This window comes from Hevea brasiliensis, chromosome 18 (genome assembly GCF_030052815.1).
Source record: "Hevea brasiliensis isolate MT/VB/25A 57/8 chromosome 18, ASM3005281v1, whole genome shotgun sequence".
Lineage (NCBI taxonomy): Eukaryota > Viridiplantae > Streptophyta > Magnoliopsida > Malpighiales > Euphorbiaceae > Hevea > Hevea brasiliensis.
The window spans coordinates 44,027,661-44,099,749 of NC_079510.1; the positions used below are offsets into that span (position 1 = coordinate 44,027,661).

General features: G+C 32.9%; 4 protein-coding genes across 5 annotated transcripts; 2 read left to right on the forward strand and 2 right to left on the reverse strand.

The window, feature by feature from the left end:
• Nucleotides 1–18,629: 18,629 nt before the first annotated feature.
• On the reverse strand, nt 18,630–33,275 carry LOC110670761 (protein ESMERALDA 1). The gene is made up of 11 exons (XM_058140359.1): nt 32,338–33,275; nt 31,439–31,508; nt 30,160–30,227; nt 29,944–30,032; nt 23,564–23,761; nt 21,915–22,119; nt 21,648–21,815; nt 20,224–20,391; nt 19,951–20,141; nt 19,359–19,506; nt 18,630–18,771 (listed from the first exon to the last, which is right to left on the reverse strand). The coding sequence occupies exons 1-11, from the start codon at nt 32,710–32,712 to the stop codon at nt 18,691–18,693; spliced, it is 1,761 nt and encodes a 586-aa protein (XP_057996342.1). The 5' UTR covers nt 32,713–33,275; the 3' UTR covers nt 18,630–18,690.
• A 2,873-nt stretch (nt 33,276–36,148) lies between these two features.
• On the reverse strand, nt 36,149–37,157 carry LOC110670757 (10 kDa chaperonin, mitochondrial). The gene is made up of 3 exons (XM_021832920.2): nt 36,880–37,157; nt 36,621–36,760; nt 36,149–36,322 (listed from the first exon to the last, which is right to left on the reverse strand). Exons 1-3 carry the CDS (start codon nt 36,982–36,984, stop codon nt 36,271–36,273), a joined length of 297 nt encoding a protein of 98 aa, XP_021688612.2. The 5' UTR covers nt 36,985–37,157; the 3' UTR covers nt 36,149–36,270.
• A 20,415-nt stretch (nt 37,158–57,572) lies between these two features.
• LOC110656694 (probable sulfate transporter 3.3) lies at nt 57,573–62,198 on the forward strand. The gene is made up of 13 exons (XM_058140343.1): nt 57,573–58,052; nt 58,191–58,239; nt 58,344–58,551; nt 58,656–58,827; nt 59,088–59,153; nt 59,909–60,022; nt 60,192–60,308; nt 60,423–60,549; nt 60,681–60,967; nt 61,199–61,389; nt 61,492–61,577; nt 61,698–61,774; nt 61,852–62,198. The coding sequence occupies exons 1-13, from the start codon at nt 57,750–57,752 to the stop codon at nt 62,008–62,010; spliced, it is 1,956 nt and encodes a 651-aa protein (XP_057996326.1). The 5' UTR covers nt 57,573–57,749; the 3' UTR covers nt 62,011–62,198.
• Nucleotides 62,199–62,380: 182 nt separating this feature from the next.
• Nucleotides 62,381–69,004, forward strand: LOC110656695 (SEC12-like protein 2). Of its 2 annotated transcripts, none has more exons than XM_021813600.2 (10): nt 62,381–62,815; nt 63,663–63,757; nt 64,148–64,298; nt 66,510–66,601; nt 66,705–66,804; nt 67,118–67,193; nt 67,578–67,698; nt 67,821–67,937; nt 68,048–68,112; nt 68,622–69,004. In XM_021813600.2, exons 1-10 carry the CDS (start codon nt 62,525–62,527, stop codon nt 68,714–68,716), a joined length of 1,203 nt encoding a protein of 400 aa, XP_021669292.2. In that variant the 5' UTR covers nt 62,381–62,524; the 3' UTR covers nt 68,717–69,004. The 2 variants fall into 2 exon arrangements, with proteins under 2 accessions (XP_021669292.2, XP_021669291.2); XM_021813599.2 differs by having other exon boundaries at nt 62,383–62,815; nt 67,575–67,698.
• The last annotated feature ends 3,085 nt before the right edge of the window (nt 69,005–72,089 follow it).

Below are 72,089 nucleotides of genomic sequence, written 5' to 3' on the forward strand. Positions count from 1 at the left end.
AAAACTATCCAAACTAACTTTAAAAATTCTATAAACTTGCCCCGCGGTCCTTAACAATATTATAAGGCTATTGTAATAGGAATCGTAATTTTCTTATCATCCACAAATATTTTATAAATTTTATTCTAACCCAGTATAAGGCAAAAATTGAGTAATGTAGAGTTCGAATTTACCAATGTCAAATCTGACAACTAGAACGCGTCCAGAACGTCTGAAAACGGTGGGGTAGCCTATAATCTTGATCCGGTTATGAAATGGTTCAAACAGTTTATCTGCTCGACCCGAAATTGCAGATCCGGGGCGACGATCGAATTCCCACGAAATGAAAGTACATACGCGAAGTCCACAATACCAGGGTTAGATATATATATATATATATATATATATATATATATATATATATATATTATTTGAAAATTAGAGATGTTACATTCTTCCCTCCTTATAGAAAATTCGTCCTCGAATTTTATACAAGGCAGAACAATGATACATAGTTGCATATCAAACTTATGAGTACTTGCTGCGTATATCCTGCTCTAGCTTCCAAGTGCATTCCTCCATAGATTAACTCCTCTACAGGACTAACCATAGGGATTTGCCTTGACCAAAGTTGTCTCATCTGATAGTCTACTATGGCTACTAGTTGCTCTTCAAAGATTAAATTCTCATTTAACTCCACTGTGTCTAGTTGCAGCACATGAGAAGGATCGGGAACATACTTTCTAAGCATGAAAATGTGGAATACTAGGTGGACATGAGAAAGGTTTGGTGGCAACTCTAACTGATAGGCAACTACTCCCACTCTGTCCATGATCTTAAAAGGTCCTATATAACGGAGTGCCAATTTGCCTTTTCTTTCCAATTCTCATAACCCTTTTCATAGGAGAAACCTTCAAGAACACGGTCACCCATTGCAAATTTTTCATCTTTCCTCCTTGGATCTGCATGGATGGTTAAAAATTTTTATGTCTATCTGCTCCTGTCGTAGTATGCCAGCTACCATCCTCCTTCTGAGTCTAAACCATCACATTTGACTACTCGTTTACCCTTCTTTTTTTTTTGTCATCTCTAGTACTCATTATAACTCCACTACTCTAGACTTGATATCTAATAACTTTAATCAACTTTGGCGCTTACCTCACTTTTATTATGCCCTAACGTGTCTCTTGGTGACTTCAGTCCTCATTCCTTTGTTTTAATAATCTCTGTTTCTCAAAAACATGACTTATGTTCCTTACCCTATAGTATCCTATGAAATGCTTTCCTGTAGCACCTATCATATACATCTCGTTCGAAACCTTTACTTGTCCTATGACCTCAATGGTCAATACCTATAAATCTTCTCACTCCCATGATACTTCAAATTTTCAATCTCTTTTGTGTCATTACTAAAGTCCTTAGACCAGCTCTTGTCCATCTTATGTAACTAATTATGTAGAGCTCCATCCAAGTGTCAAGCGTACCCTACGCCACTTATCAATATTGGAAAGTGAAATGGGTCTCTTCTCTTATAGGACAAATGTATTTGTATTCCCTGACAACCCAGTTAATGCAACTTTATCCTTTCCCACTCCTTCTCTGGAATGGAAATATCTAGACTTCTTCCTAAAACTTCTTAGTATGTGGCCTACTTCTGACACATTGGCACTCAGATCGAGGCTCTACTACTCCTTTAATCTATCATCTCATAATAACTTGTTTCAAACATCTCTTAGTGTGTTCCTAGCATACCTATTCCTTCTTATCCTCATCATTATAACTAGCTCTACCGAGCTTTCTTCTTGTCCTTTGGATCTTATCCACTTTCTTTTCCTATTTCTGCTATCGTTGATATCTTTTCAACATGCTATACTTATTCCTTAATCTTAATCCTATCTCACCCTTACACCTTTTCCTTCAAGGATGTCCATCCCATCATCAACTTTAACTTTCTTTTTTTTTTTTTTTTATTTCTTAATCTTATCTTGATTACTAGTTTCATTACTTCGAGAATTCTAACTTTACGATTGACTCCTACCAGCACATTCTTCACATTACGTAACACTTGTAATTAACCATAGAAAATTCTTTTTATATCCCCTTTCCCAACTTACCTATCAGAACATTATCATTCTCTACCAGCCTTAGAAGGAAATTGCTCATCCTGGATGGATAGGAGCCCTAGAAATTATAAGTTCCATCTGAACTAACACGGCTGTGGGAAATATGTGCCATGCCTTAATTCTGAACAAGATACTTCATGTGTTCATTCTCCTTAATATAATCACATATACTGTCCATAGCTTTCCAAGCTTCAGCCTCAACTTTTCCCATCAGCAACAATTTCATTCGCTGTAACTCATTAGCAAATAGCACTTCCTCTAACTTATAGTTCAAAAGGGTTGTAAGCCCTAGTAACTAGCTTGATTTAACTCCTGTCACCTCTCTGATCATTCTTCCTTACTCAACATTAGGTACACCATTATCGTCATTTTCGCCTCAAAAGATTAGATATGTACTAACGCCCATCAAATTTTCAATTAATTGGGTTACTTTGACACGACCTCTCTTCTTAACATAATCTCCTAAAATCGAAACACGAGCCAATTTAAAAAAAAAAGGAGAAATGTTCTCCCACCATTTATGGTATACCATTATTTGATAAACAAGATTTAGCTCATACCCCCTTAGTCTCCCTTTTTAGTTTCATTATTTCTTTGTAATTATTATGTGTTATTACAAGATATCAGTTGTATCTACCATTTGTTATACTGTTGACCTGCCTGACATATCATCTTAGAATTTACTATTTCCTTTTTACTCTCCATTTATCTTCCATACTTATAATTATTTGTCCAATGCTCCTTATACTTAGATATATTCTAGAAGATAAAAGCACTCACAGATTCTTTCAGATCTACTACAATCTTACCAACAATCACTCCTCTAATTCATGTACTTCTCAATATCTTATAATTACACCTATACCTATCTTGTCCTATTCTGACCATTATTAGCGTTCTGCTACATATTATCATACTATTATTTATTTATTTATTTATTTATTTATTATTACTCTTTTTTTTTACATAATTATTCTATCGATCACACTGAAAATATATGTCTAACTCTAATTTTTAAATTTAGGTCTCACCACTCTAAATTTTAATATCAAGCCTCTGTGACATTACCCTTTATCTTGCATATTTATATCCCTTATGTTGACTTTTATCCAACTTACTCCTACTGATCTTGCTTCTTTATCTGACAATACAATTCAAGTTACCACAAAGACGCTCAATGATTACTACCTACTTTGGTCGCACACCTCACCTAATTTCCATTATACTGTCAACAACCAAAAGGGTTCTTATGTCATTGCCCCATTATCCTACCTTGGGGGTAGAAAACAGATAAGGTCTAATCCACTGTAACTCTAAGCTCTAGGCTCAGGCTCCTAACACTACATCAATTATGACCAGCTCTAAGTCCTGTACTTCTGGGTTCCATAACTTAACAATGTTTTTCCTAATGCCATCCTTTTCTACGCTCTCTATCCTTTTTTTTTTTTTTTGTTTATCTCGTTTACCCTTCCTAGAACCACATTCACCTCCTCAGTATTTTGGCTCTATTCTTCCTAATCTTATCTTAATCTGTTTTTTCAGTTTATTCTTTAGCCAACTCTTTTTATCTTATCCAAATCTGAACTTTCACTCTTCCATCCTTTAGCTCTATTTTCTTTTTGAACCTCATTGTCATATGAGAAACTTATACCTTTCCACTATCCCTACCATGTCATATATACCTCAAAGTTACTCAAAATTGATCCTCTAACTACCCTAGCTAGACTTCTACTGGCATTCAAGTTGTCTCTCCTACTGCATTTGAACCGCACTCCATATATATATATATATATACATATTCTATGATTTATCAATGCCAACTTTTGTCCTTTTTCTTTTACTTTATTTGGAGTATACTTTAGTCTTAAGCATTAAGAAGCTAAGGATAAACTTAGGGAATAGCAATCATACTTCTCCTGCGTGATCTCTATTCTTACCCTTTTGGACTACATACTACCCCCTACTACCTTAGGGAGGGGATCTGTAGCAACTCTAATTTTTCATATCCATTTAATTAGCAGAAACTTAAAATACTATGTATCCAAACCCGTTATTCAATTTAAATGCTTACATACATCTTGATCTTACATCTTATAATTCCTACATGGAACTTGTACCCTCTCCAGAACACCTGAGCTAACAGCTCTCTATTTCACGCTACAATTCCATCTAGGACACTACTCCATAAGTCATTATTATCAGTAATAACCTTCGATCCCTTCTAAAAAGATGGGACTATACCCTAAATTATTGTAACAAAGGTACTACATTTACCACCTTGCCAAAACCATGTCAAATTAATGACTCTCTTATCATATCATAGCTTTGTAAATCATCAATTCATAGTTTTGACCTTCCTTAGGTAGTAGGGTTGTACTTTACACCTCGCTGATACACACAAGATATACTATTCTCACTAAGCTCTAAGCAAAACATCTATTGTACTGCAAAAACTATCCAAAATTCCATACCGAAGACGAGATGGTCTCACTCTATAGATGTCACCTTTACTTTGCAACTAATCCGCAACCTCTGGTCTAGTGGCAACTTTTGATGTAACACGAGCTCATGCTAGGGTAACCAAGTTACTGACTCTAGTTACCACCCAACTATGACCTTTCAATATTCTAGCTCTAGATCCCTAACCAGGAGTTCCCAAATCCTCTGTAGATATAGAACTCTGTTCTTGCATAATTTTACTAAAACAGAGGCCATCCACAAACACCTTCATTATGGAGCACCACGGGGATGCACGCAGCTTTACACAATAATCTCATGTCGGTACTATAATCTGCATCTTACAGAACAGACATCGAGAATATTGTATAGTTACTACGATACGTCCTAACAGACTAAGTCTCCTAATCTCTTATCTCTCTTGAATCTACTATTATCATAAATTTACTTTGATTGGGTCATCCACTGACGACTGCCGGTAGTGGTATCCTCACCCTTATCTAGTGCAATTATACTATCAAAACTCACCTTTATGTACTCGTACCTAGCACTAGATAGGCACAACACTTAGACCCATACTGATAGAAATATAGTGTTTCTTGGAGAATGTATTTCCATGGCAGACCTCAACATGTCTGCTAACTCTATTTCACACTTCTATGTACTTCACAAAACTGAGGTGCTAAACTAAAACACTCTTATATTAACCGAAGAATGATGCAGAATCTAAAAATGAAGAATTACAGAAAAAAGACGAAACAGAATCCTATACTCCGCATGTGACAACTCTAGGTGCACACTCTCCCATGAATCTAAAGCCTAAGCTCTGATACCACTTTTGTCATGACCCAACCTATGGGCCAGACTGTTCCTCAACCCAACTCTAAGGCCCATTTGGGCCCAATTTCAAGAATTCAACTGGATAGATTCCGACCATAAAATGGACCATTCAACGAAGAGTTTTTGACTCGCTCGACCTGTAAACACAATATATAATAAATTGGGGAGCTCAGCTCACTCTCCACATAATCAAAATGTCATAACTCAAAAAGGAGCTCAACTTCCTCATCCAATCCCATTATGCATACAGTTAATAATTTTACAGGTCCAACATAACTTTTATAATACAGGTCCAAAATAAAAATAAGTGCTTCTAACACATGCGAAGTCTAAAATTTAATTAAATTGTACAAAATATATTAAATACTATTAATGGATCTGCGAAGAAGAAGAGCAGGTTAGCCACAACAAATAATCCTCCTGTAGCCTGGAATAATAGATGAACAGGAGTGAGCATTCAACTCAGAGAGTAAAATATTAATTTTAATCATAATCTCTATAAATATCTAAAGCTAATGTACCCTGTGGAGTAAAATGCAATATCGTCATAATTTTCATATCATAACAGCAAAAAGGCAATTTGGAGCACTCACACACTCAACACTGTCAAGCAATACATATATGGGAGCTGATCCCCTATCCAACCCTCTTAATCCAACCTTTGCCAGCGAGTGTCTCTCAAGCCAGACTTTTGCTTAATAAACCAAATGCGGGGTCCCAGCGAGTGTCTCTCAAGCTATGTCTACCCCAAAGGACTGGGTCCCAACGAGTGTCTCTCAAGCCTTGTCTACTCGTCCGGTCCCTATCCAATACCATACCACACGCACGCCACGCACAAACACTGCTCTAAATTACCACAAAACAACATCCATGGCACTTCAACAATTATGAATGCAATATAAAATGTGCCTAGTGTTTAACTACATAGATACATATTTATAAGTGATGCATGGGCATGCTTGAACATATAATAATATTGAAATTATAATTAAAATTAATATTTTACTCACAAACTTGAACCGAGGTCACTGTGGCGGCTGGGCGGAGGAGGAAGGCTGTCCCGGCTCACCTGACAATTTCATTGCAATTATTTAATATATTTGACTCAATACAAGTTTAGAAAAGACCAAAGACACCCAAAGTTGTGCTGAAAATCAGGCAGAGTCTTCCCTATACCTATGACCTACCCAACCTGCAAAATGGTTCAAATAATACTTCTAAACTCAACCCATGTCTCATCATCATTATATGACCCCTCCTGGACCCTCCAAACCATACAATAATCACAAGATCAGACAACTCAATTATAAGACTTAAAAATTAATATTTTTCAAAAACTATCCAAACTAACTTTAAAAATTCTATAAACCTACCCCGCAGTCCTTAACAATATTATAAGGCTATTGCAATAGAAATCTTAATTTTCTTATCATCCACGAATATTTTATAAATTTTATTCTAACCCAGTACAAGGCAAAAATTGAGTAATGTAGAGTTCGAGTTTACCTATGCCAAATCTGACAACTGGAACGCGTCTAGAATGTCTGAAAACGGTGGGGTAGCCTATAATGTTGACCCGGTTCTGAAATGGTTCCAGCAGTTTATCTGCTCGGCCCGAAATTGCAGATCCGGTGACGATCGAATTTCCACGAAATGAAAGTACATATGCGAAGTCTACAAAAGTACATATGCGAAGTCCACAATACTGGGGTTAGAATAATATATATATATATATATATATATATATATATATATATATATATATATATATATATAATTATTTGAAAATTAGGGATGTTACAATAAATATATTTTATTTACGTGACATTTTTTTAATATTAAAGTATTATACTATATTAAATTATTAAATTTATTTTAACATAATTTAAAAATATGAATAATTCACTTAATTTTTTTAAAAAAATTGTTTTACTTTTTTTTTTTTGAATGGAAGAAACTTCATTACGAAATATCAGAAATCACAGCATCACAAATGAACAAAGGAGGGACAGCACCCCACTCCTTCAGATTCGAACACGAACTAGCTAATGTTGCTAATAAGTGAGCAACTGAGTTCCCTGATCTACAAATAAAAACAAGTGAACTACCATAAGTTCATTCAACAAAGAAATACAATCAGCCACAAGGGGCCCAAAATAAGAAGCATAAACCAAACAACATTAAATAGCTTTAACCAATTGCAACAAGTCCAGCTCAAAAATCACATTATACAGCTTACTTGTTTTCACCCAACTCAATGCCTCTCTAAGTGACAAAGCCTCAGCAATAGCCGGGTCATTGGGGTCGCACAAACAAATCTAACAAGCATTTACCAGCTGGCCCTTCTCATCCCGAATCACCCAACTAGCTCCAATACGATCACAATGTTGAAAGATAGCTGCATCACAATTACACTTAAAAAAACCAGCAGGTGGCTTGGACCATACCGAATACCATCAATACTATCAATGTGCAGGGTTGTAAATGACCCACTGGAGCTATGCTCTTGAGCCTTTCACCAATTAAGGAGAAAATCCGAAGCATAATGGACCAAATTCCCCACAGGAAGCCAAACTCCTTTCCACACGACATCATTCCTATGCCTCTAAATTATCCATAATATCATACAAATCATAAATTTCTCGTCAACTAAAATCGAATGGAACAATTGACCAATCCACCCAGAAAAGCGACAAACAGAGGACTCACCCTGCAACAAAATACCACAAGCTTTGGGCAAAACGACAAGCCAAAAATCAACAGCCACCGGACATAAGATGAACAAATGATCTACTGATTCAATACCCATTCCACACAACAAGCAGTACTCATCAACATCAATTTGGCAGCATAATAAAGATTCCGTTGTTAGAACACATCCCATACAAAGATGCCACACCAAATTTTTGACCTTAGGAGGGATACTTAATGTCCACAATTGATTCCAAAAAGCAGGGCCTAGCATAGAATGTTCTATAACTGGATCATGGCACAACATGCATAAGCCCTTTTAACTATGTAAGAGCCCTTCCTATCTAAAACCCATTGCTAGCAATCTTCAAGATAGACTTGAGATAATGGAATCTGATAGATAAGACCTCGATCCCTCTCATTAAAAACAACCTCAATCTAAACACTATCCCAAGCTCTAATGGAAGGGATTATAAAGGAATTGACCTTGAGATTAGCAATACCCAAAACCATAGGCGTCGTTACTTTCGGCTATTCAAGGTCTGGGAGCCATGGATCTGCCCATACTGAAATTGAAGTTCCTGAACCCACACGTCTATGTGCACCTACCATAATTAATGGTGTCGCTGCTAAAATGCTTCACCACATAAAGCTGGGATTATTCCCCAATTTTGCTTCCAACAACTCAACAGAGGGATAATAGCAAGCTTTATAAAACCTTGCAACCAAGGATGATGGATCTGTCAATAATCTCCTAACCTGCTGATGCATGCATTTTATATCATCATTTATGTATAATTTTTACACATAATTTATCCTTATTTATAGCTATTACTATAGATATTAGCATACATTTAGTCAATTTTTCCTTTTTACACTTCTTAGTTTAATTTTTAGAATTTATTTGTTTTGTAGGTTAAATTTAGAGAATTTTGGTATATTTTGATTAGACCAATCATTTGAAAGAAATTAGAGTTGAATTACAAATTTTGAAGCTGAGTTAAAGAAATAGAAAGTTGCACAACCCATGACACAGCTTGTGTCACAGGTTGTGTCGTTGTCAGATATAAAGTTTTTATCGAGCAGAAAATTACATAACTTGCGATACAAGGCGCAACACAACCAATTCAGCTTGTGTCATTTTAATGAAAATGGCTGATGTGACACTTTTGTCCCTCTGATTTAATACATCACTTTCTCCAAAATCTTATGCCTTTTTACCCATTCTAGGACAGACCTCTGAACCATATAAAAACTTCTTTTTCTCTTTCTTTCAAGAAGGAGAAAAAGAAGGAGATTTTTGCAAGAGAGAGAGAGAGAGGAGGAGGAGCACGTAAGATCGTTTTGCAGCAGCAGCAGAAGACGTTTTCTGCAACACTCCAGCAGCAGATTCTTCATCATTTTACTGGGTTTTTCTTTTCCTTAGCTTAGATTTTCATTATTTCTTCATTTTCATACTTGGGTTTGTCTTAAAACCATAATTTGTGAGTAGATCTTTGAAATTCTAGAGATGAGTTTGTAAATATTGCTTTGTATTGTGATTTTTGAACTGATTTAGTCATTTAAATGAGATTTTCTGCATTTTGATTTATTACTTGTGAGCTTGTTACCTTATTTGATGAATCGGTCCTCATTAAGTTAAGTTTTAATCCTTGACAGATAGACTAAAAAGTGAATATTTGGGATAGATAATCTTGCAATAAACTTAGTTTTCTTAGTGTTAGAGATAAGCTAAGGGGATTAAGGGGACTTTTAAAATCAATTAGAGCTTTAATTGGGTTTTTGTCAGGTTTGAAATACTGTGAAAACAAGGTTTGATTTGATGAATACCAACTTGGAAATGCTTGAAAAATGTTTCAAAGAACTAAGAATTGATTTCCCTCAAAACTGCAATTCTTATGTGTTTGGCCAAATTGGGGATAAACCACATGCAAACAATATTGAAAACTCTATCTCTAGAATCACTTTAATTTTTATTGAATTTAGATTTAATTCCTCCCAATTTCATAATTAGCAATTTCAATTTAAATTTTGGTAATCTAGTTTAATTAATTTAATTAATTGTTTGATTTAGCTTAAATTCCTCAAATACCAATTTTAATTTTAAATTCCATTACCAATATCTTTAAATTTCAGCATTCTAATTAGTTTATCCTTTTATTTCCAATTTAAGCAAAATTCCCTGTGGGAATGATATTATTTTTAAAACTATACTACTGTGACCCGTGCACTTGCGGAAGCTATTTCACAGCTAACATCACCTGCTTGCCTAACATCACCACATTAAACTCATGTAAGCGCTTAAAATTTAAACCCCCATACTACTTTCGCCTACACAATACCTCCCACCTCCACCAACGAATGCCCCTATTCAAGCCGCTACCTGAACCCCATCAAAACCCATTCATCAACTTCTCTAGCTTATCACAAAGCTCCAGGGGCAACAAAAAGACTCCCATTGCATAAGTCGGAATAGCTTGCACAACTGATTTTAATAGAACCTCTTTTCCAGCTCACGATAACATATGCCTCTTCTAGTTTTACATTTGATTCCATACTTTGTCCTTAATGAGCCGCAACACCTCCCTTTTATTTTTTCCAACCTTAAAAGGCAGCCCAAGATAGTAACCCAAATCTGTAGTCTCACTAACTTGTAACATTTGAGCAACCATATGTTTATCCTCTGCCCAAGTATTTATACTAAAAGCAATGGAGGACTTCTGAAAATTCACCATCTGCCTAGATGCTTGCTCATATAGGGCCAAACATTGCTTTACCTGCTAACATTCGCCCAACACAGCCTTGAAAAAAAGGAAGCTATCATCCGCAAAAAACAAGTGAGAGACTGAAGGAGCACCCCTTGCCACTTTACATCCATGAATCAGCCTTTTCAACTCTCTGTCCCTGAGTAAAGTAGACAACCTTTGTGCCTAGATAATAAAGAGATAAAGGGACAATGGATCCCCCTGGTGCAGGCCTCGTTGGGGAATAATAGGACCAAATTCTCTTTATCCCTAGACAATCTTAAATTGCACAAACGTCACACACATCATAATTTTTGAAATCCAGGACGCAGGAAACCCCATATATCTCATAACTTGTCTTAAGTATTCCCACACAATGCAATCATACGCCTTACTCATGTCCATCTTCAAAGCTACCTACCCTTCCTTACCTTGTCTCTTTCTTTTTAGATAATGAATCACCTCATAAGAGACTAAAATATTATCCATGATAAGCCTACCGGGAATAAAAGAGCTTTGTGAGGCTGAGATAATGTTAAGCAAGAAAAACTTCAGTTGGTTAGCTAACATTTTAAAAACCACCTTATAACACATTACACAAAGAAATTGGTCTAAGATCCGACATCAACTTTGGGTCATTCTTCTTAGGGATAAGCACTAATGAAGTAGCATTCAAATCAGTAGGTAGAGCTTCTTCATGTAAGAATGATAAACAAGAATCAATCACATCCTTGCCAATAATTGCCCAAAATTTCTGGTAGAATGACGAATTCATCCCATATGGGCCCGAAGCTTTGTCTGGGTGCACAGAAAAAACTGCTGCATGCACCTCTTCAAGCGTGAACTCTGTTGTTAAAATGTTGTTCTGTTCATTTGAATACTACATGGAACACAATCCAAAATGACTTGCCATCACAACTAGTAGACGAAAAGAGATTGTTGAAATAAGAAACCATTAATTCCTCCAACCCAAAGCCCCACCGCTTCCATATACCCGAATCATCTTACAATTGGATAATATTATTTTTCTTCTTCCTAGTAGAAGCATAAGTATGGAAGAATTTAGAGTTACTATCCCCTTCCCTTAACCAAAATTTTTTTGCCCTTTGCTACCAATACACTTTATAGTCAGCTAATGCATGTTCATATTCCAAACGAGCTCGATCATAACTTAACACCGACTGACTATCAAACTTACCCCGATAGAGTTCCATGGTTTTTTTGCTGATAATAACCCGATGCTGACATTGCTTAAGAAACCCACTACCCCACAATTGTAAGTCCCAAGCACAGTTAACCATTTTATCTTGAAGAGATCTAGATGGACATAAACTCCAAGTACATAATACCACATCCCTACATGAAGGCTCCCTCAACCAAACATTCTCAAACCTGAAACACCGATTGCGAACAACCATAGGAATTTTAGCCAGCTGGAGTAATAATGGAGAGTGATCTAAAGTCAGCCCTAAATGAGCGGAAGCATAAAAATTATTAGATTAGAACATTGAATTTAAAAAATTTTCTTCTAGGGTCTCATGTATCATGCAAGATTCATTATTTACCTATTGATTTCAATATTCAATAGCATATTAAAACACTTTTAATATGTATTTGGATCTACATTTGCCATTTGAGATTTTAGAATTAACATATTAATTCATTAGAACCCTAGATTAATTCAAAAATATGTGCACTAACCTTTTGATGCACTGTAGATGTATTTGGTACCTTTGTGAAGCACCTAGGACCCCAGATGTTGTCCCTCTAGCTTGTCCACACCAAGGTCATCAATGGTAACCCCTTGAACAAGTTCTAAAGCCTTGCCAACCAATTAGAAAATAGAGATTTGCCTTTAGAGAGGTTATAGATGTATACAGGATACTAGAAACGATTTCTAGCAATTTTAATTCAAGAGCATATGGGCAATTCTCTTTGAATTGATGAAAGAAGAAGAAGAGGAGAAAGGAGAGCCTCTTTGGGTGGCGACACCTTGAGAGAATAATCAGATTGTTGTATTATTCTTTCATAACCTTCCATTATATAATTAGGTCATCACTTAAAACCCTTGCCAAATGTCATCTTCTTATTACCTCTTAGTTCAATTGACCCAATCACATTGTGCCAAGTGTCAAACCTTGATTTAATCTTGACTTTGATCATCTTACATGATTAAAAGACAAATGACAAGTTTATATGGTGTCATGTGTCACCATCTCATTGTGCCACGTGTCACCCTGTGAAATGACAAAATTACCTTTGTGTTGTAATTTTGAGTTCTCAACCCAAAATAATTATTTCTCCTCTTCTAATCAATTTATATCAAATATAAATTAATTAATTAATTTCTATTAATTAATTTCTCATAATTAAATCCATATTTAAACACTTTAAATGTAAATTTAACTTTACTATACATCCAATAACCTAGATTTGGTTTCAAGCCATGCTAGGGACTTTACAATCTAATTACAAACCAAACCTATTTAATTAATTAATTAAACTCTTTAGCTAATTAATTAAATTACATTTAACTTGGTGATTACTTGTGTATGTGTGTGACTCACTAGGCTCATCACTAATTGGCAATGAGATATGATATCAACTCTTAATATCATCAGAAACTTTTTTTATCATAAATGATTTCTCTAAATCATTTTAGGCACCTCATAGACCATGGTTAACACCTAGCATAGCATGCCATGGCCACCCAATCAGTAATAAGTAATACCTTAAATGAACCTTTAATCATATATTACCATGCACTTGAATCTCTCTGTTACAAAATCCCACTTCGAGCTGGAATCATGGTTTATGTCAAACCCCATTTGCTATAATATTATGTTCTCTTTTAATTCTAATTCTTGATTAAAAAGATTTTCTCATCAGAAATTATTTTCTTATTAAACCTGTCTGTCCTGGCTAGGAACTTGAAACATCAAGAACAATTAAATGAACATAGGATTTTATCTCTATTTACTTAGAGTAACAGATTACATCTTGATCAACACCTACCTCCATATATAACTAGTAGGAGCCAACACATGTCCATATACCCATACACAGTACACGTATAAAAGCAGTATCAAACTCAAACCACCTATATACAAGATAACTGTGTTATCTCAGGTCTAAAGATTATATGCACTGATATGATTTATGACAATGCATTGACAAGAGTAAACTCCACGTGCATGTCATAAGTGTCACTGGTTCGGCCTACTTATCATGTATAAGTGCCTATCATGTTTGTTATGTGGTATGAGACTCATCATTTTATCTTATTTATGTCTCATATAAATACCTTGGGAATAAACATAAATACAATCTTTCTAGATAAGTCATGTCCTATGTGAAGTTCCTCGATTGTGAACCGATTTACGATACTTTGTACTAGAAATACTGTCACTCATATTCTTAACAATTTAAGAATAGAATTTCTAACAAAATATTAATGAACATTTTCTATTACATATAAATATAAACGGAAAAGTGATATGTTATAGGGCATACTACTAACAAGCCCACCATCTAAATTCTAAACTACCGCATCAGGAAACAAGTTTAACCGAGTCGAAGAAACTAGCACCCTGTCCAAACGCTCAGCAACCCACATATCTGACCCTCGGCCTCTCTCCCAAGTATATGGGCGCCCTGACATCCCTATATCAAGTAGATTACTATCCTCTACAGCACTTCTAAAACCTTCAATAAGCCACTGTGGATGTGCAGTCCTCCCAAACTTTTCATTACAACTCAAGAAGTCATTGAAATCTCCCATGCACCGCAATGGAAATGAAGACTGTCTACTTAAGCTTCTAAGAAGGTTCCAAGATTGCCACCTATTACTCCTCTCTGATTGACCATAGAAGCAAGTCAATCTCCAATCCAACGAGCCAGCAATAGTAACCTGAATATCAATATGTGACTGTGAGAAACTAAGTAACTTAGCAGATTGAGAAACCTTCCTAAGCAATGCCAAACCTCCACTTCTACCCCTACTATCAACAACAAAACCGCCCTCAAACCCAATACTACGTTTAACTGAATTAACACAACTTCTAGTAACCATTTTTTCAATTAACAAAACAAAAAAGGACTTATGTACATAGATAAGATCCTGAAGGACTTGAACTGTCCATGGATTGCCCAGACCATGACAGTTCCATACTAGGCAATTCATGGCGATCAGCGGGTCTGCTCCACAGGCTCCGCCGCTGGCACCGAATTATCATTCATAAGTTGATCACTATCCAAGTCCATTCCATTGTTTTGTTTTGTAAAAGCATCTAACTCCTATCGACGTCGTTTTGGGTCAATGCTTACAATACCCTCATACAACACATCACTTTGATGTGCATTTAAAACCACCTTGTCCCTCCTTAAATCCTGGCATAAGTTGCATGGCTGACGTGGGCAAATAGGTAACTTCCCATTATGTGCTCCAACCAACTCCCTTCCTCCCACATTCTCCATAGCGGTTACCAGAGATTGCCCAAACCCATCAGTAATGCCTTCGATTGCTTGACCCCTCAGCTGATCATCGCCGTCGGGTGTTGGAAGCGTGTCTCGCAACCATCTATCACCAGGGCAATATTGCAGGCGTCACCCCATAGCTCGCAGATCAGGACCATAAGCTCTCTCTAGCGTAAGACCATTTGCCTGGATCAAACACTCACATAACTTCTCTATGTGTCCAATAATACCACAGATAAAACAAAAGTTTGGCAATCTTTCATACTTAAACATTACCCAAAGCCAGTCCCCTCCATTCTTCTTAATCCTCATTCAACACTTCAAAAGGTTTCTAACATCTAAGTTAACACGGATACGCATATAACCCCTCCAAAAGCCAGAATAATTCATCTCATCGGATGAAACAAATTGGCCAACATAATCACCAATCTGCTTTGCTAACCGTCAGACATGAAACCCATAGGCAAGTCATGCACTTGTACCCAAATGAGATTATGAAACAGTGCCACCTGCTGTGGTTGCTCGTGCTTCTCTAGCGGACGAAATAAAAGCAAATGCCTATCAAACATCCATGCGCTTCTCTCAACAACCCTCTGATAATCAACTACATGAACAAACTGAAAAAGATACACATTTGGTGCTGCTTCTTTAAATGAAAACCCCTTACACATTTGGCGCTGCTTCTTTAAATGGAACCCCCTTACACGCCAAAGTCTGTTTCATCGCTATAAAATTAATAGATCTTTCTGCAAGGAACCGACCAACCAGACAGAGCGAATCACCTACCCCATAATGCTCTTCCTCGTCCCCATGCACTACTAGCCCTCCTGCCTCCTCTTCCAAAGATACTTGCTGCAAAACCTTTGCAAGGTGACTCGTAGATGACGCGCTTGCATCCATGGAAACCATGGAAACCCAAACTCTAGAACGACCCAGGTCGAGACTTGTTAACACATAAGGCAAGAGAAACTTGTTAGGGAACAAGACATAAAAAAAAAATTGTTTTACTTAAAAAATAATTTTTGAATGATACAATGGGTTTCACTTAAAATAAAATTAAAAAGTAAAAAATAAATTTACATGAAAAATAATTAAAAAAAATCTCAAGAATTTTCTTCTTTCTTCTTTGAACCATAACCCTAACTTCTCTCTCTCTCTCTCTCTCTCTCGTACAATCATGGCTACCACTGCAGAACAGTGTTTCCCTTGCAACATTGATTGGGTTGGAATTTCCCTGGAGGTGGTTATCAAAAAGGAATCTGAAACCATAGGTTTATTGTGAATGAATCTAGAAATCAGCGACTAAGGCCAAATACAACCATCTCAAAAAAGAAGCCAATTTGATAAATACAGGAACAACAATTAACATGTTCAATAATTCAAAGAATGAACTCCTTATTTGGAAATGGAAGTTGCGTCTTCAATAGATCTTTTGTATAACCTGTCACCGTCATCATCTGAAGGGGTGGAAACTCCTGCCCCTTCTTCGCTTGCCAGCAATGCTATTGGTGAATGGTGATTCTTCATTAAAGCCCCAGTCAGAGCCTTTAGTATCGTGATGATGAAGAGTGAAAAAAAGAGGGGAAAGCGGTGACTTTATTTTAGAATCTTTTATATAATATGTATAAATAAGTTTAAATAGTTTAAGGCAAAATGCTAATATATAAATAACTAAATAAAGCATGAAAATTTGGAAAGATTCTAAAATAAACTTAGGAGCATTTTTATGAAATTCTCAGCAAAATTATTGTTTGGGCAATTTACCAAAGGTGGCAACTGGAAAAAAAATTTATCAAAAGGGCGATTTCAAAATTATTTATTAAAAGGGGTATTTTAGTTGATGTGAAGGAAAGAGAACTGATCACTCGTATAAGTAGAGATCAATAAATAAAAAATTTAAAAAAAGTACAATAACTGAAAAAGTAATTAGACGCTGCTCTAAGAAGCGTCTAACCTCTTTTTTATTTTTAAAAATATATATTAATTATTTTAAGGTCTTTAAAAAAATTTTTTAATTACAAAATCATTCATATATTTTATAAAATAATCCTAAATATTATAACTATTTATAAATAAGTCCTTAAATTTTTATAATTAATAAACATATAAAGATTAATTTGTAAAATTAAAAAATTATTATTTATTGTATATAAAAAATTTGAAAATTGTACATAAAATTAATAACTACATAATGTAAAAAAATTAAAAATATTAATATTATTTATATGTAAAGAAGCATTAATATTTATTTAGCAAATTAATAAAATTTATATAGTGAATAAATTATATTAAATATTTTATAAATATTTAAAAATTGGTATTATTTAGTATTTATTAATTTAACAAAATATTAAATTATGATAAATATTATTAATGTGAATTAATAAAAAATATGAATAAATAATTGTCGAAATAAATTATTTAAAAATAAATAAAATAATTTATAAATATTAAATTAATATTTGTGAAATATGAAATTAAAAAAATCAAAATAATAAAATAATGTATACATATTTTAAATATAGTTTCAATATTTAATAACATAAAATTTTGATAATTAGTATATAATAAGTAGCTTTTAATAATTATTAATCAATGAATTATATGGAAAGAAAAAATTGATAATTAGACAATCGAGTTATGAAACTTGATTATATTTTTTAATTTATTTTGTTTATTTTATCCTTTATATTCTTACTAATTAAATAGATTTCACTAAAATATTTATATATTATTTATATTTTTTTTTCTAAGTTGCCATCTTTTAAAGTGAATCCCGGAGATTTATAAAAATCTACATGAAACTCAACCAAGAATCTTCTATATTTTTTTTTTCCTTTAAATCAAATTTCATCAAACCTATATATATTAAAATTTATAAGATAATTCAATTTTTTATGATCGTGAGACTTTATTGAACTCCCTCTCTTCCACGTCAGCTTTCAGCTTAAAAACCCCCCTTTACCACACACTCCCCACACCCCCTCCCCCCCTTTCCCAGTCTCCATCCTTTGGTAAATTGCCCTTACTATTTCATAATCGGATCCACGATTTTGATCTTAACAGTAAGGATTGAAAATTCAAGACTGAATGAATACTTTTTCTTTTAATTTAAATTATCATGACTGGGTTAAAAAGTTTCTTTCAATTTTAATTCAATCTAATTTGATTCATATTCAACGTTGAGTTAGTTCTATTTAATTTGATTAAATTTATCAATTAACTTTTTTTAAAAAAAAATGAAAATCTAATTTTATCTGAAATTGGATCAAAAGGACCAAAATTGATCCAATTCGATTTCAATCTGATTAAAAAAGGATTTTAGTCAAGTTTTGAACATGTATGGATTGATACACGGCTTTGCAAATCCAATTTCACATCTAAAACAAGCGAACAGAGAGGTAGCTCTTGAATCTTGATGAAGTGACGGTAAGGCAGGCAGAAGCAAGATAGCATTTGAGCTGAAACAAAACAATACGTAAGCTGCATAATAATTAATTGCAGACAAGAATGAAATATGAAGACAATACGTAGACATGATAAGGCAAGCAACAAAATATGACAGATTAAAGAATCAAGACCCTGATTTGTGATGAAATGTACACAAATTTCCTGTTCCTAAGGTCCTAAAAAATGGATCAAACACCAATTAATTTACAAGTACGATCAAACCAGGGTAGGAAAGAATCAAATGTATAATTTTACAGCTTGTTAGATACAGCAGCGGCAGCAGCATGTATGAAAACAATGCTAAGTTAATACCCTGGCAATTCCTGCAGTCAAAGAATGTTGTTTGTATATTCTCCAACATCATGTACAAAAACATGCAACTCCCCCTATACCCAATCCCAGGAAATAATCAGATAACTGCAATATCCATAAATCTTTGAAGCTCCCAAAACTGAAGTGTATGCCCTCTCACCGAAGGGAGAGGGGGTAAAAATGAAAGAATAGCAACATGCAAAATGGGGGTCAGCGGTGATATCTGCTCATCAAATTTTGTGTAAAAGAATCAACCATCAAAATCTCTCCAGGCAGATCACTTAACTAATGACCTAGAATCTGTCTTGTTCAAACGGCACATGCAATCTGGGCATGGAAAGGAATATATGGAATCATTTGGCCTTTTGAGTTCAAATCCTTTGGAATCACTGTGAGACCGCATATTCAGCATATGTCGCTTGAAACTCTTCCATCTGGCAAGGAGGAAAGGATGAATACATGTAAGCCCAATATTTCAAGCAATTTGAAATAGCATATTTGTCCACTCCCTCCAATCTTCCTATAAGACACTTTAGATTTTAAATGACCTGGCATGATTTTGGCAGCCAATTAAAATATGAAACACAGAAGCCCCGCTGTCATGTGTACTTGATTAACAGAATACAGTCATAATCAGCAACAGTCCAGCAATTTAGAGTCATTAGATGTCTGACCAGTACGCAAAAATTAAGAATCTTATCCAAGTTCCCAAAATACCTCGAGTTCAATAGATGTAACGTCACTTATAACAGAGATCAAGAGACCTTCCTTAACAAGGAGCTTAAATTTTTATTAATTTTGCCTTTCTGCCAATTTCAAACTTACGAATCGATTTATCAGTTGGGAGGAAAATATAAAGCAATGAAATTAATGAATACCCAATATTTGGATTATCAAAGAGCAAAGCCAACTTTCGCTTGTCTGGCCGGATTGTCTTGGAATGCCCACCATACAAAACTCTCCTATGGCCCATCAGAAAATGAGGGAAGTTACCCCCTTGAGTTGTCACAAATACCTCACTGTGAAGACAAACAGTGTAGTCTATTGCAGCCATCCTGGAAGAATAGTTCTGAAAGCAGTAACTCAAGTCAAATCAATGGGAAATGAATCACACCCAAAGATGGAAGAAGCAAACCACAAACCATTCACACCTTAAATGGAGCAAGCTCATCCTCAGATGCCAGCATTTCTTTAGTTAGCAAATTTGGAAACATTTCCATGAGTGGGGCCATATATTTTTCGGCATTGTATATCTTTCCGGATGCTAAATATATATGTGTGTTTTTATCAAAACCCATTCCCCTGAGCATCAGGCCTACCTGATAAGGGAAAAGAAATACAAAAATAAAATACAAAACCTCTTCATAAGAATAATAGCAGTACAATCCATATACATACAGGAGCAAAGGTATTATAACGACAGCAAAAGCATTCATTGTCCACAAAGTGATTGATCAATTTTAACAGCTATTATAACAACAGCAATTCATTTAATGGTTGAGATGTATAAAGATCTCTCCAACAAACAAGATACCCCAGCTTAAATAAGCCACATGTTCTCAGGTAAAACAGTAGTCCCCACCTTAGTTTATCGAGTATGACTAAAATTTACAAATAGAAACATTCCAATGATGATGATGACGATAATTCCAATGTAACAATTAGATGGACACATATTGCATGTGCTTGCCTATCTGTAGCATGAGGTGGAACTCTCTGAGATAGGGCTATGTACACATGAATATCACAGCCCAATTGCAGAAACATACATGCAAGTCTCTCCATGATTAGAAACAATGACCACAATGCATATTACAGATGAGCACGTGTTTTGCTCCTTAAATTGGTAGAATAACAGTAAATGAAAATTTTAGGGCTCTTTGAGTGAATTATTATGCCTCAAAACACAGTACATACAGCGTGTGAGAGCAATTTAGTCACAGCCATACATCTGAAAATGAAAATACTAAAGCCTATCTCACTAGAGATCCTGCCTGTACTCTCAGCCCCTCCACACATCAGAGGGAAGGAGGAACCATGTTACAATGATGAAACTTTTCCCATTTCAGATAAACAATTTATTCATATGCACCTAATCATTCTACATCACCAAGTTATAGAATATAGAGGCAGTAACAAGCCACAAATTTCAGGTTATACATTCTTCTGAGAACATCAGCCATACCAATGCTTGAAGGTGCTCAACTACTAAACAGAAACAATTAGCTAGTATATTTGCACCTGAACTTTACAACTAAAATAGTTCAAAGCGAACCTCTAATTGCACATTCACTGAAAACGCATATTCTGAGGGCATCACCAAGTTAACAAAAAGAATTATATTTGCACCTGAAATTAACTAAAATAGTTCAAAGAGAACCTCTAATTGCAAATTCACTGATAATGCAAAACTATTTCACAACATATAGAATATGCAATGGAAATTTACAAAAATTTCAAGCATGAACATGCTACACCTGAATGACAAAATAATTCATGAAAAAGAACAAACTCAATTGAAGATTAGGCATCACAGCTTGATGGTATAGAGTGATGTAATAGCAATGCAAGTTACCTCTAAAGGAGTAAGAGGGCACTTCCCATTGAGCCTGATTGCTCCAGGACGAATGGTACGGCCAGGCTTTGTAAATTTCCCTTTCCAACCTCTTTCTCTTGCTGCTATCATGTCTTTTTCTTCTTGCTTTCCACCATCAAATACACAGCAAGAGAAAGCAACCATGTCCTATGCATGAGAGGAATATGCATTTGTTGCAAGATTAAGATTAAAAAAAAATGTTTTCATCCACAAAGAGCAGTAGCAATAAACATTTATTCTGCTAACCTCCTCAAAACGAAGATGCACTGAAACATACTTTCCAGCATGGTTTGCACTGCGTTCTTTCATTCTTGTCACTAAAGCTTCTCCCAGATTTAATATAGGATTTGAAAACCTCAACGCTTCATAATTTGCCAGGCATCTAAGACGTTGAACAGCTGGAGGAGCATCAAATGATAATCGATTTGCAAAAGGAGAAATCCTTATAACCCTGAGTCATTCATTAAAAAATAATATTTAAGATTAATACAATCACTGACAGTAATCTATTCATCAGTCATCAATAACAAGCATAGTGCAACTTATGTCATAGTTTCATCACAAGACAATAACAACACTTAAAAACACCTGTAAAAGATTATAATAGAAACAAGGTGACCTAGTTGCAGCTTTCTTAGTAACAGTCGCTTGAATTTGTTTGTATGAGCCAATTACAAAGCTTGTCTACCGCTTGTCTAATAAATGAACCAATTTTGAACTATGAAACTCATCTTGCATATATTGTCTAACAAATGGGCCAAACACACTTATTTGGTTATGAAGTTTATATTTAGGTATTAAATACATAACAAGAAAAAGAAAAACTTATTTATATTTAATGATGTAACTTTTTAGTTTTTTACATATTCTTATGCATAATAATACAAATATACAACAAAGAATTTTGTACAAGAAAATCAATTTAAGAATTATTAATCCTATTGAAATTTCTTTATAGAAATTTGCAGTTTTTTGAATTAATTTACAAATGGTTCCATATTTCATTGTAACTTCACTTTTAACTTAGGATTTTTCCTTTTCTTAGCTTAGAATTTCCCTCTCTTTTTTCAAGTTCTGATTACTGAAACAAGCCGAAATAGAGCTTTGCAGGCTTGTTTTTAAAAAATAGAACCATGCTCAAGATCATATACAAGTTAAACAATGTTGAAGACAATCTTAGCTTGAGTTACTTTGGCTTGTTTGTGAATTTAAACTAGATGAAGAAGCACCAAGCTGAATATTGGTTTACGCTTGAGTCAAGATTGAGCAGAGCTTGAACCCCTCAGTCAAGTTTGAATTCTCCAAAGCACAACTCACAATGGCTCATCTGCAACCCATCCAATATATTCTAGAGATGCAAACCTTTTGAAGTACATGTTTTTAGATCATGAAAAGCACATACCAGAGAAATCCAGTATAAATTTAATGTTACTGAAAAGAATTTGTTAAGATGCAAATGCTTAACAATTCACAATTGTAGAACTGGAAGAAGGAAGTCCCTCATAAAAATAAAAAGAGAAAGAACAAGATGGCATGGGATTTGAATTAATTATGATTATCCCCTCATTTAAATTAATGAAGGACATGCCCTAAGTATACCTGAATCGTGAAGTAGAATTGCACAGCTGACACAAAAAAGTTGAGATATAGGGCCTTGTAAAGCTAAGTAATGCCAAGTAGCATCACTGATGACATTTAGACACATTGAAATATACATTATTAACTAAGCAATAAATAAGGATGGCAGATTAATAAACGAAGACCAGAGGGGGGGCAAGCATTTCTCAGTTGCCAACTATCTAGAAGGAAAAGAAATCAAGCAAGTTAAAATTTCTGATATATATATATATATATATATATAGTGAACTGATTAATACCATAGCTCTATAACTCACTTTTCCTCCAATAGCCTTGGAAGTACAACATCCTTGTAGTACTGAACAGATGACCACGCTTTCACTCTGAAGTTGTAGACATTGGTTAAATTATGATCAAAACGCTCCATAAGATACTCAGGAATCTTATCTACCACCCGTACATCATTTTCCAAGGTACTGATGAAATAATCTTTATCATAGATGTCACTAAATTTGCTGTACAAGTAAAACCCCAAGTCAGATACTTTGATCAATATGAAATAACTGTCTATCAAACTATGAAAAAAAAAATGCCACAATTGCACATTTACTCATGAACAACCAGCAATTGAATTTGAAGTAAAAGAACAAACACAATTCATCAATTGTTCATCGAGCTTGCTTATTTTTATTGGAAATAAACTCTAGTTAACATATAGTTCACATGCAAGTAGCTCCCAATTCAATTCACATGCTAGTTTAACGGAAATTATAACTGATAGCCAACAGCACATCTTTCAGGAATCTTATCCAGATATACAACTTACAGAAAAGGAATCTAATGAAAACATAAAGAGTAACAAAACTTTCATAGTTATCATAACACTTCAGGTTCAAGCAACCATATTTTTTACACATTATGCAGCATGCCTAATGGTGGGATCCACTAGACCAACAAGCTTAAAATATTGGCCCATTGTGAAAAACAGAACAGAAGAAGAATATTGAGAATGATTGAAGAGCTTGATTATTCCTTCAAGCCAATGGTGTCAATTTATAATCTGTACAGGATAGCTAAATAGGAATTACAATCCTAATTAAAAACGTAATTTTAGCCACAATTCTAGCACCTAAATATATTCACACAATCACTACAGATACACATATCCTAACTTTTTATGGTACATATCTTAACACTCCCCCTCAAGCTGGAGCGTACAAATCATATGCTCCAAGCTTGTTACAAATATATTCAATCCGAAAGCCTCTGAGAGACTTGTCAGAATATCTACTAATTGATCATTTGAGCTAACAAAGCTAGTGGCAATACACCCAGATTCAATCTTTTGTCTGATGAAATGTCAATCCACCTCTATATGTTTCGTTCTCTCATGAAACACTGGATTAGAGGCAATGTGAAGTGCAGCTTGATTGTCACAAATCAACTGCATTTGTTTAAGTTCCCCATACTTCAACTCTTGGAGAAGTTGTTTCAACCATATAAGTTCACAAGTTGCCAAAGTCATAGCTCAATATTCTGCTTCTGCACTTAACCTAACAACCACATCTTGCTTCTTACTTTTCCAAGAAATCAAATTACCTCCAATCATAATGCAATATCCTGAAGTAGAACGTCTGTCTAAAGGAGAACCTGCCCAATCTGCATCTGAGTAACCAATAATCTATTAATGACCCTTGTCTTCATATAATAGGCTCTGTCCTGGAGCTCCTTTAATATATTTAAGTATCCCAATAATTGCATCCCAATGACTACTAGATGGTGCTTGAAGGAATTGACTGACTACACTTACAGCAAATGAGATGTCTGGGTGTGTGATTGTGAGATAATTGAGTTTTAAAACCAATTTCCGGTATCTACCAGGATCCTCCACTGGCTCCCCCTTGTCCAGGAACAAGTTTGACATTTTGATCCATAGGAGTATCTGCGTGTCTACAGTCTAACATGCCCGTCTCTGTCAGTATATCTAAAGCATATTTCTTTTGAGAAAATGACAATACTTGTCTTGGATTGTGCCACTTCAATTCCCAAGAAATACTTTAGCTTCCCAAGATCCTTAGTCTGAAAATGACTGGACAATTGTTATTTGAGTTTTGAGATCCCAACATGATCATTTCCTGTAATAACAATGTCATCAACATAAACAACGACATAAATGCACTTATCATGGCCATTACGGTGGGAAAATACTAAATAATCAGCTTCACTTCGAGACATTCCAAATTGTTGGACTACATTACTGAACCGTCCAAACCATGCTCTCAGAGATTGTTTCAAGCCATATAAAGAACATCGTACGCGACACACCAAACCAGACTCCCCCTGAGCAACAAACCCTAGTGGTTGCTCCATATAAATTTCCTAGGCTAGCTCTCCATGTAAAAAGGCATTTTTTATATCCAGTTGATGAAGTGGCTAGTGATGGATGGTAGCTAAGGAAATAAGAAGGCGAACCGAGGCAATCTTAGCCACGGGAGAGAAGGTATCACCGTAATCAAGGCCAAAGATCTTAGTATAGTCCTTTGCAACAAGGCGAGCTTTAAGTCTATCAATCTAGCCATCAGGCCCCACCTTGACTGTATAAACCCATCGACAGCCAACAGTAGATTTTCCCTTTGGTAGTGACACCAAATCCCAAGTTTCATTGTTATGGAGAGTAGTCATCTCTTTAACCATTGCATTACACTATTCTGAATGTTCCAAAGCTTCTCTAACAGTCTTAGATACAGAAACATTAGACAAAGTGGTGACAAAAGCATAGTAGGAAGGAGACAAACAATGATAACTCACAAAATTATAAATAGGATGAGGATTTCGAGACGAACGAATACCTTTTCGGATGGCATTGGGAGGAGTATTATCGTCTGTTGAAGGCAAGAACGGAATAGGTGAAGATGAAAGAGGGCGAGCCTCACTAGGAGCCGTTGTTGTACCTGTATTAAGCAAAGGAGCATCATTGGTGTTAGTGGGAGGATGAAGACGACGTGAGTAGATGTGTAAACGTGGTGGACTGACTGATGGTGGAGGAAGAGTAGGAACTGGTAAGGTGGTGGGAATAAAAATCTTGGATGCGGTGTTGGAGGAAAAATAGGGAGATGTTTCAAAAAAGGTTATATCAGCTAACACAAAGTATTTATTTGTAAGTGGATTGTAGCATTTGTAACCTTTTTGAAGTCTAGAATATCCCAAAAAGACACATTTTATTGATTTGGGCTGAAGTTTGTCTTTACCAGGAGTGTGATCGTGAACAAAACAAATACAACCAAATATACGCAGAGACAACTGATGGGCATCTTAGTCTGGAAACAAAATGAAATGAGGACTCTGATTCTGCAAAACAGAAGAAGGCATTCGGTTAATTAAGTAACAAGCAGTAAGAATAGCATCTCCCCAAAAACGAAGAGAAACGTTATGGTGAATGTGTAAAGTGTGGGCAATCTCAACTAGGTGACGATTCGTTCATTCGGCAACCCTATTTTGTTGAGGGGTATAAGCACATGAAGTTTGGTGAGTTATATCCTGAGAAGATAAGAAATGAGTAAAGGGAGTAGACAAATATTCTTTTGCATTGTCACTACGAAGTATTTTAATAGAAACACCGAATTGATTACGTATTTCAGTAGAAAATTTTTGAAATATATAGAATAATTCAGAACGAGTCTTCATTAAAAATAACCAAGTGCAACGAGAACAATCATCAACAAAAATAACAAAATAATGAAATCTCAAAGTTGTACTGACACGACTTAGACCCCAAATGTCTGAATAGACAATGTCAAACATGGGCTTAGCCCTATTATTTACTCGCTTGGGAAAGGAAACACGACTTTGTTTTCCAAGTTAACATGACTCGCATTCAAAAGAAGATAAACTAGAAAGACTAGAAACTAATTTTTGCAATTTGGCAAGACTCAGATGACCCAGACGATTGTGAAGAAGATCAGTGGAAGTGGTAGAGGCAAGAGCAACTAGAGAATTTGAAGTAGAAAAATGATACAACCCTTGTGACTCACGTCCTACTCCAATCATCTTCCCTGCATCTCGATCTTGACAACAACAGAGTCACTGTAAAGTCGATGAACAATTGAGATTTTTAGTCAATTTACTAATGGAGATTAAATTATATGGGCATTCTGGAGTGAATAAAACTGTGATTAAAAGAATAGATGGAACGATTTTTACTTCTCCTATGCCCTTAACTAAAGTTTGTGAACCATTAGCCAAAGTAACTTTAGACAAAATCGGAGGAGAAATTAGAGATGAGAAAAAACTTTTGTTACCAGATATATGATCAGAAATACCAGAGTCTAGGATCCATGGACCGGTGAGCGAAGACTGTGTTTGACAAGCAAAGGAATTACCAGAATGAGCACTGCTAGAAGAATGTTGTTTGGTTGTTTGATATTGTAAATACTCCTTGTAATCAGCTCCAGTTAATATGATAGAATCTGACACCTAATCTTTTCCATCAGGTAATGGAAGAATACCATTTTTATCGAATTAAGCCATATAAGCAGTTGATCAGCGCACATTATTTGACTAAATGGGGCGTGGTTGTCGATCATGAAGGGCCCAACAAGTGTCTCGAGTGTGATTACTCTTATCATAATAAGTGTAATGGAGCCTTTTACTCTTACCTCTCTGGTAAGTACCCTGTCTCGGTTGGTTTCCACTTTGTGTAGCTAAAACTGAAGATTCAATTCCGGAGAAATTACTTTTATTGAGTGAGATGCGTAGAAGCCTAACAGGCACATCCTCTAGAGTGGGAACAACCGGACTAGTTAATATCTGGTCTCTAACAGAATCAAGGTCAGGTCTTAGCCCAATCAATGCCAAAACCATGAAGAACCTGTCCCACTATTGCTCAGAAACATTATCAGTACACTGCATGATAGAATTAAATTCATCTTTCAGTGATTCTACCTGTCCTAAATAACAAGACATATCTTGTTGATTTTGCTACAGATGAACCATATCTAATACTACTTTATAAATACGCTGCACATCATTTATATATAAGGTTTTCACCTTAGTCCAGACTTTGCAACAGGTTTTACAAGACTAAAAAATATTAAGTAATTTTGGGTCTAGAGAATATCACAAGAGACTACATAATTGAGCATCAATCTCAGTCCAATTAGCTCTATTTGTTAAAGCTATATCTATAGCATTTTTAACTAAGTGGTCTTCATACCCCTGCCCCATAAACCATAATTCCACTAATGCAACCCAAGACATATAATTTTGACTTCCTACTAACTTAACAGTAGTAATAGCTAGTGAATTACCAATAAAAGAAAATATGGGTTTGAGAATCTCAGAACTTGTGTTGGAGGTTGTATTGGAGGACTCCTCAATCTCAGACATATTGGCAAGAGAAGCACACTGAAATGTTACTCAAAAATACGTCAGAAAAGCCTACTGTATGAAGAGGTAGTGACAAAAAGTGAAAAACAGGTGACAGGACCAGCATGGTTGAGGCCACCTGAGGCCAGTGAGTCGACGGGAAGAAGCGTCGACGAGAGACGGTCGCCGAAGAGGGTTCATGCGCCGACGATTGTGACGGCGGGCTAATGGGGCGTGAAGGCACGTGTACCGGAGTTTTTTGCCAGTGATCAGTGGAGAGGCCGATCCTGGGCTGAGTAATCCACTGGGCTAGGTTGTGACAGCCACGGACTCCCAGAAAGTGAACGAAAAAAGAGGGAAAATTCCTCCCTGTGAGGACTTTGTTTTAGATTTCAATTCAGACCCACCTAGGGCTCTAATACCATGTGAAAAATAGAACAGAAGAAGAATATTGAGAATGATTGAAGAGCTTGATTATTCCCTCAAGCCAATGTTGTCAATTTATAATCTGTACAGGACAACTAAATAGGAATTACAATTCTAATTAAATACGTAATTATAACCACGATTCTAGTACCTAAATATATTCACACAATCACTACAAATACACATATCCTAGCTTTTTATGGTACATATCTTAACACCCATAAAAATAAACCCACCCAATCCACATGCACTTTTCTAAGATTCAATATAAACAAAAGCATCCCTTACTTTTTCAAAGAAGCTATCAGTGTCAAGAATTGGATTCTGCATTGATTTCCTCAAATATTCTATACTGCTGGGTGCTAAAGAAACTTGAGTTCTTTCTTCACACACAGGGTTAAGACTTAAGAGTATGCTCAACCCATGCTATATCTTTACTGCAAATCCAATTGGAACTCTAACGTATTAGTTTTCAAATTAAAAAATTTTCAGCTCAAAAAGGGAAGGCAAGAAAAATTTTTTTTTCACACAAGAACATGGCTATCATACATAATATCAGTATTACTTTGAGCAGAAAGGTATTGCGGCCTGAGAGTATCAGTCAAGCGCATTCATATACTATTTATCATTTATTGTCCATAAGCAAAACTAAAAGGGTTAGCTACTGGATGCGAACAATAGTAAGGTTAATTTATTCATCTATTGTCCATAAGGATAGTCCGTTTCATGTGAGATATGCTCACACTAACTGAAAGGATAATAAATTGTCAACATATGATAATGCTACTGCTACAAGTTATTAAATTCAAAAGTCATAAATGAATTTCTATATTTTTTCATTGCTACTAAGAATTAATGCAATGCATAAGGCCCTATAACATTACACTAAAAAACAGGCACAACAAACCTGGGATCTCTCCAGATACTATGATAATGAAAATTTGGGATGAGAAGTGTTGCATTTAGATAGCCTGCCACAGCAACTGCATTGCATATCTACAAAGCATCCACAACAGTTGTTTGACAATGCATAGAACAAATTATTATGCATTAAAAGGGAAATAGAAAGAGAAGCATTGCATATGTAAATATGAAATGAGCAAAAGCAAGGGATCAAACCAACCGATGTCCTCTGTTGATTCAGGCCACCATTCGCCTCAACATATAAGTAACCATTTGATTCAGGCAATCCTATCATGATAAAAGAACCACAACAACAAAGTATGATTAACATAGGAGATTAACATGATTATGATACAGATGAATATATAGGATGTAACAAATTTTCGAAAAACATGAGAATAAGGGAGGAATAAGAAAATAGTCATGTCTTTACAGTGATAACAGACTATTTTAACTTTAGCGACTAAGGTGAAAAGCATGCAGTGGGCATGCTATGATACAAGCAATTTTGATAGATAATACATAATTAAGTATGATGAGTCAGTAAAGATTGGAGAAACACTAAATAGAGCAGGTCCCAACAGCAACACCTCAATGGTTAGAATCAGGATTCCAACTAGGAGATCCCAAATAAATGCTATTGGGTTTGGGATAGGGTTATACAAGAGGGCTACCCCATTCTATAGCTTCAGGCCCAATAATATGGGCCCCCTAATGAATAGCGGTAGGAAATACACTGGCATTAGTAAATGCCAGGGGTAACCTTGGTCAAGCTGCTAGCAGCAATGGTATGGTAGAAAGATGATCATTACAGCAAAATAAATTACCAACACTAGCACATATAGTAATGCAGAGATCACATGTATAATTTGAAGATAGTTTAAATAATAGTGGAGGATTCATTGCTGTTGTAGAAAATGTGACTGCTTTTGGATTTGATAAAGTTGGGGAAATAGGTAGGAAGAAAGCAATACATTTGAACCAAACAAGATTTTGTCAGTGATAGGTTGGGAATTTTTCACCTCCTGCCATAACTAGGTAGCAATAGCATCTTAACATTTGCATAATTTATGTTCGAACATTTCATGCTGTAGCAATTTCTTTGATATCCAACCAATAGCACTTCATGATAATTAACATCGTGTACAAGTATACAATAACAAAATTTCAGAAGGAAAGAAACTTGATGTGCAATTGCATAATAAAGTTACAGCACGACTCCACTCAATATAGCCTCAAGAGCACCTAGTTGTCTATCTAAGAAAGCCATAATTTGCAACAATGTTGACAGTTCACTAAAATCCAAGAATGAATCAGGGCAAAGATACAAAAAATTGCAATAAGAAACTTAATTGCTCAAAGCAATGTCAATTAATGCATCCATCATAACCTTGAATATTACTTACTTAATTACATTTGCATGTTAACAACTAAATGATTCGGACATTTCCAAAAAAAAAAAATCATATGTGAAAAAAGAACCAAGATAACACTTATACCTCCTGAAGACTTGTTCATACATGATCTCCATTCACCCCCTTTATATGAGTTTTTCCATATGGTTGATAGCTACAATAAATTTGATTGCTTGTGTGAGAGCAAGTAATTAAAAAGATACATTTTTTTTTTTAGAGAAAAGAGAGAGAGAGAGAGAGAGAGAGAGAGAGAGAGAGAGAGAGAGAAGTCATAGACATAAAAGCTGATGCAGCCATAGACAAAACAAACACTCGAGATTAAGGCAAATTGAAAGTTGAGACTACATAAAACAAAAATAATTCTCCAAAGCCAGTTTTGGAATGAAGAGAAATACCAAACCATATAACTGTTCTACTAGGGAATTAGATACAGTTCAACAGGAGATTGTAAACCCCTAAACAAATAAACAATGCTCTGCGAATACATCTAAAGTCTAACCCACTAGCTGCAACATTTACAGATGATTTCCATTCCAAACCAGAAATATAAATGCAGACAACCATAGCGCCAATGAGTTACAAGAAGCATTTCAAAGAATAAAAAGGAGTAAAAGAAGGACGCCTCCTATTACATTCTTAAACGTCTCTGTTGCAACAGACACAACTAAAGCCAACAATTGTTGGGAATCAACAATTGCTAAGGTATCAATCACAGAATCCAGCAATACCAAGCTGTCTCAGTGAATAATTAGTAAACTATAAAATCCGCATAATTTTCCACCAGTTACTTGGTTCTGATTTGCATACATACAATGCCAAACAACCATTGCATTCTACCAAAGAAAATAAAATCTCTACAACAGCTAGAAGATCCCAATCTCCAAATCACCACACAAACCAAGAAAACCGCTCAAAAAAAGGATCAAACCCATATCACTAGTCCGCCAACAATAATTAGAAATGATTAAAAAAAAAAAACTCACCGCATCAGCAGAGGAATTATCCGCATCCATTTCAGGACGGAGCTTCTCGTAAAGCTGAGGACTCCGATAAACGGACCCAGGAGCAGGCTTGTGCTTAATAATCGGGACGACATCAAACGACACCGTTCCCATATACAAAAGCATTCCAGAGATGTAAATAAGCGGGGCAAAGAGGAAAATCCCCTGGCGGCGGAGTAATACGGAAAGGAGAAGCCAAGCAAGGCGGTGTGCGAGGGTCCGACCAGGTGGGTGGGACGTCGGGGTGAAGCGCTTGGACCGGCTACCCCCGTGGCGATACCTCGGGGAACGAAGCGGCGATTGTGGCGGTGACGGAGTCGTGTGGCCGCTACTCGGTATCCTGTTGTATGCGTGCATTTAGTGAGAAACAACTTTTGGATCTCCGTGTCTCCGTTTCTCGCCACTACCTCTACGACGTCGTTATGCATAAGCGTTGTTTAATTTCTGTGGCGTCTCCTAACGTATTTTTAAGGTTTGTTATCTCTTGCGTGGCGTGTAGAAACTGTGGATTCCTCTCTCTCTCTCTCTCTCTCTCTCCCCCTCCCCCTGCGAGGTGTATGCCTGACGATTATAGCAGAGGAAGAACAAGGAAGAAAGGAAAGAAAGAGACAGAGCAAGGAAAGAAGCAGAGCACCTGCAGCGGAGAATGGGGGTGATGATTTGTATTGTTGTTTAGAGGGTAGCCTGGCCAGCAAGATTGGGCTTATGCTTGTGGACACGAAACGAAAAGCAAACAATATTTTTCTTCTTTCGAGTTGGTTTTGTGGGGGAAAATGTGCTATGACTAATGACTTGCATATGTATCCAATTGCTTCACGTTCTATTACTATTTAGATTTGTAATCCGCATGTGATGGCCTTGATTTCCTGAGTTGATTTGGTTCTACCAGTTTCTTTCTTACGGTTAGGAATACATTTAATTATCCCAAAGTCATTATTAATCGATTTTCATGTGCATAATAAAAAAAAATTGAGGAAAGAAAATAAAACGCTTGCAACGCAAGCAATTGTATGCAATATTTTCTCTCTATTTTTTTTAATTAAATAATAAGAGAAAAGGAAGCACGTGAGGCAATGAGGGAGGGGAAGGAAATGGGATGGGGTGTCGTCTCTGGCGTGTTGCCGTGGTGGGGGGTAGGGTGGCTTCTGGCTTCTCTGATTTCGAACGCGGATTCAGATTTCCTTTTTTGCTGGGATTTTCTCTGCCCAACCATCACTGTTTGTCTAAATCCCAATCTGGGCAGGCCATTTCCCCCACCAAAAATTTTTTATGCTGATTTCATCTTTCAGCTAATCACATGTGTTTGAAAATACATGACGAACATGTTTCTTTCGAATTATTTATCGTAAAACGCACACCATATTTTTTTAGTTAGCTAGCTTATAACAAAATCGATGAATCATAAGGGGATTTTTTTTATGGTATTCAATCATTCTTGAGGCACGATAAGAATATGACTCCAAAATAATGCAATAATTTTAATTGAAGAGAAGCAAACACATACACATTCATGAGGACAGCTTTAATGAAAGTGATGCACATAGATCTCTGTGTGAATTATTATAACACTTTTGAGTATTATAATTAGGGTTCATCTATATCTATTTCTTAAAAAAAAATTAAGTATATATAAAATTAAAGTTAATAATTTTTAACACGATCTGATTACATAACATGATACATAATTGAATAAATTTAAATTTAATATAAATAAATTTGAGTCATTAATAAATTTGATAAATTAAAAATAAAAATTTAATTAAATTGACTTAATTCAATAAGACATACAATAGGGACTTAACAAATTAATCACTTTATAATTAAAAGTATCATTTTACTCTTAATATTCGTCTTCTCAGTCTCCATTTCAGTCTCTATATTACCCGTCTCTCTCCCTCCATTTGCCTTCTCTCTGTGTCCTCATTTATTGGTTAATGTCCTTGCAAAATCAGAATCTTTATAAATTAGAGCCAAAACATTCAAATTTTATTGCCTTACACTAATTTAGCCCCCAAAAGTGCAGAAAACAGAGAAACATGTCTCATGTCATTCACGTTCTCTTCAATTCTTTAATTAATTTTCATAATCTTTTGATGGCAAATTCAAAAATCTCTTCAATCCTTCATTCCTCCAATGGCTAAGAAAAAATGGTGCTCTTAAAGAAAAGAGGAAATAATAACAGAGGGGCTTGAAAGCCATAGAGGTAGGAGCATAAACTAATTTCTACAATCTCTGAGGATGAATCCACCAGGAAAAGCTCTTCGAGTATGTGTTCAATAGGCAAGCGAGAGTGAGAGGAATGGCTGACTGAAGGTGGACAACAGGGGAGGGATGAGCATAATTTTGCACAGTAGGCTACAAGGATTCCATTGCTAACGGCACTATTGTAGAGCAAATTTGACTTTGGGCCAACAAATTAGTTAAGATAAATTAATACGGAGAAAGAAATAGTAACCAATTTCCCTACCCCATCCAAACAGAGAACTAGCAAATCACAGGTCATTGCCAGCTCAACGAAAACAAGGCGCCACCATTAATTAAATAGGAGAAATAAAGAGAAATTGAAAGAATTAAACTATCCTATATTATTTGAATAAATTATTAAAATAAAAGAAAAATATAATTCCTCTCTAATAAAATAAAATAAAAATAATTATTATACCTTTATTGTTTTCTTATATCTTTTTTTTTCTTATGTTTATATTATAGAATAATATTTAAATATTTTAATAATTATTTCTCATTATTTTTTACTAATTTCAAAAAATATATATTTTAAATTAAAATTTTTTCTCATTCTCCAACTCTTTTCCATTTGATACCCAAACAAAGAAATTTAAAAAAATTTCTTCTCTTCCCTCTATTTCTCTCAATCCAATGGCAATGACCAGCCAATTGAGCTCTCTACTCTTTGAGTTTTGGATGAGCACAATGAATCTCAGCTGACTTCAGAAAGTGGATTGCTTGTTTCTTGTTCAACAGTCGGCTCTAATAATTATTTAGTTTTGACAAAGCGGGAAAGGAATTAATGTAACTATCATTTTCGAATCTTTTGAGACTCCCACTTAAGCAATGAATTAGACCCACCACCCAACGCTACCACAAATAATGCAATTTGTGACGAGGACCGTCAAATTCTCAATTGGCTCCGAGGTGAGCTCCATGGTGCGCACAGTTCTAAAGATAATCTCAAAAGAATCAACGAATTAAGTACTCATTTGCCTACAAGATGACCATGAGAACGATATCAGAAAGACAGGGAGGGCAAGCATGGAGGCGGCTATGAGCTTTTCTTGACTGTAAGATTAAGATATAAACCTAAAGCAAAATAAGATAACACATTTCTGGCATTCAAAGTTAATCAGAGTCTAATATCATCTAGTATATCAAGGCACACTGAGCAAAACTGAGCAAGGCAAATTCCTGCCTTGAAATTAACTTCACAAGGATCGCAACATCTATCTTTTTTACTCATGCCCTTCAATCCCCAAATGAAATCCTCATTAGAAAAGATAGAGCAGGCATTGTAAGGATTGCTGACAGTAACAATGGAAGACTTCTGACATATGAAAGTGTCAAAACCACACTTAGTGGCCACACTAGTCATTTCCACCATGACTAAATTATAGTCATCGATCACGACTCACCGGCCATCAACAATCTTCAAAATTTAATATGCCTCTAATCCTAGATGCTTCAGATGAAACCATCAGATCCGTTATATAGCCTACAATTCAATACTAATTAAAGCCAAGAACAATGCAAAAGCAACAAAGAGAAAATTCACTCTCACATTTTAAAGTAGATTAACTTGATTCAATTAAAAATCTTCAATGTTATAAGTTACATCCATGGGAACCCACGCCTGAATAAAGATCCAAACACCCAAAAAAATAACAACAACAACAACATCAATCAATTATCATGTAGCGTACCCAAGAAGTCCTCATCCCTGTATAAATAAAACCTGTAGAAACACACCAAAAAAATACTCATTACATAATAAACAAAGATTTAATAAATGTAAAAGAAATAAATTAAGTCGTAGCTACTATAAATTCAACCCTTTCTTTTATAGATAGATCACAACCAGACGCTGGAAATTTTAAAACCATTACAGAGTCTTGTTCCTTTGTAACTCACACACACACTCTATTTAACGCAAATACTGTTCCATTCATTCATATATAAGCTCCGGCATATACTAGATGCACAAAATGAACAGATGAAATCAGCAAAACAGAGTAAAATAAGAGAGCACGCACTCTTTGTCGCCAAGCTTGACTTGGGTACCCCCATACTCGGGCAAAAGCACAGTGTCACCTTCCTTCACAGATGGAGGGATAGTTTTCCCTTCATTGCTCCTCAATCCGGGACCAACAGAGATCACCTTCCCCGAATTCAGCTGTTACGAACCAACATAATCACAATAATTAAGACCCATTCTCTATAAACGAAGCACAAAAATCACAAATTCAAATTATAAACAAAAAAAAAAAAGGAGAAAAAGGAGAAGGCAAATACCTTGGTGGATGACTCGGGAAGGATAATACCAGCGGTGGTTTTGGAGGGAGGATTGATCTTCTCCACCAGAACGCGATTAAGGGTTGGAATCAAGCGCTTTGCCATTGCAGTAGCAGTCGCTCCCTCTGCTCAGCTCTCTGAAATTTGAGGAATTCTCGTCAGATAAGCGAAAGCGATAGGGTGAAATGATCTCTCTTATAAAATGAGAGGAATGAGCTCGGAGAGGAGACCGGTGCGGTAGAGATGAAGTTGCTCCAGAGGGGAATAGAAGTTTCTAGATGCTAGGGTTTTACTAAGGGTTTTAGCAATGAACTATGTGGGCCACGAGACTATAGTTGGATCAGAAGGCCCCTGACCCAATACATTTGTATCTTTTTTCCTCGATGGTCAGTCTAGGGTTCATATCGAAACGACTCCACGTTTTCAGTTTGTAAGTTTAAAATTATTTTTTAAATGATACATACGAAAATTAAATTCATATTAAACTAACACAAATTAAATTTTATGATTTTCATCCTTTTATTTTTTTTTATTAATTTTTTTAATACAACGAAGATATATGTCAAGTAATAATTTAGTATATCAAGGAATTCATCCTTTTATTTTCATCTCGTCTAAACAAATAAAAAAAAAATTGATATTTTCTTCAGACTTCCCTTATTTTCTTTTTTTTATTCCTTTTATTTGAGAAATTACATTATATTCTTGTTATTTCATATAAGATTAATATAGAAAATGATAAACTAATTATAGTGTGATAATTAAATAAAAAATAATTTTAATTTATTAAAAAGAAAAAATATTCTTAATACATAAAAAATAACTAATTTATGAAATCCAACGCTACTAATTTATTATTGCAAAATTGATTATATAATTACTCCTTTTATTCCAGAGTGGTAGTTATTGGGTTAATAGCTCAAGCCAACCGTCCGTTGAAAATAAAGGGAAGGCCAACTCAGCATTCTCAATTTGAGGGCCCTCGTAAAGCCTAAGATTAATTCACCACTCAATCAATTATTGATTTTTATTTTAATTAAAATTATAATGGATATCATATAACAACGTAATGTATATGATTTTTTATTAATTAAATATTTACGTATCTTAATGCAGCTAAGAAATTTCTAAGCCTGAAATGCAAGTAACAATAGAAGGTCATCCCATTTCAGAATTTATTAGTACTAGAAATATATTTTAATGGTGAATTGTAATAGAATTTAAGAAAAAGATATAAAAAAAATGCTTTACAATTATGCGCTTGCTTGATATTTAGTTTTTATTAATTTAATATATTATATTTTTCTCTATTAAAAAATATAATTTAAATCAACAATTATAATTAAATGACATTAAATAATAATATTTGAGTGATATATCAATATTATGTGTTTAATGTATAAGTGATAAGTGAATGCTACACAAGTACTTATCTACTATATATCGTCATGTTAAGATTATTTAATAATAATAAAATAATAAAAGATTTAGATAATATTTAATAAAAAAATATAAAATTAATAAAATTAAATTATAAAAAATAAAATGTGAAATTTTATGATATTTTTTAATAATTTATTATAATTCAATGATTATTATAAAATATTATCATTCAATGATTGTATGTTATGTGACCCTTCAAAAATGGGGCCCAAATGCAAAACTTCTCCACATACATCATCTCCTCTCTCATGTTGCAATTCTGTGATGTGTTGTTTTTGTATTCTAGTCCATCTCAATTTTTTTTTAAATATTTTCATCTGCCTTCTGATTCTCTTATTCATTGTTCACCGTTAATGTGATGTATCATAAAACCAGTTTCGTATTACTATTAAAATTAATATTAAAAATATTATTTTTTTAAATATATTAATTATAAAATATTAAAAAATAATTTAAAATTAAATTTAATAAATTTTAATTTTAAAAATATTAAAACAATAAAATATTTTTTTAAATTATTTTTTTAATAATATTTTTATTTAAAAAAGTAATTTTAACACTCTAAATATAATACAAAATAAACACACAGTCTATTTTTTATAAATGCATATTCATTTCGCTTAACTATTTTTCTAACAGAAAACTTTATTCACAGTTTCAAAGGTAATTTACGAATTACACCGCTTGTGATTTATGTTTAAAATTATTATTTTAATTTTTACCAAAAATTTCATTTATATTTTGTTTATTTATTTATTTATCACCTATTTATTTATCTATTTATAATATATATAGAAATATAATTAAAAGAGCAAATTTTTCAATGGGTAAAAGTTTTTTTTTTTTAATTATTTACAAATTGGGGGCCCGCACAATATATCCTGCAATGAGTTGGAAAGGATTTGTGGAGAAGGCACGTAACAATGACCATCCATTCCCGTTGGTTTTTGGAACCTTTAATTTTAACCAATAATTATTTGGTCTAAAATTTAATTATATCTCTATATTTATTATAAAAATTTAATTATATTCTTATATTTATTAGAAAATTTTAATTTATTTTATTTTTTAACATTTTATCTAATTTAATGTAGAAATTTTAATTTAAATTTAATTTAACATAAAAATAAAAAAAGTGTACTTTTTAATTTTTGAACTTAAATTAAAAAATTTAGTATCAAAATAAAAAAAAATAAATTTCTTAATTTTTTATTTAAATTAAAATATCAAAAAATTTAGTTTATAAATTTTAATTTTTAAGTTAAATTAACCTTAAATTAAAACTTAAGATTAAATTAAAACTTTTAAACTAAATTTAACAAAAAAAATTAAACTTTCTCGATAAGTATAAAAATCAAATTAACCATTTTGTCATAATTATTTTTATTGTTTAACTTGATTTATTCTAGTAATTAAAAACTATATAATCCACTTAATCTATCAAAATTTAAATTTTTACTCCTTCAATTCCAATAAAAAAAGAAATATTATTTTTAATGAGTGTTGTGCAGTCCAATAATTTTTTTTGTTTTAGATAACAGTCCAATAAACTTTTGCATAAGAATAAAATAGACATATGGTACTAATGCAGGTTTAGGAAATGTTAAATTTCGGTTCTTTAGAAGAAATTGGACCTACAATAGACCAATGAAAGGAAAAGGCAAACAGAAGACATGCCCGTATTTTTGATAAATGACATTTGTAATTAGTATAGAGTGACAAAGAGCACGATCGATATCCAATCTCACCAACTTTACATAAGCTTCTTAGGAAATGGAGTGGAAGATAACTGTTCGAACTTAAATGAAATTTTGTTATGCTATCTAATGATGTTGATAATTTTGTAACATCCTCACTGTAGCAATTACGTACATTCTACTGTTCCGGTGACCGGTATCGGTTCGGATAGCTAGAATGTCTGGAAAAATAATTAGACTAGAGTGAGGAGTCATAAATAACTTAAATATTAATAAGAAAAATTTAGAAAAAATTTTAGAAATAAAATACAACCAAGTTAAATGAGCCGATGCCCTAGCGATGGGTAACCCAGTGGGAAGTTGCGGTTCTTGCAACTAGGAGCCCTAAACCCGGGAGAAAATTCATAAAATAATTTTTGAGACTCCAGAGAAGAGTCATTGAGGTTTTTATGGCATTAGAATGCCAAGAAAAAGATTTAGAAAAATTTTTCAATCGGTACAGACAATTTTAGTCTGTTAAGCCAAACGGAGGTTATTTTGGTCATTTCGTATTCAGAGATAATTTTTGACCGACTTATCCAATTAAGTAAATAATTATTATGATCTAAAATATGAATAAATATTGTTAAAAATTGAATTGAAAATGAGTAGAAAAGAAAAGGAAAGAAAAATGAAAGAAATTAGGAATTATGACATAATATGATGTCATTAAACACTCTCCACCCAAATCACAAATTGACAAGCCTTTTAAAAGGGATAAAAACTAAATAAAAAAGAGACAAAATGAAAAACTAATCTGCACTTGTCTTCCCCAAAGCCGTAACAAAGGAAAAAGGAGAGAAAGAGAAGAAAGAAACCACCATTAAAGCTCCACTAAGCTTGAGTTCACCCACCATTTCACCTTAAAAACCCTAGATCACTTCAATAAAAATTGATCCCATGTAACACCCCCGTTTGCATAGCCTGGTATATTTCACTGTTCCGGTGACCGATGTCGGTCCGGACAATTAAGGGAATTAGAACCACACTTAAGTCAATTAGAGAAGCTATAAACACAAATAATTAGTAATGTTCAATTAGTTAAGTATAAACAAGAAAAACAGAACATAAGAAGTTAAACGAGCCGAGAGTCACAGCGATGGGTGACCTCCTCGGGAACGACTACGAAGTCGTTTTAAACTCAAATTTCGAACCGTAAAAAGTGACGCTGCGGTCCTTAGGACCCTTATGAACACAGTGGAAAAGAGAAAATCCCGAAAAAGAACTGTTAAGTCAGTCAAATAATTAGGTCAGGGAGCCGAAAGAAATATGGAATTAATTGCAAACCGGGATGAATCGGCGAGGGGCAATTTGGTCAATTGACCCCGAGAGCTGACTCCTGACCTAACTGTCAAATAAAATCGAAGAAAAGAATATTTCGGAATCGAAAATTAAATTAAAGAACTAATAGAAAAATAAATAGAAAAAAAAAAGAAGTTAGAAAAGTCAAAGGTGATGACATCATGAATGATGTCATAAAAGATTAATTAAATTATTTTATTAATTAGGGAATTTTGGTCTTCAAAAAGGGATAAGGCTAAGGAAAATAAAACAAAAAAAAAATTAGAAAAGTCTCTTCTTCCTTCCATCTTGCCGCCCCATCATTCCCAAATTCCCTCCATGAAAATTTCTTCCTTTAAGCTTACATTTAAGCTTAATTCTCTTTATTTAACCTTCATAACTTCCTTAAATACCTCACTAGAACCTTTAATCTCAACTTAAACACAAGAAAGAAAGAGGAAAGAAAGAGAACAATTGAAGGCTTGGCATTTAAATTGAGGTTAGTATGCTAAACTCTTTATTTATCCATTCAAATGCATATGTGATGGTTGAAAGTGAGCTTAGAACTTGATTAAATGAAACAAACATGGGAGAAGGACTAAACTGAAATTTTGACCTAGTTGAAGGGAGTATGAATTGCATGAATTAAATGAGATAGAATGAGTTTAAAAGTCTTAATTAGTTGATTGATTATAGTTTAAAGTTTTGAATTTAGTTAATTGCACAATTTAAGTGAATTAGGGTTTGGAGGCTAGGGTTTGTGAACCAAGTTTTGGAGAAATACATAAATGATGACCTTGGTCTATTGTGAAATGAAAAATGGTCAATAATGACCAAAAAAGATGTGTGGGAATTGTTGGAATGAAAACCAAATTCGTAGGTGCAGCATGACCAAACCCACTTTGAAGGACCAAAACGGAAATTTTATAAACCCAATTGATATGCCACCAATTGGGGATGAAAATAGACATAAAAGGGCACAATTTTCATTAAGGAACCATGCCCAAAAACTGACCAAAACTTAGTGAAACAATTGACCAAAGTGAAATGAGAGCAGGCTGCCACTGCACCAAACTGACCAAATGAACAATAACTGTTCATTTGGTCATAACTCGAGTTGGAAGGTCAAAATGATCTGAAATTTTACCAAAAATTAGTTATGATATAGATCTAAAACTTTTGTGAAAAACACCAACCCAAATTATGCCATTAACCCATTCAAATTATTGAGCAAAGTTGAGTTACTGTACCTGCGATTCTGCAGAATTCCATTTGAGCAGTAATGTTTGAAGGGCTATAACTCTCTCTAGGAAACTCGGATTTAGGTGATTCTTGAACCGATAGAAACCTAAGACATAGTAGAACATTTCATATGAAGAAAGTTAGACCAAATTATGAACTTAACTTGATCAAATTACTGAAAAAAGTTGGACCAAAAATCTGCCAGAACCAAAATCTCAGTATGAACAGTGCACGTGAACAGTAATCTTATTTTGGCTATAACTTGAGCTACAAAACTCCAATTGGAGTGATCCAAAAATGAGAATATACTTAAGACAATAAGGAACATTTTCTATGAAGGAAGTTTTGCCAAATTCCAACAGAAAAAGGGCCAATGAAACAGTGCAACTTAGGACTCCAAAACCGAAAATTTGCAATTTTGCCTAAAAGACCTAAGTTTTGAGAAAATGACCAAAACCAACAAGTTTAGTGACCAAAATGTGATATGTGGGTGAATTTGGAATTCCCATACCTATTAAGCCTTAGAAAGTCAACAATTTGACTTGAATAGTGCAGTGAATAGTAACCCGAAACACAAAAATTTCGAGAATGTCAAATTTAGCACGTTAGAGCTAGGTAAAAGTGAAGTTAAATTTATTTTTGGATTTATGTTAAATTATGGTACTGAAACACTATAAAATTGTGTGTTTCAGTGGAAAAGAATACCGGGATAGAACCCGAGGAGTCGAGTCAAGGCCAACAGGCGACTCATTTGAGGTTTGTGCACAACTAACTCTTTTGTTGTTTTTCAATTCCAAATTGATTTGAAATAAATTATTATATGATTCATGATTTTTGTTGTGTTGAGAATTTTAACTTATTAAATGAAATTGTATAATTTGAATATAAATTTTCTTATGCATTTAAGGATTTATTGCATTGCTTTGATGATTGTAAATATTAAGTTTGATGTGTTGCTAACCTTGAACATGAATTTATGATGATTAAATATGCTGATGATTTGTAAACACTTTGTAAATAAAAATTGTTTTGAATATGATATGAAACCACAGTTGACATGACAAAATATGTTGTGAATTCTCATTAGCTTGTCTAGTGAGATAACTCCTCCACTTGATGGGGCGAGTTTTTTCCTCTCTGGCTTGCCAGTTGGGGAATGATGTGAATGAGTACTCATATATACTAGCTAGTCTTTGTTTCTCCCTTTTAGCCTCGGTTATTGGGAGAATGTGAAATGTCGTGGTGTACAACACGGCATCTATTCGAATTTTGGGTCATGGGTTCGACTGTGTGTATTATTGGCAACGCCCTTTAAATTATGCATGATTTGATAAATTGTGATTGAAATAAATAATTTGTCAGTGATTCAAAAGATTTTTATCTTGTTTGAATCTAAAAGAAATGTAAATTAATCGTTATTATTTGATCAAAATGTTATTCAAATGAATAATTTGCATGAATGAAAATGTTGATTTCAGAAGGTCAGGGATTTTGAAGAAGTTATAAATTTTAAAATTCTACTTGTTATTAATTGTGAAGCACAAATTGCATTAAATTTTAAATTATTAGTTGTGCACTACTGAGTTCACCACTCAGCGATAGCTTTGTATGCTGTCGCAGATATAGAGACTAGAGGAGCAGCAGATTGAGTCACGAGGACAGGAAGCTACCTGCTAGAAGTTATCGGGTATAATTTATACCCTGACTGTAAATATTTCTTTTGATGTATATATTGCACGTAATTATATGGACATGTAAAATCGGTCTTGAGCAGCTTGTATAAAATTTGTATAAAGTTGTAATAAATTTTAGTTTGGATTTTCTTAATGTAAATTTCTTGTAATGATGTATCTAAATTGTTTTGTTTCTAAGGAAATATGAATGATATTGATTGACAGTATTTTGAGAATTATTGAACTTGTGAATTTGAGAAATTGGTTGAGATTGAGCATGAATTTGAAGCAGTGGTTAGAAAATTATTGGAAGTGCTTTTATTTTAGGTATTTGAAGAACTGGTTTCTCAAAATACAGAGGGAACTCTGTCAAATTTTTTATAAAATTTACGTAAAAACAAAATGGACCAAAAATATTAATTTGATTTACTTTTAATCATATGTTTTAAATACCTATTGGAAAATGCTCACCACTTATCAAAAATAAGAAAATTGTTTTAAAATCCCTTGTAGGGTACTTAATGAGTTATCGGTAGGTGAAGTTCAGTAGTTCATTAAGTATTCTACGGGATCATGTTATACCTTACAGAAGGGTAAGGTGTGACATCCCACACCTTGAGGAAAATAGTGGCAGCCAAGAAGTGAAAGGAAATTGAAGTTTAGGCAAGGGCAAGTTGGACACAAGTGAGGTTAGTGCCATATCTCTCCATTTTTTTTCCTTAAATTTGAAGCTAGGTATATGGATTTAGTTAGAAATTCACAAAATTAAAAGAACATATCCATGTATGGACCAATTAAAATTTTTGGCAGCCTTAGTGATGGAAGTGTTGATGAGTTTTGAATGAATTTAAGTTGTATATGGGTGGTCTTGAACATGAGTATGAGACTTAAACATCATTAAGTATGTTGAATTGATGTATGTGCATGAATGGATATTTGAAAATTTGGGTTTTGAGCTATATTAGGGTTTGGCTATATTGATGGTAAATGGAAGTTCTAATGATAAATTAGTGACCATTTGATGAATTTTCACCTTAAATTGGAGACCATTGTGGTATTGGAATTGAAATGGTATGCTGCCTTGAGTGGCCCTGCAGGTCTAGATGTGAGTCCAGCATGTTTGGGCAACTATAAATGGAGTTATATAGGTTCAATTGGTACGAGGCCAAATGAACATGAAACTAGACATATAATGGCACAACTTTGGTGAAGAAATCATGCCCAGAAAACCAAACCAAGTGGATCAAAAGTTTGCCCTAATCTGGGTGACTTGCAGTCTGCCTGGGCAAAATGACCAAATAAACAGTGTTTGGTCATTTGGCAATAACTCAATGTAGAAAGGTCTAATTGACCTGAAATTTTACCAGAAACAAGCTGAGATATAGACCAACAACTTTCATGAAGAAACCTAACCCAAATTATGACCAGAACATATTCAAAAAGTGAGTTACAATCACTGTTCCTAACACTGTAGATTTGGTCAGTCCAAAAATTCTGGAAAATTTTCAATCCGGCCAATTGTGGTTTTTGAGCCATAACTTGAGCTACAAAACTCCAAATGGAGTGATTCAAAAAAAGAAATTCAACTAGACAAAATAAGGAACAACTTTCATGTCACACCTTACCCCTCTGTAAGGCATAACATGATCCCGTAGAATACCTAATGAACTACCGAACTTCACCTACCGATAACTCATTAAGTACCCTACAAGGGATTTTAAAACAATTTTCTTATCTTTGACAAGTGGTGAGCATTTCTAATAAGTATTTAAAACATTTAGTTGAAATTAAAACTAATTAATATTTTTGGCCATTTTAGTTTTCCGCAAATCTTATAAAAATTTTGACAGAGTTTCCTCTGTATTTTGAGAAAACCGTTCTTCAAATACCTGAAATAAAAGCACTTCCAATAATTATCTAACCACTGCTTCAAATTCATACTCAATCTCAACCAATTTCTCAAAATTCACAAGTTCAAAAATTCTCAAAATACTGTCCATCAATATCATTTATTCATATTCCATTCAAGATAAACAATTTATATATTCATCATACTAAAATTTACATTCAAAAAGTCCAAATTAAAATTTATTACAACTTTTATACAAACTTTGTACAAGCTGCTCAAGACCCATGTACATGTCCATACATTTATGTGCAATATATACATCAAAAGAAATATTTACAGTTAGGGTATAAATTATACCCGAAAACTTTAGGCTGGTAGCTTCTCACACCTCAGCAGCTCAGTCTGCTGCTCCTCTAGTCTCTGTATCTGCGACAATGAATAAAGCTATCACGAGTACTAGGACTCGATGGTGCACAATATACTAAAATAATCTTTATGCAAAACTTAAAGCACATTCATTCAAAAATTTGGCTAAACATGAAAATTAAATACAATCATGCATTGTAAGATTTTACATGTAAACCAAGTTCATTTCAAAGTATCAAAACACATTTCATAAAACCCACAGTTAGATCACGCCATTCGAAACAAATAGAATCTCAATAGCCAGAGACTAAAGAGAAATCATATCACAAGGCTAGCTAGCTCACATATATGGATATCCATTCACATCCTCTTCTACTGGCACACCTCAACACTTCTCCAGAGAAGGAATCAAAATTCAAAACTAATTACCCCACTAGTCGTGCTAGTGAGGTGTTCAAATATGTGGTCATGACACTGTGGTTTCAAAACTTATCTTAACAATTTGCTAAACATTGTCTTTTCAAATATACATAATAAGTTGAAACAATTTGGATCAAACATCATAAAATGCCATAATCCAATATTTCATATTATTCAAAAGCGATATGCAAAAGATGATTATAAAAGTATATGTTGTGCACAAACCTCAAGCAGTAGCCTGTTGGCCTTGACTCGACTCCTCGGGTTCTGTCCCGGTATTCTTTTCCACTGAAACACGAAATTTTTCAATGTTTCAGTACTAAAACTTAAAATAAATCCAAAATAAACTTAACTTCACATTTACCTAGCTCTAACGTGTTAAATTCGACGTTCTCAAAATTTTGTGTTTCGGGTTACTATTCACTGCACTATTCAAGTCAAATTATTGACTTTCTAAGGCTTAATAGGTATGGGAACTCCAACTTCACCCACATACCACATTTTGGTCACCAAACTTGTTGGTTTTGGTCATTTGTTTAAAGCTTAGGTCATTTTGGCAAAATTGCCAATTTTCGGTTTTGGTTCTCCGAAGTTGTACTGTTCCATTGGTCGATCTACTGTTGGAATTTGACAAAACTTCCTTCATAGAAAATGTTCCTTATTGTCTTAAGTGTATTCTCATTTTTGGATCACCTCAATCGGAGTTTTTTAGCTCAAGTTATGGCCAAAATAAGTTTACTGTTCACGTGCACTGTTCATACTGCAATTTAGGTGCTAGCAGATTTTTGGTCCAAATTTGGTCAATTGTTTGATCAAGTTAAGTTCATAATTTGGTCTCACTTTCTTCATATGAAATGTTGTACTATGTCTTAGGTTTCCATCGGTTCAAGAATCGCCTAAATCCGAGTTTTCTAGAGAGAGTTATAGCCATCCAAACATTGCTGCTCAATGAAAATTCTGCAGAATCTCAGTACAGTAAATTTAACTTTGCTCAATGATTTGAATGAGTTAATGGCCTAATTTGGGTTGGTGTTCTTCATGAAAGTTTTAGGTCTATATCATATCTAATTGCTGGTAAAATTTCAGGTCAATTTGACCTACCTAGCTCGAGTTATGACCAAATGAACAGTTACTGTTCATTTGGTCAGTTTAGTGCAGTGGCAGCCTGCTATCAACTCACTTTGGTCAATTGTTTCACCGAGTTTTGGTCAGTTTTTGGCTATGGTTCCTTAATGAAAATTGTGTTCTTTTATGTCTATTTTCATCTCCAATTGGTGGCATATCAATTGGACTTGTAAAATTTGAGTTTTGGTCCTTCAAAGTGGGTTTGGTCATGCTGCCAGCAGCATGACCATTTACCTCCGAATTTAGTTTTCATTCCCACACAAGTTATTTGGTCATAATTGACCATTATTTCATTTCACAATAGGTTAAACATGCCATTTATGCATTTCTCCAAATTTTGGTTCATAAACCCTAGCATTGAAACCCTAATCTCACTAACTCTTGCATTTAACTACTTCTAATGATTTTAATGTTAATCATTTAACTAAGTAAGGTTTCTAAACTCATTCAATTGCATCATATTCATGCAAACCATACTCCTCTCAAGCTGCCCCAAAATTCAGTTTGTTCTTCCCCACATTTTTTTTTTTCATTTTAAGGTTATTTACAAGCTCTTAATGCCATATAAACACTAATTAAACAAAGAAAAATTAAGGCTTGTATTACCATCCTTGAGGCGAATTTTCTTCCTCCTGTTCTTCAAATTTTACTTATTTATTTCTTGATCAAAACTCTTCAAAATTTGCCTACATAAGCTTTAACAATGGTGGATAATTAATCTATTGTGTAATTAAGGAATTGATAAAGCTAAAAATGAGCTTTAATGGAGGTTTTGGGTGAGGGAGAGTGAGTCACGTTTTTGATGAAGAAGATGACTTTATTATATTTTTTTTTTCTTTTCTTTTCTTTTCTTTTATGTCTTAGGAAGACCAAAATTCCCAAATTAATAAAATAAATCAATTAAGCCTTTATGACATCATGCATGATGTCATCACTTTGACTTTTCCATCTTCTTTCTTTTTTTTTTTTTTCTATTAGTTCTTTAATTTAATTCTCAATTCCGAAATTTTATTTTCTCCAATTTTATTTGTGATTAGGTCGAGTCGACTCTCGGTCAATTGACCAAATCGCCTCGCTGTTCATCCGGTTTGCAAATAATCCAATATTTCTTAGGCTCTCGACCTAATTATTTGGTAGCTTAACATTCTTTTTCATGATTTTCTCTTTTCCACTTGTGTCCATAAGGGTCCTAAGGACCGCAGCGTCACTTTTACGGTTGAAATTTGAGTTTAAAAGCGACTTGCGATGCGTTCTCAGGAGGTCACTCATCGCTGTGACTCTCGGCTCGTTTAACCTCTTATGTTCTGTTTTTCTTATTTATAGTTAACTAATTAAACATTACTAATTATTTGTGTTTATGGCTTCTCATGTTGTCTTAAGTGTGGCCCTAATCCCATTAATTGTCCGGACCGACACCGGTCACCGGAACAGTGAAATCTACCAGGCTATGCAACGGGGGTGTTACATTTCATGTTGATCATTTTGCCAAATTCTCACTACAAAAATGACCAATGGAACAGTAAAGATAAAGCATGAAAACTGAAAATTCTGCCCAATTAACATTAAGCTTAGAAATGGTATTGGCAACCAATACCAATAAATTTTGAATGCAAAATGTGATATGTTGGGAGTATTAAAACTAATGTACCTATTGTCTATGCAAAAGTCAACATTTTAGTTGACTAATGAAATGAATAATAACATTCAAACTTGAAATTCAAGAATTGTGAAATTTAAAAGTGTAATATGCCCATCACAAATAGAATTCGTAAAATGTTAGTAACTCAACTTGAAATATAAAATTTGTAATTATATAAGTAGATTTTTGAATGTATAAATGAGAAAAAAAAATTTTTTTGAATACAATGTTACATGTAAACCATTGTTTTGAATTGTGATAAATATGAATAACATAATGAATGAATAAATGAACCATATTAATGTATGAATGTGACATTAGTTCTCATTATTATAGAAAGAAAAAGTACTTTGAGTACAATGATATAAAAGGATAATTGATGTGAATTATGATCATATATATGATCAAATGAATGTATACATTATAATTGAAAATTATTATGAAATAATGATGTCATAACATATAATATATTAATATTTAATAATATTATGTGCCCTTCTATTGCCTAGACATGTGTGTCAGATTTGTTAGTTTTGCATGCCAATAGGGTATTGTTATAGCAGTACTGCAAAAGGCTTTATGCTTGTATTCATAGCTTTATGCCCGTATTCATGGCTTTATGCCCGCACTCATGGCTTTCATGCCTGATTATGTGTTATCATGGCTTTTTAGCCATACTGACTGTATACGTGGTTGACGTTCCGCGTCCCATGGTATGACGGCTCGAGGCACCACGGTGTCCAATGCCAACGACCCGTTATCCAGTTTAGTCAGCCTGTCGTAGGTTACTTGGGCAGTCTAATTTATTAAAATAAGTTATGAATATTAGCAATTAAAAATGCTAGAAAGTAAATAAATGAGAAGAAGTTCTGAAATAAATTAGATTAGCTCCAAAAATTTGTTCCTTAGAATGATCTGAAGCAAATTAAACTATTTCTAAAAATTCTAAATATTACGAAATGATTGTAAACAACTTAGAAAGTATCAAGGAAGTGATAAAAAGACTAGTAGAAGAATTATAACTTAAATAACATTACAAATGTGATTTTCATAAGAATATAAGTATAAATTTTAGATTTATTTGTACATTATATAAATGATTATTATAAACTTATGAAAGAAGTGATTCTAGAGAGCAACATAAATGACGAAATATATATTGTATGGAAAATTTCATATGAACCCAGTAAAATTCTTGAGTATAGAAAATATGCTCCAATTATTTTTACTTGTTATATTATTTCCTTGTTATATTATTGCACCACTAAGCAGCAATGCTTAGCGCGATGGAATTGTTTCCTTCGCGCAGGTACTGAAGCTAGAACCCAATGGAGGTTTGACTAGGAATTTTGGGAGTTCTGATCTGCAGAAGTGTCTGAAGTATTCAAGGTTATCACCTCCTCAGCAATGCATGTAGATAGGGCCCATATAGATCATATTTTGTATTTTGCATAAAATGCTAGATATTGTATTATAATGTAGATTATGAACAGGTAATTAATAGAAATGTGATGTAAATTAATAAATTGGCTTTTTCATATGTAATTAATTTATATATCATGTAAATTATGAAATTATGTAAATTAATGAAATTTGAAAATTTTACTTATGTGATTTGAGCATGAATGAGATTGTATGCATTTGAAGACAGATTTGAAATATATAGATAATGCATGGAAATGAATATGAAATTGAGATATATGAATGAGATGTGAATTATGAGATGGTTATGAAAATAATTGATGAGATTTTTATTGTAAAATATTATTGAAATTTTCAAATTGGTGAATAGTATAACACGTCAAACGATAATAAAATAGGGGAAATTTCATTAGTTTCTCCATTGAAAAATAATCGATATTAAATATAATGAGAACAAAATTTTTAAAGAATAAAGTAAAGTAAGTTAGGGTGCTCCAGCACCAAATATAGCACGCCTTGCTCAGCTACACTGTAGTCGGGTGAGGGGTGTTACAAATTTAGTGCTTAAATTTTTATTTGCTACATTATCAAAACCCCAAGGATCTGATAGAGACTATCATTTTAATTTTTAATTACAAGTAATTTAAATATTTACATATTTTTAATACATTCTTATATATTTAAAAAAATTTTGGATACATTTTTAATAAAAAAAATCTCATATTTGATCGTTTAAAAAAAATTATGGTTAAAAAAATTTTTTTAACACCATAATTTTTTTTAAATATTAAACTCAAATCATAAGTGGAATACTACATAAAATATTTAAGTTTAAATGCTCCATCTAAATGTTGTATTCATTATTGTACATAACATGCAAATTCTATATCTGTATAGTCAATGTCTGCTTTTTTTTTTTTATTAAAAAAAAAGAAAAGAAAAAGCAAATTTTGATTGATCTATTCATCTTTATATAGGGCAAAAATATTGAACTATGTTATTGTTACCTCCATAAAAGATAAAGGAAGAAAGAGAAAAAGAAAAATAAAAAAATGATGTTGGGTAATGGGAAAGAACTTTGTATGCATGCAAAGGAATGTTAAGAGAGGACAAGTTCACAGGACCATAATCCACATGAAACTAAAGGCAACCAAACCACAATCTTTCACAAAAATGTGATGGTTCTATTGCATGAAAAGCTGTTGCTTTTGAAACAGCAAAGAGAGGCCATATATGCTCTTGGAATGGGAGATACCAAATGGAATATGAAAGAAACAATGTGGTCCTTCAAATGTCAACCATATTTCCAAAAGTACAGCATATTCAGAAAGAGCTAAATATCCTCTTCCCTCTTTTATTTCCTGGCAGAAAACAAGCCACTTGTGGTGGTGGTGGTGGTGGCGGTGGAGAAGAATTAGGCATGTCTTTCCTGTCTTCTGTCAGCTCCAACAAATTGGTTGCCATGATTCATGGTCTGAAAATTTTCTCGGTGACATATTGAGAGGAATGTGGTGAAAATGTTGATCTAGCTTTGGATGAATCTTTAAGTGCTTGTTCATTTCTGAATATTCAAATCATGTACTTTGGTTCATCTTTCTTTCTTTCTTTCCCTTTAAATTTTGCGGTGAGTTAGATGGCTAGAGGGGTCAAATTCTTCTCCATGTAGTTCACATGGGACATTAATACATAAAATCAATTGTGACTTATGAATAATTGTGGTGGCATTGGATTTGACAAGAGGCATCAAGAATTCTGATTTCTGAACCAATAATTCAGAAGTGGGAAAGAAAGGGCCTTATTTTATAACAAAATTATCATATGTTTTAGTATTTTGAACAGCAAAAAGGTGAGTAAATAGAAAATATTTTCTTACTCAAATAGAAAATTAAGTCATTTTTAAAAGAGATGATTTCTATAAATACATATTATTAATTTAACATTACAATTAAATAATTAAAAATATTATCATTGAAAACTTTTCCTTAAAAAAATATTTTCATAAAAACATTTTTACGCATAAATACCAAACAAACAGAGCCTAATTTAATCCTTTCCATAGTTACAATTTTTTTATTGAAAACTATAACCCTCCTCAAATTTTATCATACTAGTTAATTTCAATAAATTAATTAAATACAGTAATTTTTTTTGTCTGGCGAAGTTTTTATTCACTCTAAAGGAGTGTTTGATAATATAATTAATCACTTAAAACTAATAATTTAAATACTTTTTTATTTTAAATTTATTTTATAATGTTTCAACTAATTTAAAAATCTCTTATTAAAATGATAAATTAAAATTTTTAACTCCAAATAAAAGTCAAAAAATATTAAATTGATTTATTAAATTAGCAATTTAGTTTCAGCACATATAAATAACTTTATAATTTAAAATTTTCAATTTTTATTTTATCCAATACTTAAATTTAACTCCTCTATATTGATTAATGAATTTTTAGTTTCACTAAATACCTCATAAATTTTACCCATTTTTGTATATATATAACTTACTTTAAATGAGACTTAAATTTGAAACTTCACAATTTTGAAATTAATTCTTAGCAAATTTGATGCATTAGGATATATATATATATATATATATATATATATATATATATATATATATATATATATATATCAGCTGCAATAATAGATGGACATGCACCGACCAAAATCCAATATTATAACGTGCTGATGTATACCCATCAAGCTGTTATGGTCCATGGCTAGAAGCAAGAAAGCTCGTTGAGTGGCTTGAATCACATAGTATAAATAAAGAAGATAAGAGATACCATGTTGATAGCTATAGGCATCTCATCAAATTCATCGTTGGCTCTTCTTTTTCATTCACTTTCACTTTATGTCTTACATTGACGTACCTTTCCAAAACAAATGATTACCTTTACCCACATATTTTACTTTTCATTCTATTGGACAAAGTAGTCATTTCAGAATTAATTTTATAGACAATTAATTGTTTTTAAATAATTAAATTGCAAAATGGGCATTAAGAATCTAAAAATAAAACCTTAATCTTTTTTATTTTATTTTATAGAAATACAATAAATCAAGTAATAATTAATTACAATATAATGAAAAATAATCATATCATTTTTTTTACTATCAAGATGAATAATCTTATAATAAATAAATAGAGAAAGTCAAATTCAATACCTTTTTACTCTCTATATTTTAAAAATAAAAGAAAATTGATCATACTGCTTCCTCCTGATATGAATAGTCTAATTTAATTTTGAGGCAATGTGATTTCAATAACAAGTTGAGTGGCAAATTGTTGTATCTTATCCTTCCATCCTTTCTTCCTCCCTCTATTCTTTGTTTTATCCTTGAACTTTAGAATTTCTAACTACAATTTGCAAAAAAGCTCACATAGCAAGAGAATCTTGGCAAAGTAGAGAAAAGTAAAAGGTTGCTTTGAGGATTCTGAGCTTATCTCTAATTATAGGAAAGTAGAATAGGTCATATCATTGTTTTTAAATTGGATCACTTGCTCTTAAGGAATTGGTTTAAGTGGTAAAGGAGTTCATTCATTGCGAGAACTCTTACATTCAAATCTCGTCATTAGTCTTGTAACAGTGATGGTATATCTAAATTCAGTATGTCATAAAAATCTCTCATATTCATTAAAACGAGAAAGACTTCAACTTTGAGAATAAAGTGATTATATGAACTTTGAAAATATTTGTGGTGGTTAGAATTGCATTAATTAGAAGTTAGCATAGGACTCTTCCCTAATAATGGTGGTTTTGGAAAGCACCAAGCCAAGTTTTTGGTGGGTCCAAATTGCCAATAATGATTTACACCTTGATCAAACAAGAAATTAAACACCAATGCAATGGCTTAAGCTCTAAGAAATTAGTGGATTACACTGTGCTATTTGAACCTGAAATGACATGGATCGATACCCAATAATAGATTATTAATTAATATGATTTTCTTCATAACTCATGTAAATATCATTAATTATAAATGAGAGAAAATTCTCTAAATTCATCCTAAATCTAAATTATATATTAAATTTATAATAAATTAAATCTAAATAAAAAAATGTTCATGTACTGCCATATGCCTTTGATCAGCCTGTACAATATTTGGTTGGCCAATATGAACACATCTCCCTTGTTAAAACAAATTAATATAAAATGCTGAGGTGTTGTATCATGATTAGCCTAAATTTTGTAACATTATTAGTAATATGCAATCATTCTATTTACAATGATTTTAATTTAATTATTTATTATAACACGTTAAAGTGTACTTATTATGCATAGATATAATGGTTACACTTAATAATTAATTATTCCTAATTTATATAGATAATTTGGGTAATGAATTCCTCCTTTTGCTAAAATATATCAATCAATTTTAAAAAGATTGAGGGTTTTGTTAATACTGTCGTTGAAATTACTGTTAAAAAAATAAAATTTTAATATATTAATTTATTAAAAAATATAATTTAAAATTAAATATACTATTATTTTAAAGTTTTTAATTGAATGTGGTGTCAATTTCATTAGTGTCTTTTATTAGAAAGCTCATATATATATATATATAATTTCAGATAAATTTTAATAACCGTCCTTAAATTTTAGGAGTTGTAATAAAGTCATCTTTAAACTTAAAAATGTAATATAAAATTCATTGAATTTTAAAATTTTACACAATAAAATCATTTTGACTACCAATAACTGGTTTATAAGTAACACGTTAACGTAGACAATCCAAAATAGTGATAATGTAAATGATTGTTATTATTTTTTTAAGATAGAGTCCCTCTAATTAGTTGTTATATATATAATATTTTATTATTTTATACCACTGAAATTTTTTTATAGATAATTTGTGAAAAAAATCATAAATCGACTATTATATAGAGGAGGGAGAATTATTCATATCATTATCATTCTAAATTAAATAAACCAACCATTAATAATCAGAAAAATTTTATTATACAAAATTTTAGAGTTCAAAGAATTTTATATTATATTTTTAAATTTAAGAATGATATTATTATCACCTAAAAGTTTAGAGAGGATTCTTGAAATTTATCCATATAATCTCTCAATCTCATTTAAACATTCTTCTAACATTATGAAAGGTGCGCGGCGCAGATTACCCATTGGACTAGTCTTAAAACCTGTAACTGACCTTTCCAATATAGGAATAGGATTAATTCTACCATCCATCATTCCTTATTTAGTATTAGCATTTCTTGCTCCATTTGCTATCCATTTATTACTGATTTCTTATTAAACTCAAGTGCGACTACCCATATCTTCGTAAAATTCATAACCAACTTAGAGAAGTGCGCCATATCTGAACCTGCAATAGAACTGAAGATTAGAGAGAACATGCCTCGGAAGTCTATCCATATAGATGATCCTTGTATCCAATTCACTCATTTAATTTATTTTGAATTCTATTCTCCGTTACGGCATCACCATACCTCTCCTGATGTAAGATGTATTGTGTTTTTAACTATCTAACTATGCTTTATCAACCTAGTCTGACTTAGTTTAACAGCTTAAGACATATCACTTATGTAACAAAATTATGTTTAAGTCTCTACTTCAACATATCAATCACCTGATAGAGTTAGATTTGAGTCTCCACTTCTCCAATTATGAAATTATGCTTTATAGGCAATATTCATCTTCCACCAATCAATGATTCCATAAAATCTGCATCCATAGTTCAATGTCCTCCTAAATCGCAGGCCACCATATTAATTCAGGTTAAGTTGTATATGCAACAATGTTATTTTCCATGCATGTAAATCCTGTACTATATAAATATTTTTAATGAAAGAGTTCAGCAAATCATTTCACCAAACAATTGGTTCCTTCTTAAAATTCTTTATGCTTGACAGGTGATCTCTAATGGGGTGGTTTCATCCCCAATATAACCTTTATTTTGATGATTTAAGCCTTTTCTATTGAAATTTGTTGAACTTTTTTTTTTTGTGTATATTAAAAAAAATAATTTTAAATATATAAGAATATAAAAATATTTGAACTTATTTTTTATTTATAATTAAATATAAACTTTAGTTAATTTCTGTTTGCCAATGATCATCAATGGCCATCTTTGATGAGTAATAACTAAAGATGGGTAGTCAATGATTATTAGATTAGTATATATGTCAATTTTTATGATTTTATAAAGTTTAAAAGCGACTTCCTATTTTCAAAATAAATCAATGGACTGTACATTAAATTTTAAATTTGATAATTAAAAAATATATATTTTAATTTGAATCCAACTGAGAAATTCGAATTCAAGAGTTGAGAATATTTTATAAATGATTTAAATATTATCAAGTAATATTATCAATTTCTGAAACTTTGACTACTAAAAATGGTTCAAGTTTTGCTACATTTCATCCAAAAATTAATGTGCATGCTTACAAGCTCAGAAATATATGTAATGTAAGTGGGCTCAAAATATAGGCTGTTTTGACAAGGCTTTTACCAAGAATTGCTTTCTTTCCTCCAACTTTTATCCCTCTCCTTTAGACGAGTACTACTTTGTTTGGTAGCGGTCCTAGAGAAGTTGATTGATGGGGTAGAGAAGAAAGAAGCTGAAATAAAAACAGAAGCTTTGATCAAAACAAACCACACCGATCGAATAACAGAAAAAAACATTTTCTCAACCATGGAGCCAAATGATAGCAGTATCATGCATTCTCATTGCCTAGAAATAGCACCTATGGAGGTGCACAAAGTAATCCCACCACCTCATAAGAGCACACTACAGAAGCTCAAGACTAGACTTAAAGAAACCTTCTTCCCTGATGACCCTTTGCGCCAATTCAAAGGACAGCCATTAAACAAGAAATGGATTCTTGCTGCTCAGTATGTTTTCCCTATTCTTCAATGGGGTCCTAATTATAGCCTCAAGCTCTTCAAATCTGATATTGTTTCTGGCCTCACCATTGCCAGCTTAGCCATTCCACAGGTTAATTGATCACTAATCTAATGCTTTCCCCATTTTTCACTTCCTTGATTTCTGTGCTGCACATGCAGCAGAAGAAAACAAAAAGGTTTCTTACTTTTTTAAGCTTCTTCATTTTACCCTTTTTTTTTCTAATTTCAGGGCATCAGTTATGCCAATCTTGCCAGTTTACCTCCTATAGTGGGTCTCTGTGAGTATTTTTATTCTCTGACATGTTTCTTCTTTTATTTTAGTGTATGTAAATTTTTCTTTACCCCCTTGAGGGCACACTGTCTGATTGAGTTAATGTTGCAGATTCAAGCTTTGTTCCTCCTCTCGTTTATGCCGTTCTTGGAAGCTCCAGAGATCTTGCAGTAGGACCTGTTTCTATTGCTTCTCTTATACTTGGATCAATGCTTATGCAAGAAGTATCTCCAACCAACGACCCTGTCTTGTTTCTTCAATTAGCTTTTTCTTCAACTTTTTTTGCCGGTCTCTTCCAAGCTTCCTTAGGATTGTTAAGGTAATTAAGGGTTCCATCCTTCATTCCCTCTTCTTTTCTTTTCTTTTCTTTTTTTTTTTCTGAAAGTTAACTTTTTCCAATTAACAATGTACTGTTTCTTTCAGGCTGGGATTCATTATTGATTTCCTTTCAGAGGCCATTCTGATTGGATTCATGGCTGGAGCTGCAGTTATTGTCTCTCTGCAACAGCTTAAAAGCCTTCTTGGAATTACTCATTTTACAAAACAAATGGGTCTGGTTCCTGTTCTGAGCTCTGTTTTCCACAACACCCATGAGGTAACATCACCAACCAATACTCATCATGATGATTTTTCATTTCAAAGAAAATCTAGAAAAATACCTTCAAAAACAATAAATAAACTGAAGTACCTGTTTGAGTGGCTTTAGTTTCTCTATCTTCTTTCTTCAATCATTGCATGAAGTTAAGACTCATCATTATCTCTAAAATCTTGCAACCTAAAGGGTTGAAATATAAAAATTATTATTCAAACCGGATAATTCTAACTCTCTATTCTTCCTTTTTCTTGCATGTGCAGTGGTCATGGCATACAATACTAATGGGGTTTTGCTTCCTTGTGCTCCTTCTAGTGGCCAGACACGTTGTATGTTGACTTCTTTAATCTTTCCATTTTATGTTAATTCACACATTCTTTGATTTTTTTTTTTTAATATGAAAGAATTTAGTAATTTTTTTTACGTTTTATGCAGTAAACATGCTTTAGTGTTTTTTTTTTTTTAATTCCATATATATCAATAGGATTATTGTTAGAGATGCTTTATTTGCTTTCAAATTGCAAGTCTAGATAAGCAATATATATGTGAAAATTTTCAGGTATAAATTCTATTTTAGTCAGGTCATCGTAGCATTACTTTTTCTTTTGTCCTTTTATGGGTTTCGATCAGGCTTATCTCGTTGTTCGTCCATTCGAAGTTCCTTTTGCTGTAGCACATCTCACTTTTTTCAGTAATTTTTTATTTGTTCTCTACGATTCCACACATATATTAAACGACTTATTTTAATTTTATTATTATTATTATTTAATTTTTTATTATGAATAGCTCTGAATCTAAAATCTTCAGGTATAATTTTTGTTTCTTGATTTTGCCTAATACTGGTCGGATATACAAAATTTTTCTTGAAAATTTTCATCTACTAGTTTGGGCTTTTATGTTGAATGGTTTCTTAATATTATGTATTATTATTTTAATGGAACCTGAAAATTTGTTCCATTTGTTATGTACGGTTGGGGGCATTTAGTTTTCAGCATAAAAGTCATGATGATAAGTTACAGGCATGAATATGATAGTTGATTTCCTCATATATTGAATATCCATTATTGGGACGTGTGCCATGCAGAGCATGAGAAAACCAAAGCTGTTTTGGGTTTCAGCTGGGGCCCCTATTGTGTCTGTGATTCTGTCTACCATCCTTGTTTTCGCATTCAAGGCTCAACATCATGGGATTAGCATTGTAAGTTAATTTCTCGGAGTCTACTCATTGTTACTTACAGTATTGTGAGTTCTTGGAGGAATTAATGGATTATTTAGTGATGTGGGCAAGAATGATATACTTTAATGTTAACCTCATAAAATGTTTAATTATATCTGTAATTGATGAGTTTAATTTGGTTTGTTATTAGATAGGAAAATTAGAAGAGGGATTAAATCCTCCATCATGGAACATGTTGCATTTTCATGGAAGCCACCTTGGACTAGTCATGAAAACTGGCCTTGTTACTGGCATTATCTCCCTCACTGTGAGTTTCTGTCACCTTTTTCAGCTTAATATTTAGCTATGAGGTGGCTTGGAAGATGCAGCAGTGAAACTATATTTGCAAATGTTGCCTATTATTGAACTTTATTTCAAACAGGAAGGCATAGCAGTGGGAAGGACTTTTGCTGCTTTAAAAAACTACCAAGTGGATGGTAACAAGGAAATGATGGCAATTGGGCTAATGAACATAATTGGCTCCTCCACTTCCTGCTATGTTACAACAGGTGCACATCTATTCTATTCGGCCTTTCTTGTTTTCCTCTGATGCAGATAAGCAAGACTAGGCTGATAAATAATAAATAATAATAATAAGATGCAACATCTGAAGTATTTTTAATAGAAATTTGAATTTCAGGTGCTTTCTCGCGGTCTGCTGTTAATCACAATGCAGGAGCTAAAACAGCAGCGTCTAACATTATAATGTCAGTAACAGTGATGGTTACTCTACTCTTCCTAATGCCTTTATTTCAATACACACCAAATGTTGTATTGGGTGCCATCATAGTAACAGCAGTAGTTGGCCTCATAGATATCCCAACTGCTTACCAGATTTGGAAGATTGACAAATATGATTTCATCGTTTTGTTATGCGCATTCTTTGGTGTTATTTTCATATCTGTTCAAGAAGGCCTCGCTATTGCGGTAAGTTCATAGCTATCAGTAATGAACTATCAGTTTTTAAAGAATGTTACCGATAATTTATAACAAATGTGGTGAGGTTTTGAGTAGTTCTTAAAAATGTCATTTCAATCTCAGCTAGAATCACAATTAATTAGGCCAAGTTCCCTCAATCATCTGAATAACATGAAAGTATCAGGCAATTGGTGTTTTTCATATTATGTGATGAATCAATGGTGATGAATTGGTGATCAGGTAGGAATATCTATGTTCAAGATCCTCCTGCAAGTTACAAGGCCAAAGACAGTGATCTTGGGAAGCATACCAGGGACAGAGATATACCGTAATCTTCATCATTACAAGGAAGCCGTGATGGTTCCTGGCTTCCTCATTTTAAGCGTTGAAGCCCCTATCAATTTTGCTAATACAAATTACCTCAAAGAAAGGTTGATTCATGCATCAAGTGGCTAGTTAAAAATACATTTGCATTTCATATCAAGGTTTTTATATTTGTCCTCTAATCAATAAATTGGTTTCGTCTCTGATAGGATTCTGAGATGGATAGAAGAATGTGAAACACAAGAAGATGCAAAGAAACAATCAAGTATCCATTTTCTGATCCTTGACCTGTCAGGTAAGTTCATCTGCAGAATTTTTCATCAAATTAGCACCACAAGCTAAGAAAATCTGGAATGATAAGCCCTTGTAATAAAAGCACTTAAATTAGCTGTAATGCATATCTTCTATTTTTCAGCTGTGAGTGCCATTGACACAACAGGAGTCTCACTCTTCAAGGATTTGAAGAAAGCAACAGAAAATAGGGGAGTAGAGGCAAGTACAATGTCTTTTCTTTTTCTTTTCCTCTTTTACACTTAATGGGTTTGAAGTTGCTAATAATGTTTTCACAGCTTGTGCTAGTGAATCCTCTGGGGGAGGTAATGGAGAAGCTGCAACGGGCCGATGCAGCACATGACATCTTGAAGCCAGATACCCTTTTCTTGACAGTTGGTGAAGCTGTGGCTGCACTCTCTTCTACAATGAAGGCTCAATCATCAAGCCATGGATAAATCAAATTCTTCATTTGATAAAAGAAGAGATAAAATAGAAAATCAAATGTATCATGATAGTAGTATATAAGCATTCTGTCCTACAACTTCTGCTGTAACTTCACAAGTTTACCAGGCAAGTTATTAGCTATTTGTTCATGTACCCTGCAAAAAGACTAATAAGAGGTCAACAGTACTTCTTCTATCTACCATATTTATGTTCTCTTCCTCACTCCTGAGATGTATTCAATATAAGGAGTTCTGTTGGGCAAGCTGAGATGTTTATCGATTAACTGTTTTAACGACTGAGGTTAGTCGTAATTTTATAATTTTAAAAATATTAAATAAATATAAAAATATTCCACTTGGAAAATGGTTTACAGTGAAGCCGCGGTTCCATGTAATCACCAATGTGCTGAATAATGTCTCTACATACGGACGCATAAGAAGAGTAATTAATTGCATAATTTCTCGTCGGTGGACAGCTGATTCGGACCTTCGAAAGTGTCCAAATTCTGGTCTGTGCGACGGGCCAATGGGAAAGAGCAAGAAGCCCGACCGTCCTAGCTTGCAAAAATACGGCGTCCCTTTCTACTCTTCTGGTTGGGTTCCCTTCAAGGAACTCAGATCCAAGCTTCAATCTCACGACCGCCAACAATCCGACGACAAAGATGAAGATTCAGGCAATGAATCCACTCAGCAGGAGATCTCCGATCAATACTACGTCGTTCTGGCCGGAGGTGGTGGAGAAGGTTGCAGCGGCATCCCCAACGCTATTGTTCTCGCTCAATTTGATTTCGCCTCCAATTCTCTATCTGCTCAGCCTGTATGTTGAATTTTTCGCTTACTATAAGAATCCAACCCTTGTTCATATTTGATTCTTATCTGGATAATTGAAATGTAGTTTATGCTAATATATAACTCTACATATTCAGATTTGTTACTGATTTTTTATTCTAAAGCTAAAGCAGAGTTCACTTTCTCAATTTGTGTGTGTGTGTGTGTGTATACAATCGTTAGGATGTAGCCTTGCCTCTCATTACACTTGTCTAATTGCATGGAAACTGTGATATTATAGTTTCAATTTGCGTATTTTAGTAGCTTATTTGCAGGACATTCTCAAATATATGTTCTCTTTCTCATATCATTTTTCATTTCTATGTTATTGCGTAGCAGCTGATATGTAGATCAGCTCTGTATTGGTTACTATAGCATAGAGCCAAAGATTTTTTTTTTTTTTGGGGGGCTTAGCTAGAAATTTAGATGATTGTAGTGACAATTACATTGCAAATTCAATGATTTGTAAATTTGATGAAAATTTTATCTGTTTATTCAAATGGAGTTGTTCAATCAAAGAATGTTAAAGATTTCCTATTTATTGGTATTTTCGCTAGGTGATTTTTTTTTTTTAGTTTTTATTGATAGTGTGGCCTTTGTGTTGGAGTCCTGGAGATGTCTGGCAACAAATGTGATTTTCCTCTTTTTTTTTGGAATTTTCTAATGTGCTTTTTTACTTTAATATTTCGTGTTATGCCATATACTATTAGAATTAGTTTACAGGCATTTTTATTTATGCTTAGCAATGAGGCATCTCATTAGCATTATATTCAACTGTTTCATTCTCTTCTCTGAGACGACATTATTATGTATGTTTTTGTCATCTTATGTTTCAGGTAGCTAAGCTTGGACTTGGTTCTGACGTGCCTTATAGAATGGTAGTTCACCCGGGTGGAGATGGTCTGCTTTGTGCATTGCCAAAAAGCTGTCGGTAATTATTTTATTTTGCTTATTTTTAACTTTTGTCTTCTTTTTAACCAAAATTTTAGGAGAAATTCTATGGATTTTGTCCTCTAGTGGAGGTTGGGAAACACAGCTTTTATTATATAATTGGTATGTGAACTAGACATTCTAATGCAGTGTAAGTTTTCCTGATGCAGTCTTTCCTTCTTTTCTTTATACCCTCATTCAACCCATGATTTTTATTTTATAAGTTTATGATTATGACTGATAAACAGTGCAAGACCTTTGTTTAAGTTCTGCCCACTTCATTCTTCTAGGCGACTGAATTTTTAATCAACATATGATCTTTTCTCCTAGTTAATATAATTTTTTGCAGTTATTAAGGGATTATTAATCTATTACTATACTTTTTGTGTAGATTTTTCGACTGGGATGAAGTGAAGGACAATGATGCCCACAGATTGAGTCTAAAAGAGTCAGAAAAAGTACTCACTCAACTCGAAGACATTGGACAGCAGTTAGCATTGGCCTTTAACAATGACGGTTCTGTATTTGCTGTTGGTGGCGAGGTAGAGATATTGCACATCTTACTTTTTGTGTTAAATTTTGTTTTAAACGTAAGACAATGAAAGACAACACTCTCTTTATGTTTGGGGTATTTCTAAAACAAGCAATAAGTATCTGGAATCAATTACAAGATCATAACATGACAAACTTCTTAGTAAGTCCAACATATTTAGTTTTTACAAGAAAATGTGCTTCAAGAACACATATTGAAAACTGAAACTATTAAAATATGGAGAGTTATAAAAAGGTTTTCTGGTTAAGCATGACTGGTAACTGGCAGGCCAGTAGTGCTTGATCTGAATTGTTTGATCCTACAGTCAAAAAGGCGATTGTGGGCATGCTTTGCGCTATGATTGGGACATCAAAGCACTGATAAGCTTCCTTCTTTATTTATTTATTTTGAGGGGGAGGGTGTTGTTTCTTTTCTGTGTCTTCTTTTTTTTTTTTTTTTTTTTGAGAATACTTTCTGTGTCTCTTTGATGCAAAAGAGAGGCAGATGATGAAACAGTGATCAGTAGCAAGGGTGGAGCCAGAAAATTTTTCTTAAGGGGGCCAATATAATGATGGAACTACATGCTTTTGAATGTAATAAATTGATGCACTAAGATTTTAAAAATTTTTAAAATATATAAAATATTTTAAATAATTTTCAACAAATTTTCATTAGAATTAATAAAAAATAAAATTGTGTCAATTTTATATTTTAAATTAATACACACACACACACACACACACACACACACATATAAAGAATTCAAGTAACTATATAATTTATTTTTCTAAAAAAATATATAATTTATTTATAAAATTTTGATTTTAATATTTTAAATTGTATATAAAAGTTTGAGATATGCATAAAAATATTTTATGTTTAAATTCTATTAGGTAGCATAAATAAAAAGAAACATGCTCTTAATTTGTAATCATCATTTTAATTATTAAAAATTTAATACATATATACACACACACGCACATACATACTTAAAATTGACTAATTAAATAAATGACTTCACTAAATAAAATTTTTAGCTCTATCACCGGGTTAACGTTAAATATAAAATTAATTTAAAAAATTAATTAAACTCATTGTTTATATATTTTGAAGAAATCAATGTTATGTATTCAAAAATATTATAATAGAGTATAGTTAAACTAAAAAACAAATTGATTGTGCCAATGTTTTAAAACTTTATTGAGTATATAATAAAAATAAAAAATTTAAATATTCCACAAATCTATATTATAATAAAACAATAAAAATTATTTTGAAGAAATTAATATTATGTTTTCGAAAATTCTAAATAGAGTATAGTTAAACTAAAAAAAAAATTGGTTGTGCCAATGTTATAAAATTTTTTTATTGAATATATAATTAAAATAAAAGATTTAAATATTTCATAATATCTATATCATAATAAAACAATAAAAATTATTTAGAGGGGGCCAATAATTAAAATTAAAAAAATTGTTTAAGAATAACATATATACACATTAAAACCTTCAAGAGGGTTGGGGAGGATTGCTGGGGCCATGCTCCCCGCTAGGCCCCTCCCTCCCTCCGCCACTGGTCACTAGTTTTAAAGGGAATGCCTTACTTGATATCTGTTGATTAGATTCAAAAATTTACATCTGAAGCTCAAATATGAGCACTCCTTGCATGAATATGACAACATTTCCCTGCAAAGTTAAATAGTAGAGACTGGAGATAGTAAAGAAGAAAGCCTGGAATAATCTTAATTATGTTCTTTTAGAAATGTAGATGAAATGGCAATTTGACTGAATTGAGTTTTTTATATTGCTGTTTAAGAGGGGAAAATAAGGGCAAAAAACCCTAGCTGCAATACCAATAGTTTATGACCATGGACTGCATTTTTTAATTGAATTCTCTGCAGAATATCTAGTTGAAAGGTTCATGAGAAATGGAACATTAAACCATTCTCTTCTCATATTTGTCTCATCCAATTCCTTATTGCTGGATTACATTCGTACATGCATATGTCTTGCAAGGTGCAAGTATATTCCACCTTCCTTGGCAGATTTTAGGATCTACCTGTTGGACACTCGCCCCTCAATTGAAGTGCTGGTCATCACTCAACTGATGCAATAGACATTAACTTCTAATTTTTTTTAGGTTCAGTGATTTTACAAGGGAATATTTGACCCTTTGTTTCGAGATAGCATGCCATATGATGCTCTGATTTGTTGCAGTACAGGATGGCTATTTAAGGGTTTTCAAGTGGCCCAGCATGGAAATTATTCTCAATGAAGCTGAAGCTCATGCTTCTTTAAAGGATTTATCTTTCAGGTATTGCAATGGTGGAGAGAGAAGTTAGATCTTTAGTTCCTGAGCTGGTAAGCATGAAGAGTTTGTGAGCTACTTGTGCTGATATAACTGAATTGTGTTGCAGCCCTGATGGGAAATTTCTTGTTTCCTTGGGAAGTCGTGGCCCTGGAAGGGTTTGGGATGTGACTTCTTCAACAGTAGTTGCTTCTTTATCGAAGGACAATGTAAGCGGTGACTTATAATTTCTTGAGCTTTTTTCTATCACATCTAGGAGATTGGTTTCTTCTTGCTGATGTGCATTCACAGCGATTATTGTTTTAGTTTTGAATCTGAGCAAAAAAGTATTATATGAATTGCATCCTAGTGTTTGGTAAATTAGTTGACCTTGATTATGTGTAGACCATCAGATGTTTTGTATGTACAACATTTAATATATTTTTCATCTTTGGAGAAATTTTCAAAGCCTTCTTTCTGTCAATTGATTTTATCCTTTATCAAATGAATATTGAGCTACCTAAATTTTTGTGTTACCTCCAGGATGAGGTTTTTGCCATGTGCCGATTTTCTCAAAGCAGTGATAAGACTCAGGTTCTTTACATTGCTGCAATAACAGGTTAATATTCGAACTGAGAGCATTATCTCTTTCTCAGAATGAGAGCATTATCTCTTTCTCAGAATGTCAAACAAGTTATGGCCCATTTGGTCTCCATGTTGTTTTTGGTTTTTAGTTGTTATCCAATAGTTGAAAAGAAATTATATTATTAGAACATGTTTGTTTTTGTTACTTGACGTCTTAAAAAGAAGAACAAGTAGCTATAAGTTTCTGTTTTTTCTTGTTTCATGAACTCTTTTTTTCGCAGATGCAAGTTTCTTAATATTGGACAGCAATCAAAAACCAAAAACTAGATGCATACCAAATGGACCTAGGATCCTAAGCTTTTTAAAATTTCTGTTCTATGAGCTAATCATCAATTCATCATAAACATTGTTTTAGTAGGCAAAGGTGGAAGTATTCAGACATGGGACTCAAGCTCATGGAAGAGGATTGGCTCAAAGCATATAAGTCGTGATTCAGTTTCTTCTTTCAGTGTGTCACCTGATGGGAAGTTCCTTGCAATGTACTTCATCTCTACTGTTGGCCCCATAAGCACATATACTTTGTTACTTTCACTTGCTTGAGCTCAGTTAGCAAGCGCCTTCATAATTGAAATTTATTCCTTTATGATTGATTGACACGCAGGGGTACAGTTGAAGGAGACGTGCTGATAATAAATCCAATCAATATGCGAGTTCAAACAGTGGTTAGGAAAGCACACCTTGGCATGGTAACAGCACTAGCATTCTCGCATGATTCAAGGTTGGAAGTTTAACATGGTTGCATGATATCCTGCTTTAATTAACACATTAAGCTGTGTTCATTCCCTTCTAATAATAATAGGCAGTAAAATATTTGGTGTTTTAATGCAGGGCTTTGGTGTCTGCTTCCATGGACTCGAGTGCAAGGGTGACACTGGTTGAGGAGAAGAAAAGTGGTATGTATTTCCTGACTTGGATTTCAGTTGAATACTCATATCCTGCCATTGGCATTAACCTGCAATGGTTGCATAGACCTGGTAACCTAGCAACAGATTAAAACCCATCTTGGGCTCTGATTGAGGTCCATCACAAAAGACAATGTGATTCTGCTCAGCTATTGGTGACAACTAAATACTTAGTTGAGCATGAGCAGTTAATAGTCAGGAGGGTAACACTCACCAGTTGGGCAGTACCTTTGTTGGCTAGCAGTCTTTGAGTTTTCATTAACTTATTACTGTCGGCATTATCATGTCATGAACTTATTTCATTTGTAAATAAAAAAGTCAACTGTGACTCTCATAGCACTAACATAGGGCTGGGGATGGGTAATTTGAAGCGGGAAGAGAGATGGGCAGTTGTAGAGAAACATGTCGAGAACATAATATAGATTGGAAAACCATTTAGGACATTTCCTCATTTGCCTTGGATTCTGTTTCACATTTCTCCTAATTCTTTTTCTTTGCAGGAGGATTGAGCTTGTGGATCATTTTATTCATAATTTTACTTGCAATTGCTGCATATTTCATGAAGAACGAAGGACTTCTTCCTTCTCTTGGGTAGAATTTACAGACTTCACCAATTAAACGTGAAAATTTTACCTTTTGTTATTACGACATAAAAGCAGATGTTTAATATTGTAACTGACAAATTGGAACTTGTCAAGGTCCAATCACGATACCATATTTTGAATTTAGTCTTGCGGACAATCAACGGTTGCTGGGTAAGCTGGGCTGGGCTCAATGTCTTGTTTAACCTATCAAGCTACCCCAGTTTTATTTCATGTGGGTTGATACTTTTCTGTACATGCTCGTAATCCTTTGTTGCAAATGGATGACTTCTTTTCAGGCATTCTTTTGTCCTTGATCTGTTTACATATTTTTAATTCTGATGCTTGAGTGAGTTAGCCCTCTTCCAACTATTTCACCCATTCGTTGTGCAATTTGTATTTATTAGTTATAAAAATAAAATTGAATAATGTAATATGTCAAAAATAAAAGAAATATATAATAGATCAAAATGAAAAAGATCAAGTAAAAATAAATCCAGAAGCCTAATATAGAAGATATTTGTACTCATTCATAAACTCTAAAAATAAATAAATTTATTTATTTAAAATAATTTTTGTACTTATAAATTGAATTTATAAGTTAAAATTTTTTTTTGAGAAATTTAACTTTTTATTTTAGTGTTTATAAACTAGTTTAATTAAATATTTTACTATATCAATAAAAAAAATATACTTATAAGTTATTTTTTATGATATATAACTGTTTATTCGTCACTTATAAATATTTTAATTAAACACATAATTATTTAAAATTTTAAATATTTATAATCTTTTGAATCAACTTATAAGTACTAAATCAAATACTCTCATAAACACTAAAGGCAACAACAGGGTAGAGCCGATCAAATTGATTTGAGTAATTACTCATTAGGTTGCATGTAAAAAAAAAAAAAAAGATTAATTCATAGATCGTATAAATTGCAAGTTAATTCATAGATAGTATAAATTGCAAGATATTTTGAGTTAAAATATTAAATTTAAAAAAAAAATAATTTTATTTATTTAATTTTTAAGAAAATTCAAATTAATCAAATCAAATATATTTCAAATCAGGTCAGACTATTAAATTAAAACGAGTTGAACGTCGAAAAAGTTCACAAGTCAAGTAAAAAAAATTGCCGCATCTAAATACAATCCCTATTTTATAACTTCTTTTGAAATAAATTATTTATAAAAAAAAATAATTTAATTAAATTTTTATAAAAATTTATATTTTATTTTTTTAAATTAATTTTTTAATTAAAAAATTAAATTCTTTTATTTTAAATATAAAAAATAATTAAAAAAATCAATTAAATTTAATTTTTATAAAATTCTATATTACAAAGGAAGGAATAAGGAATGAAGAACCTGGTCTGGTGACGCATGTGTTAAGCAGGAAGGTTGTGAGGGGTTTTACCAGCACACTGCGATTTTCATGGACAACATAGGCCTCAACCAAATTGCCTTCAACATTCCAATCACCAAAAATCTGGGTTGTTTCCGCTGAAAATTGAAGTTTCAACCAGCCCTTTGAAGAGAAGTTGGACATGGAAATAATACACGAGGAGAAGAGAATTACTGCAGAAGTTACTAATACTTTCACAGAAAAACTATGCATGACCATTAGAAAAATATTGTTCCAACAAGATAACTGCTGCCAAGATAGTATATCTTTATTTTCCTATAATTTATATATATCTAAAATATATATAAAACGTCTTTCATGATTTATATTATTTATAAAAATATTAATAAAAATATATTTATAACGATAGCTATATAACAATGTATTTATCACTATACTTTCAGTAACGAAAAGTTATTATATACAAAGTAACTACTAATAATTTTTAATGATAATTTATCCATTATTAATGCTGAGCAGAAATTATTCTATACAAATTTATTATTAATAATCTTTAGCTATAAATTATTTATCTCTAAGATTTTTAACAATGAAAATCTATTCAACGTAAATTTATCTCTAATAATTTTTAACGATGACTTATCTATTATTAAATTTATAAATAATTTTAATTTTAAATATTATCATAATTAATATAAATTAAAATTTTAATATTATTTTAATACTTTTAATGTTTCATTCAATTTTAATATAAATTAAAATTTTAATATAAAAAATATATTGTTTCATATTTCTGTTTTTAGTCCATCAACTATTTAAAGCCTTCTTATTAAATATTTCTATTAGCCAAGTTAATTAAAGGAGAGAATATTAAATTATTCAAATTATATAGATCAAAGAATTGATATATTTAAAATTATAAAAATTAAATATTTATATTATTTAAATTTTATAAATTAAATAGTTAAGTTGAAAAAAAATTGGTGCAACGTTCGATGAATTAAAAATATGAGATTAAATAATTATTTTTAAAACATAGAAAATAATAATTAATTTTATTAAAATATATAAATTAAAAATAATTTGGCAAAAAAAAAACTAGTGTACATATGGACATGATTGAATATTTAATTAATATTTTCCATTTGCTCCTGAGGATGATGATGACGATTAATGTTGCTGTATCTGTTGTCCCAAAGTCAACGCCTTGTTTCGCGATTTATCACTTGGCGCTTTTTCGCAAAATTCTTCTGCGCCTCTTCACGAGAAATTATAGTGTGTCGATAATTATATATAGAATTTAAATAAAATGAGATTTTTTTTTAAAATAAATAAAATGATAAGTTAATAATATAAATTTTATAAAATCCAATAATTAAATAATACCATTAAAAATTTTAAATAATTATAATAATTTTTTATTCATTTAATATTTGATGTAAATTAAATTATATAAAATTAATATTTTATAATATAATTTCTTCTTATTGACTCATCTCACTCTTTTATGTTCTTGGCATAGGACACTCTCACCCCCTTATCGTGAAATTATGAAAAACATAAAAATCTGAATTTTGTAAATAGTCTGCATATATAAATATAGCTAAATTAGGGCTAAAATACATATAATATTTAAATAACATAAATAGAATGGAAGTGGCTTAGGACAAATTTGAAAATCAAGCGAAATCGAAGTGGGAGCACAGCATAAGAAAATATCACCTTAAAATTCCCAAATGCATTGTGCCCCACAAAGAGGAAACGAGACTAGAAATAGAGATGATAATAGATAGAGTATCCGCAAAAATTATCATATTCAAACTCGAACTTGATTAATATTATTAAAATTTAAACCCGTCTCAAACCCGATTGTTATTATCTGAACTCGTTTAATTTTGTATATTTAATTAATAATCTATATAAAAAATTATTTTTATTAATAATTTATATTTTAACAATTTCATAATTTCAAAAAAAATTCAATTTTATTTTATATAAAATAAAATTTATAAAAATTT

Coding starts and splice junctions, on each gene's coding strand:
- LOC110670761 (XM_058140359.1), bottom strand. CDS start 32,712: ATGCACGCATACAACAGGATACCGAGTAGCGGCCACACGACTCCGTCA. Junction 30,033..30,159: donor TGAATCAACAGAGGACATCG/GTTGGTTTGATC, acceptor GATGCTTTGTAG/ATATGCAATGCAGTTGCTGT. Junction 23,762..29,943: donor AGTATCTGGAGAGATCCCAG/GTTTGTTGTGCC, acceptor TTACTTGTACAG/CAAATTTAGTGACATCTATG.
- LOC110670757 (XM_021832920.2), bottom strand. CDS start 36,984: ATGGCAAAGCGCTTGATTCCAACCCTTAATCGCGTTCTGGTGGAGAAG. Junction 36,761..36,879: donor TTCCCGAGTCATCCACCAAG/GTATTTGCCTTC, acceptor GGTTCGTAACAG/CTGAATTCGGGGAAGGTGAT. Junction 36,323..36,620: donor GTCAAGCTTGGCGACAAAGA/GTGCGTGCTCTC, acceptor GTGTTTCTACAG/GTTTTATTTATACAGGGATG.
- LOC110656694 (XM_058140343.1), top strand. CDS start 57,750: ATGGAGCCAAATGATAGCAGTATCATGCATTCTCATTGCCTAGAAATA. Junction 58,053..58,190: donor CCAGCTTAGCCATTCCACAG/GTTAATTGATCA, acceptor TTCTAATTTCAG/GGCATCAGTTATGCCAATCT. Junction 58,240..58,343: donor ACCTCCTATAGTGGGTCTCT/GTGAGTATTTTT, acceptor TTAATGTTGCAG/ATTCAAGCTTTGTTCCTCCT.
- LOC110656695 (XM_021813599.2), top strand. CDS start 62,525: ATGGGAAAGAGCAAGAAGCCCGACCGTCCTAGCTTGCAAAAATACGGC. Junction 64,299..66,509: donor TATTTGCTGTTGGTGGCGAG/GTAGAGATATTG, acceptor GTTGCAGTACAG/GATGGCTATTTAAGGGTTTT. Junction 67,194..67,574: donor TTACATTGCTGCAATAACAG/GTTAATATTCGA, acceptor ACATTGTTTTAG/TAGGCAAAGGTGGAAGTATT.